This window comes from Somniosus microcephalus, chromosome 4 (assembly GCF_052327205.1).
Source record: "Somniosus microcephalus isolate GS21.2 chromosome 4, FLI_Smic_1.0, whole genome shotgun sequence".
NCBI classification, from domain to species: domain Eukaryota; kingdom Metazoa; phylum Chordata; class Chondrichthyes; order Squaliformes; family Somniosidae; genus Somniosus; species Somniosus microcephalus.
This window is the reverse complement of record NC_140990.1, coordinates 67,122,971-67,194,785: the sequence shown is the minus strand read 5'-3', so window position 1 is coordinate 67,194,785 and position 71,815 is coordinate 67,122,971. Positions and strand designations below refer to the sequence as shown.

The 71,815-nt window shown below is 48.6% G+C and overlaps 2 protein-coding genes across 2 annotated transcripts; one reads left to right on the top strand and one right to left on the bottom strand.

Moving 5' to 3' along the window:
• Nucleotides 1–16,917: 16,917 nt before the first annotated feature.
• On the bottom strand, nt 16,918–26,702 carry LOC147119117 (uncharacterized). The gene is made up of 2 exons (XM_085984035.1): nt 24,317–26,702; nt 16,918–17,184 (listed from the first exon to the last, which is right to left on the bottom strand). Exons 1-2 carry the CDS (start codon nt 26,600–26,602, stop codon nt 16,918–16,920), a joined length of 2,553 nt encoding a protein of 850 aa, XP_085840161.1. The 5' UTR covers nt 26,603–26,702.
• A 1,281-nt stretch (nt 26,703–27,983) lies between these two features.
• Nucleotides 27,984–32,356, top strand: LOC147119116 (uncharacterized). The gene is made up of 2 exons (XM_085984034.1): nt 27,984–28,075; nt 31,114–32,356. The coding sequence occupies exons 1-2, from the start codon at nt 27,984–27,986 to the stop codon at nt 31,709–31,711; spliced, it is 690 nt and encodes a 229-aa protein (XP_085840160.1). The 3' UTR covers nt 31,712–32,356.
• Nucleotides 32,357–71,815: the final 39,459 nt, after the last annotated feature.

Below are 71,815 nucleotides of genomic sequence, written 5' to 3'. Positions count from 1 at the left end.
AACCCGCTCCCTCCACCAACTTTATAAAACCTGCGGTGCTGCCTACCCGCAGTTTATTAATCTCCCGACCCCCCTCCCGCCGACCTGCAGCTCCACCCGGCGAGGGACACGTGACCCGGGCCTGATTGACCGATGCTTCCGACCAATAGGGAGCGAGCGGAGTGGGGCTGGAGGAGCGAGCCGGCGGCGGGTCCTCCAACCAATCGGGGAGCCCAAAGGGCGGGGTTTGACCTTTAAACCTGAACAACAGAAGGTGAGCTGAGCATGCGCGAGAGAGGCTGATTGTTGGGCAGTGTGAGCTGAGCATGCGCGGGTGGCGAGGCTGCAGCAGGTCAGAGGGAGGCGCTTTAATGAACCCCGGGGGGACGCGGGCTTCACATACCCCGAGTGCGGCCCCAGGCCCGATTATAAGAGCAGTGAACATTATCCGCCCCCACCCGCGGGTTCCCGTTTCACTCCGGCCCGAATCTCAACAAAGCGTCAAACTCCGGGACAGACAGGAAGTGAGTCAGGGAGCGTCTGTAAATGGAGGAGAAATGGAGACTGGTCAGGGAGCATCTGTAAATGGAGGAGAAATGGGGACTGGTCAGGGAGTGTCTGTAAATGGAGGAAAAATGGTGACTGGTCAGGGAGCGTCTGTAATTGTAGGAGAAATGGAGACTGCTCAGGGAGGGTCTGTAAGTGAAGAGAAATGGAGACTGGTCAGGGAGCATCTGTAAGTGAAGAGAAATGGAGACTGGTCAGGGAGCATCATTAAATGGAGGAGAAATGGAGACTGCTCAGGGAGCGTCTGTAATTGTAGGAGAAATGGAGACTGCTCAGGGAGGGTCTGTAAGTGAAGAGAAATGGAGACTGGTCAGGGAGCATCTGTAAGTGAAGAGAAATGGAGACTGGTCAGGGAGCATCATTAAATGGCGGAGAAATAGTGACTGGTCAGGGAGCGTCTGGGAGAAAGCATTCTGCAGTTTTTGGGGGTTGATTTGTGTGAACAAGTATATGAGTGATTTTAATGAGACACTTTCTGTGTCCCAGCTCCTGTAAATACTGGCCGGACTCTGGGGAGGCTCCACACTGCTGGCTGCTCATGTGTAAGTGATCTACAATCAGATTTTTTTTAAATGTTTTATTCATTGATGGGATGTGGGCGTCGCTGGCTGGCTAGGCCTGCATTTAGTGCCCATCCCTAATTGCCCTTGAGAAGATGGTGGTGAGCTGCCTTCTTGAACCGCTGCAGTCCATATGGTGTAGGTACACCCACAATGCTGTTAGGAAGGGAGTTCCAGGATTTTGGCCCAGTGACAGTGAAGGAACGGCGATACAGGTCCAAGTCAGGGTGGTGTGTGGCTTGGAGGGGAACTTGTAGGTGGTGATGTTCCCATGCGTCTGCTGCCCTTGTCCTTCTAAGTGGTAGAGGTCGCGAGTTTGGAAGGTGCTGTTGAAGGAGCCTTGGTGAGTTGCTGCAGTGCATCTTGTAGATGGTACACACTGCAGCCACAGTGTGCCGGTGGTGGAGGGAGTGAATGTTGAAGGTGGTGGATGGAGTGCCAATCAAGCGGGCTGCTTTATCCTGAATAGTGTCGAGCTTCTTAAGTGTTGTTGGAGCTGCACTCATCCAGGCAAGTGGAGAGTATTCCATCACACTCCTGACTTGTGCCTTGTAGATGGTGGAAAGGCTTTGGGGAGTCAGGAGGTGAGACACTCGCTGCAGAATTCCCAGCCTCTGGCCTGCTCTTGTAGCCACAGTATTTATATGGCTGGTCCAGTTCAGTTTCTGATCAATGGTAACCCCCAGGATGTTGATAGTGGGGGATTCAGCAATGGTAATGGCATTGAATGTCAAGGGGAGATGGTTAGAGTCTCGCTTGTTGGAGATGGTCATTGCCTGGCACTTGTGTGGTGTGAATGTTACTTGCCACTTGTCAGCCCAAGTCTGAATGTTGTCCAGGTCTTGCTGCATATGGACACGGACTGCGTCAGTATCTGACGAGTCTTGAATGGTGCTGAACAGTGTGCAATCATCAGCGAACATCCCCACTTCTGACCTTATGATGGAGGGAAGGTCATTGATGAAACAGCTGAAGATGGTTGGGCCTAGGACACTGCCCTGAGGAACTCCTGCAGTGATGTCATGTGATTGAGATGAATGACCTCCAACAACCACAGCCAACGTCCTTTGTGCTAGGTATGATTCCAACCAATGGAGAGTTTTCCCCTTGATTCCCATTGACTTCAGTTTTGCTAGGGCTCCTTGATGCCACACTCGATCAAATGCTGCCTTGATGTCAAGGGCAGTCACTCTCACCTCACCTCTTGAGTTCAGCTCTTTTGTCCATGTTTGGACCAAGGCTGTAATGAGGTCAGGAGCTGAGTGGCCCTGATGTAACCCAAACTGGGCGTCAGTTAGCAGGTTATTGCTGAGTAAGTGCTGCTTGATAGCACTGTCGACGACACCTTCCATCACTTTGCTGATGATTGAGAGTAGACTGATGGGACGGTAATTGGCCGGGTTGGATTTGTCCTGCTTTTTGTAGACAGGACATACTTGGGCAATTTTCCACATTGCCGGGTAGATGCCAGTGTTGTAGCTGTACTGGAACAGCTTGGCTAGAGGCGCAGCTAGTCTGGAGACAAGTCTTCAGTACTATTGCCGGAATGTTGTCAGGGCCCATAGCCTTTGCAGTATCCAGTGTCTTCCACCGTTTCTTGACATCACGTGGAGTGAATTGAATGGGCTGAAGACTGGCATCTGTGATGCTGGGGACCTCAGGAGGAGGCCGAGATGGATCATCCACTCGGCACTTCTGGCTGAAGATAGTTGCAAATGCTTCAGCCTTGTCTTTTGCACTCACGTGCTGGGCTCCACCATCATTGAGATTAATGTGCTTCTGCTGTGTGTGTGTTTAATAAAGTGCCCAAAGCCCTCACTATAACACTCTCACATATCCCACCTGCAGTGTAATGTCCGTGCTGTGTGTGTTAAGTCTGTGTGTCCAAGTTATGCTTATTATAAATCACTGGACACAGACCACAAGAATAACTTTAACAGGTCTTTACTATTCGGAGGTCAGGGCTGAACTGCCCAGCAAACCCTACACAACACTTATATACCGGTGTGGTCACCACCAGTATTACAGTATGCAGCAGCCAAGGGAAAGTAGTACATCTCTTAAGGTAGTTCTCATAAGGTGGAACAGGTTACATACACCACAATCCTCCCTTTTTAGCTTAACAGTTATATCCCCATTTAACATAACATAATAACATATATATATATACAACTTCATGCAAAACAGTTCAAAGATTCAGTCTCTGAGGAGGCCTCCTGATTCGAGTTGGATAACGCCTTTCAGGGGTCTCTGATTCTCGTTGCTGGGGTGACTCATCTAGTTGGTCTCTTATGGATTGGACACCATCATCAGGTACATTCACTTCTGAGGTAGATGCTTCAGGTTCACTAACTTCTTCCACAGTTGTCTCTGCCGTAACCCTGGGTTCGACCCTTGTTCTCGATTCTACCAGTTGGTCAGCATGACGCCGTATTACATTTTCACCAATATCTACCATGTACATCAGGGGTCCTTGTCTGGCCCGAATTGTTCCAGATTGCCATTTCTCATTTTTATAGTCCCGGGCTAACACTGGTTGTCCTATTTCGAAACTCCGAGTGGTCTTGTTATTTATATGCTGGAACTGTTTGTTTTCAACTTCCCTCCGCACATTTGGTTTTAACAAGTCCAACCTGGACCGCAACCTCCTGTTATAGAACATCATGGCAGGACTTTAGTTTGTCACTGCATGAGTGGCGTTTCGATATGCCAGTAGGAATTTGTCCACCTTGTGTTGTAGTGGAATCTGATCTTCGCTCATGGCCTTTATTGCTTTTTTGAACGTTTGTACAAATCTCTCGGCCAACCCGTTTGTAGCCGGATGATATGGGGCAGAGGTATAATGTTTCACCCCATTCTTCTTCATGAATTTCTGGAATTCTTCTGACACAAACTGCGGTCCGTTGTCTGAACATATTTGTTCTGGCAATCCATTTCTTGCAAATATCATTCTTAGCACCGCGATCGTCTTTTCCGAGGTAGTGGTAGTCATCTTAATCACTTCTGGCCATTTAGAATGTGCGTCCACCGCAATTAAAAACATGGAGTTCATGAATGGACCAGCAAAGTCAATATGTACACGTTGCCATGGGGTTGAAGGCCATTCCCATGGATGCAGCGGTGCAATCGGAGGTGCATTTTGCACTTTTTGGCACCCTGAGCAGCTTTTCGTCAGATCCTCTATCTGTTGGTCGATACCCAGCCACCACACATAAGCCCTAGCAAGGCTTTTCATCTTGACTCCCCCCAGATGACCTTCATGCAGTTCCTTTAGAACTCTCTCTCTTAACTTAGGAGGAATAATCACCCTTGTTCCATACATCAATGTTCCTTGACAGATGGACAGCTGGTCTCGTCTTGCTGAGAATGCTGGTAACAGTGGATCACCATGTGCTGGCCATCCCTTCACTGTCACTTCGTAGACCCGGGACAGTGTCGGGTCGTTCCTGGTTTCTCTTTCAATACTTGCATTGGTGACTGGTAAACATTTGATGAGGTTGAGTGAAATAACTCAACAGGGTCAACCGTCGGTGCCTCCTCCTCTGTAGGCAGTGGCAGGCGCGACAGCCCATCAGCATTACCATGCTGCTTTGTACCTTTGAATTCGATCTGATATTGATGTGCCCCTTGGAAAAGGGACCATCTTTGGAGTCTCTGTGCTGTCATCACCGAAACACCCTTCTTAGGGTTAAAAATGGATACCAACGGCTGGTGGTCTGTCAGAAGCGTAAACTTTTGGCCCTGCAGGTAATGATTAAACTTCTTTACTCCCCACACAAGGCTGAGAGCCTCCCTATCTATCTGAGCATAGTTGCGCTCAGCGGAGGTCAATGATCTGGATGCGAATGCAACTGGCCTCTCCAGGCCATTTGGCAACTTGTGTGAGAGTACTGCCCCAATACCATATGGAGAAGCATCACAAGCCAAACAAATAGGCAGCGTTGGGTTGAAGTGAGCCAACACTTCCTCTGAGGTGATCAATGCCTTGCTTTTGCGAAAGGCCCTCTTACAGTCCTCGCTCCACTTCCATGGTACTCCCTTCTGCAAAAGAGCGTTCAGCGGGTGCAGCACCGTGGATAAATTTGGCAGAAACTTATGGTAATAGTTAATCAACCCTAGGAACGACCTCAACTGGGATACATTATCCGGAGCGGGAACCTTCACAACAGCTTCGATCTTGTCAGGAGACTTATGAAGCCCCTCCTGGTCAATGACATGACCACAGTACGAGATCCGCTTCTGAAAGAACTCACATTTCTGGCGATTAACTCGAAGTCCATATTCTTTCAATCTGGTGAGCACCAGTTCCAAATTTGCAAGGTGTTCCTCATCATCATCTCCTGTAATCAGAATATCATCCAGGTAACATTGTGTGCCTGGAATTCCCTGTAATACCTGCTCCATGGCCCTCTGCCAAATTGCTGGAGCCGATGCCACTCCAAAAACCAGTCTATTATACCGGTATAAACCTCGATGCGTGTTGATCGTGAGATACTGGCATGACTCTTCCTCAACTTCCATCTGTAAGTATGCCTGCGCCAGGTCTATCTTGGTGAAGTGTTTCCCGCCAGACAATGAAGCGAAGATATCCTCAATCGGCGGAAGCGGATACTGCACCGTGTGAAGCACCGGATTAACAGTGATCTTGAAATCTCCACAGATGCGAACCTTCCCCGGTTCCCCCGGCTTGTTGCTCGATGAACGCTTCATGACGGGAACAATGGGCGTGGCCCACTCACTCCAGTCTACCTTAGACAGTACTCCTGAACGTTCTAGCCCTTCCAGCTCAGCTTCCACAGCAGGTCGTATCGCATAAGGTACTGGTCTGGCTTTGAAAAATTTCGGGTTTGCATGTTCTTCAACCTTGATGTTTGCCGTAATTCCTCTCAGTGTTCCCAGTCCCTGTTGGAACACTGCTTTAGCATCATCCAATATTCTGGACAATCGTTTAGGTTTGACACCTTTTTTACCGGAATCTACCGTTAGTGCTTTTAAGGAATGCCAGTCCATATTTATTTTCCTAATCCACTCCCGTCCCAGTAGTGGTGGACGGTGGACCTCCCTCAGGTAGCACATATAAGTCCATTCCTCAGCTTTCTTTGCCCTTGTGGACCACCTTTACCTCTATCTTCCCGATGGGGTATACTCTTTGACCCGTGTATGTTTTCAATACAATCTCCGTATCCCGTAGGGGAATATGTGGGAATAACCTTTTGTAATCTTGCTTATTCATGACCATCAATGCCGATCCAGTGTCCAATTCCATCTTCACTTGGACTCCTGCTATCTGAAGTGTGACCCAGATTGTTTGGAGGTCTGCTTCATTACTAACATTGTGTACTCTTAGACTACCCAGTTCATTACTGCTGGAGTCTGAATTTGACTTCTGTTCGTTCGAACTGTTCTCTGTCACCTTGTGTACCTTTCTGTGCTTTTCCTGCGGTGACTTTTTGTTGCTGGTCTTCTTTCCTGACTGGCATACTTTAGCTATGTGACCAAGCCTGCCACATTTTCTGCATTCCTGATTTTTGAACCAGCACTGGTTCTGATCGTGCGTTGTCTTTCCACAACGATAACATTGTACTGTACCCAAAACCATTTGATTGGTGCTGAGTTCCGGTGACCGTAGCTGCATTTCCGCAGTGCCTCTCGCTGCGGCTTCGTGCGATGCTGCAATTGTGACAGCTTTATCAAGCGTAAGATCATTCTCCTCAAGCAGTCGCTTTTGTGTTCCTTCTTTTAACAATCCACACACAAATTTATCTCTCAGCGCATCTGCTAGTCCTGTTCCAAACTGACAGTACTTTGATAGCTTACGCAGTTCAATTAAAAATTCAGCATTGCTTTCGTCTTTCAGCTGCGTTCTTCTGTAAAATTTAAATAGTTCCGCTATCATCAGCGGCGTGGGGTTTAAATGATTTTTCAGGACAGTATCAATATTCGCGAAAGTCTGATCCGCCGGTTTATCTGGTGAAAGAAGGTGCTTCAATAGCCCGTATGTCTTCGCACCCATTGAGCTTAATAAGGTTAGTGCTTTCTCATCATCTGGTACCTTATTTGCTTTACAATAAACTTCCATGCGTTCTACATACGTGGTCCAATCTTCGATATCGCTATCAAAGGTATTAATGTTCCCATGTTTAGGCATCCTTGCAAGTTTTTTAATTTTTTCTTTTTCTCAAAATGGCGGCTTCCTGCGCTTGTCTTCTTCCCCCGCCTACTAAAATGGCGGCTTCCCGCGCTTGGTGGTCTTTCCCGCGCTTGTCTTCTTCCCCCGCCAACTACAATGGCGGATTCCCGCGTTTGCCTTCTTCCCCCCCGCTGGCTGCAATGGCGATTGCCGTGCTGCTGCCGTTCTCGCCTCCCCAGCGGTTCTCAATTCCCCGACGCTGCTGCGCCTCTCGGCCTCGATTGCAGCCCGGCCCTTTTCACTGGCCATGGTCGAGTTCTCCACCCTTTTTCCTCCGTTTCCCCTCCCCCACTCCACAGTCAACGCGACCGACTTTCTGCTCGTGTCGCTGATCGGCTTACCCACCACCGTGGTAGAAGGGATGATCACTGCCTGTCGCTGATGGAGGGCTTCGTGGTCAGAATTTTTCTTTTTTTTTTTAACCCGGGTTCTCGATGCCTCCCGTGCGATGGTGCTCAGCAGGATGATGAGGGCGGATGCCTCTTCTCGACGCCCGTTCTGAGGACGAAGCTGCCTTGGATGTAAAACTGCCGCAGGGTAAGATCGGACTCGTCACCACTGTTAAGTCTGTGTGTCCCAGTTATGCTTATTATAAATCACTGGACACAGACCACAAGAATAACTTTAACAGGTCTTTCCTATTCGGAGGTCAGGGCTGAACTGCCCAGCAAATCCCTACACAACACTTATATACCGGTGTGGTCACCACCGGTATTACAGTATACAGCAGCCAAGAGAAAGTAGTACATCTCTTAAGGTAGTTCTCTTAAGGTGGAACAGGTTACATACACCACAGTGTGCTTCCTGTCCAATATCCCCCTGATCCCAGGCTCTCCTGTTGCACCAACTTGGTATAATGGGACAAGAAGTGGCAGCTCAAGAGATGCCCAAATCAGGGATGGAATGAAAGGTTCAGACATGTGGAATGTTAATCTTACACAATGTGTGAGATGCTGAGCACCCGCCCAACATTTCACCACCACACCTTCTATCAAATAGTTTCTTCAATTTCTCTTCTGAAGCCATGGTTTTATGACAGAGTCCGGTCCCTGCAGGGTGCTGGCTTCCAGTCCCTCATGAGTGTAGAACTGAACCCATCAGAGTCAAAACCTTCAGGGGGAGGAAGAAAAGTCGATTGAAAGGAAAAATGTTGGAGATGGTGTGATGGGTTTGGATTTCAGCACAGGGAGGAGGGAGAGTGTATGGGACGGGGATTTACAGCTTTGGGGAAAAAGAGAGGAAAGTATGTTCCATAGAAACTAGAATTGTCTGTTCTGAATTTCTATCCTGTACTTACAGTGATGTCTTTTGTAAACTCCTTTTACAGGGTATTAGAAGGGGCGGGTTTACAGACAGGAAGCTCAAACCAAATATCACCTCAACATCAGTGTGACTGGAAAAGCACCGAGACACACACACCCGAGTGAGAATGTTTCAGTGCACTGACTGTGGAAAGAGCTTTAACCAGTTACACAGCCTGAAAAAACATCACACCATTCACAGCAGGGAGAAACCTTACACATGTTCTGTGTGTGGACAAGGCTTCAATCGACCGTCCAACCTGGAGAGACACAAGGATACCCGCACCACGGAGAAACCATGGAAATGTGGGGACTGTGGGAAGGGATTCAATTACTTGTTTGAGCTGGAAACTCATCAATGCAGTCACACCGGGGAAAGGCCGTTTACCTGCTGTGTGTGTGGGAAGGGATTAATTTCCCCATCCCAGCTGGAAACTCATCGCTACAGTCACACTGGAGAGAGACCGTTCACCTGCTCCATGTGTGGGAAGGGATTCACTCAGTCATCCAACCTGCTGACTCACCAGCGAGTTCACACCGGGGAGAGGCCGTTCACCTGCTCCGTGTGTGGGAAGGGATTCACTAATTCAGCCCACCTTCTGAGACACCAGCGAATTCACACCGACGAGAGAACTTTTCAATGTTCCGACTGTGCGAACTGCTTTAAAAGCTCTGAGGAACTGATTCAACATCAGCGAGTTCACACTGACGATAAACCATTCAGTTGCTCTCACTGTGGGAAGAGGTTCAGGTATTCATCCAATCTCATTGTACACCAGCGCACTCACACTGGGGAGAGACCGTTCACCTGCTCCAAGTGTGGAAAGGGATTAATTAAATCATCCTACCTGCTGACACACCAGCGACTTCACACTGGGGAGAGGCCGTTCACCTGCTCCATGTGTGGGGAGGGATTCACTTGTTCATCCAGCCTGCTGAAACAGCAACGAGTTCACAGTGGGGAGAGACCGTTCACCTGCTCCGTGTGTGGGAAGGGATTCACTTGTTCGTCCGGCCTTCGGACACAGCAGCGAGTTCACACCGGGGAGAGGCTGTTCACCTGCTCTGCGTGTGGGAAGGGATTCACTCAGTCATCCGGCCTGCTGATTCACCAGCGAGTTCAAACTGGGGAGAGGTCGTTCACCTGCTCCGTATGTGGGAAGGGATTCACTCAGTCATCCAACCTGCTGAGACACCAGCGAGTTCACAATTAACTGCAGGGGTTGGATTCTGTTGTTTCTGTTGATGTTAATAACCCTATAACTGACTGGAGTTTAATATTCTGGATATATAGCTGATTGACTTGTTGGGGCTGCAGTGTCCCTTTAAGAATCATTGTCTGTGATTGTTCCCCTTAATTCAGGACTTTCATAAGAAATTATTTGGCAATAAAATTATGAATTTTACTTTAACCCTAAATTGACCTTTGGTACAAAATCTACAATTTATTATCTGAAAGTTCCACGGATTAATATCTCCAATTAGAAAGTGCTGATTAATCCTCACTGACAATTCTTACTGACTTGCACATTACACACAGTGGCACCTCCAGTATCCACCAGAAAGAAGGGGAATGGGAATTGGTGGAGAATCGAGAATCCCCAAATGTTATCCCTCCCATCTGGTACAACAATCCCCTCAGCACGGGAATGGAGACAAGTCCAATTCAAGTAATGGGCTGAGTTTAATCTTTCTGGGCCTGTGGGATTGGTTTATATCAGACAGGAGGAGATTGGTGTCAGTGACTGTGGGGTTGGTTTATATCAGACAGGAGGAGATTGGTGTCAGTGACTATGGGGTTGGTTTATACCAGACAGGAGGAGATTGGTGACAGTGACTGGGGTTGGTTTTTATCAGACAGGAGGAGATTGGTGTCAGTGACTGTGGGGCTGGTTTTTATCAGACAGGAGGAGATTGGTGTCAGTGACTGTGGGATTGGTTTATATCAGATAGGAGGAGATTGGTGTCAGTGACTATGGGGTTGGTTTATATCAGACAGGAGGAGATTGGTGTCAGTGACTGTGGGGTTGGTTTTTATCAGACAGGAGGAGATTGGTGTCAGTGACTATGGGGTTGGTTTATATCAGACAGGAGGAGTTTGGTGTCAGTGACTGGGGTTGGTTTTTATCAGACAGGAGGAGATTGGTGTCAGTGACTGTGGGATTGGTTTATATCAGACAGGAGGAGATTGGTGTCAGTGACTGTGGGGTTGGTTTATATCAGACAGGAGGAGATTGGTGTCAGTGACTGGGGTTGGTTTTTATCAGACAGGATAAACTAGTCAAAGTTGGAGAAAATGTATTTTTTGTATGTATATTTATGTATATATATATTTATGTACTTATGGATTTATATATATATTAGTGTTATTCCTTTATTAACGACTGTGGTAGGAATTTATTTTAATTAATTCATGGGATGTGGGCGTCGCTGGCAAGCCCAGCATTTATTGCCCATCCCTAATTGCCCTTGAGGAAGTGGTGGTGAGCCACCTCCTTGAACCGCTGCAGTCCGTGTGGTGACGGTGCTCCCACAGTGCTGTTAGGGAGGGAGTTCCAGGATTTTGACCCAGTGACGATGAATGATCGGCGATATATTTCCATGTCGGGATGGTGTGTGACTTGGAGGGGAGCTTGGAGGTGGTGGTGTTCCCCTGCGCCTGCTGCCCTCGTCCCTCTGGGTGGTGGAGGTGGCGGGTTTAGGAGGTGCTGCCGAAGAAGCCTTGGCGAGTTGCTGCAGCGCCTCTTGTCGATCAGAGAGTCTCAACCGGGGTCCGTGAGAAGGTTTCAAGGGGTGGGCCCAGAAACTCTCTCCCTCTTTCATTCTTTCTCCCACAAGCAGCCCTCACACCGGGCGCCGGCTCAGTTCCCATTGAGCAGCCGCGGGGGAAGCGATGTGGGGCGCGATGGGGCCAAGGCTGCGGAAGCCGCCCCTCGCTCGCTGCCAATTGGGTTGATCCAGATTCCCATCATCTCCATCCAGCCTGTTGCCCCCATCTCCCCCCTTCCCCCCGACAAATCCAGGCTGGGGTTTATTGGAGGGTGGGGCCATTCCCAATCCCAGGAGCCCAGTCCGTTGAACACCTTCTCCCACTGGAACAGGAGCAGTGCGCAGGCGCAGTTTGTGGGACCCGCAGCTCCAGCCGCCGCTCACCCTCACACCAGGCGGCGCCACTGAGCAGGACAGCCCGCGGCCCCGGAGATTGGTCCCGTCAACCATCAATCAAAGGCCAGCAGCCAATCAGCTTGGCCTAGGTCCCGCCTCCAACCGCCGTCCATTGTTGGGGCGAAATACAAAGCGTTGCGAGCGGGAGTTGAAACTGTCAATCAAAGGTCAGCCCCGCCCACTGCACCCGCTCACTCTCCAATTGGTGGCTGCCGGGGTGGGCGGGGCAGTAAAGGGCCAATCAGTGCACTCCCTGCCTCCGCCTGGGAGCTGGGCTTTGCTCAGGTGAGCAGATCACATGGGCTGGAAGGAGGGCGGCCACAAGGCAGCTTGTGAGGTCACTGGGCCTCTTGTATTGGAGAATCAAGGAGGAGGGAGTTTAAAACATACTATTACCGCAATTAATCGCCAAATAACTATTTATTTCAAAAAATAAAGCACAGTGATTTGAAATGGAAAGACTTGCATTTATAGAGAGGCTTCTGTGATCTCAGGATGTCCCAAAGCGTTTACAGACAATGAATACTTGTATTGTGTTACAGGGGGTCCGGGGAATTTTTATAACACAGGAGGGGCCTCAGAGAACCCTTGATCTACACTGTCCCATCAAACACTCCCGGGGCAGGTACAGCACGGGTTAGATACAGAGTAAAGCTCCCTCTACACTGACCCATCAAACACTCCCAGGGCAGGTACAGCACGGGTTATATACAGAGTAAAGCTCCCTCTACACTGACCCATCAAACACTCCCAGGGCAGGTACAGTCTGGGTTAGATACAGAGTAAAGCTCCCTCTACACTGTCACATCAAACACTCCCAGGGCAGGTACAGGGGCGTGTTACCGATACCTTCCCTGGATACCAAGGCTAGGAGAGGCACCCTGGATGGTATGGAGAGCTGGGACATGTCCATGAGTGTAACTGAAGGTATGAGAACTGAAATAATCTAGAGTAATGATCAGGTGTTAGTTGTGGCTCAGTGGGAGCACTCTCTCTCTCTCTCTCTCTCAGTGGGAGCACTATCTCTCTCGTCTCTGTGTCAGGCGGTTGTGGGATCAAATCCACCTCCAGAGACATGAGAACAAAATCTAGGCCGACACGCCAATGCAGTACTGAGGGAGTGTGGCACTGAAAGAGGTGCCGTCTTTCAGACGAGATGTTCAAGCGAGGCCCCATCTGCCCTCTCAAGTGGACGTAAAAGATCCCATGATGTTATTTCGAAGAGCAGGGGAGTTCTCCCTGGAGTCCTGGCCAACATTTCTCCCTGAACCAACATCACTAAAACAGATCATCTGGTCATTATCACAGTGCTGTCTGTGGGACCTTGCTGTGAGCAAATTGGCTGCTGCATTTGCTACATTACAACAGTGACTGCTCTTCAAAAGTACTTCATTGGCTGTAAAGCGCTTTGGGATGTCCTGAAGTTGTGAAAGGTGCTGTATGAATACAAGTCTTTCTTTAACAAAGGAGAAAAGGCCCAAAATGGAACAGTCGGTAACAGGACATCAATTAGTCTCCTCTTGTCTTAGAGACATCAAGGACTCGATACAAAGTGTGTTTGAAACAAAGCAGATTTATTTGACTTATTTCTAGAATAATAAACTCCAGCCCAATTAGCGGGGTTATTAACATCAGCAGAAACAAATAGATTCAATCCAGCCCGCCAAGGCCTGGCTTCGAGGTCGAACATCCGCCGCAGCCGACCCCAGCCTGACCCCAGCCCACGTAATGTCAGGAGGCGGGTCATTGTCTCTGAGGCAGCAGGGGAGTCACAACCACAAACAAAGGCGGGCAAATGGAATCTGCCATTTGCTGCATCTGTTCCATGGAGGAGCCGCCGATTTCCAGTTTCACCCACCCCCCGCCCTCCGATCTGCAAGCTCCCTGTCAGCCCTGGTTTAGTGGTTGGAGCTGGAGAATGCACAGATGAGGCCCGGCCATCAAAATGGCTGGGTCTTCTCACCGAGGACATTGGACAGGCAGCACCATTGCACCGCTTGCCCGATGTCCACTGAGAATGAAAATCAGCCCCAAGAAGTCTAAGCTCAGCAATCTCAGCAACGTCAAACACATCCAAGATCCCCGATCAGCTGCAAGAGAAGGATCGACATTCCATTCTTGCCCATGTGCCAGTTGCAATTGAGCCTTTCTTTGAAAATGAGCCTGACTGAATGATCTGATCTGTGGTGTTTAATGGACTTGGGAAGCCAATCATATTTGGAAATATGAAACTGAACCCTGTATTTACTGAAAATATCAAATCTACCTTATTCAGCTGACTGGTGCATCTCAATGGCAAGAGCATTGCGATAATAAAGGTTTGCAAATCAGAGCTGAATTTGATATTTCCAATAAAATCAACCTCAATGTTTCACAAATCCGAGGTGTTCCAAGAGTTTTCAATGCGGAGGACCAGACTGGATGATGATAAATATTTGGACATCTCCAAGCACACTGCCTGACACTAGATTGTCCTTCACATTACAAGCTGTCTTATCCTCTTCAGCAATGCACATCTTCAAATGAGAGAAAAGGTCGTCGCGTGTCTGGGTTTCTTCCTGCACAATGGACCTCCAGTTTGTTCCCATTTGTCGTGCAGGAGTGCGGGAAAGGCGGAGCAAGGTGAGAGCGGACACTATTGTGATGGTGTCGATGAAGACGGCTGCCGTCCTTGCGGGCTCCGTGCGTACCAGCAGCTAAGTGTCCTTTGCTGCTTGGTGCGCTCGGCTCGTTAAGGAAAAAGCATTTCACTGACTGGATTTCACTTGTTGTATTTGGTTATGTGACAAATAAAATTGAAATTGAAATTTGCTCACTGCATGTGAAGAGATCACTGCTTTGCTGTCAGATCACAGGACAAATGTCAGAATTAAAGCAATTGTGGTGATAAGAGTAGCTGGAACATTATTAAGGATCAGAACCAAACTATTGTCAGGAGAAATTTGCTTGGGTTGTATTTGGAAACAGCAGGGGGTGATTTTAACCTCACGCACCTGGCGGGAAACTAATGCGATCAGATCGGCCGCTTGTTTTACACCCGCCCGATTTCACTTTCGACTGAAATCATTGGAGAGCAAAATTAGGGAAGGTGTAAAATGGGCAGAAAATTCAATCCCGTCAGGTGGGGGAGGTTCAAATTACCCCCAGCATATCTGAACTAGAAGGACAACTACTAAAAATGGCCAAAAGGACAATAAAATAACGATGGAAACAGCCTGGGCAGTTCCACAGCAACATGAATCCCCAAATGGGAAGCTTTCTGCTTTCTAACCTCGTACACTATTTATCTACAAAGTAAATCTCTAATTATCATCAACAGCAAGCTGCAATATCACTTATTGGAATATGATTGTTTGACTAAGTAAGAGTTTAGCCAAAGAACTACCTGCATTTATTTTACAAATATAGTATTTTCTTACTTTAAGCAAATCCTTTGAAGTTTTCTTTTGCCTTTTACTTTTTGTTGTGTGTTTTTTTTTCTCTTTAGGTCCCTGCATACAACCAAAGCATTCTCAGCTGAGGGAACAGGTGGGCAGCTTGCTCTGACCCTGCCGTTCTACTGTGACCCGTGGAGTCTCACCCTCCAAATGGACTTCCTTGTGGGGACACGCTCACTTTCTGTTGACCCCCCTCTTCCTTCCCGACAGTCCAGTGGAGATTAAGGATTTGCAGTGTGAGGGAGAATGGGCATAAACCCACATCCCACCATTCTTTGGTGCCATTTGTTGAGCTAGCATGCTGTGCCTGTCTCCGTTAATGGCTTCTGACGTTCTTCAGTTTTTTGAAGCAGAAACATAGAAACATAGAAGATAGGAGCAGGAGTAGGCCATTCGGCCCTTCGAGCCTGCTCCGCCATTCAACGAGATCATGGCTGAACATCCAAACCCTAGCACCCGGTCCCTACACCGACAGCCATCCCACCCAAGCCCTATCCCCGTAACCCCACATTTTTAATCCCCCCTCAAACTAAGGGCCAATTTTTTTATCATGGCCAATCAACCTAACCCGCACATCTTTGGACTGTGGGAGGAAACCGGAGCACCCGGAGAAAACCCACGCAAACACGGGGAGAATGTGCAAACTCCACACAGTCACCCGAGGCCGGATTTGAACCCGGGTCCCTGGCGCTGTGAGGCAACAGTGCTAACCACTATGCCACCGTGCTGCCCATGGTGGTGTCCACAAAGAGCTACTTGTGCTTCAAAAGACTCAAGCCGCTCGGCCAAACAGCCACGTGGACTTTCAGTCCAACATATAATCCATCGATCAATCGATCACTCATTTCATTCATTTAGTAACGGCAGATTTTACTATCTTACACCACATTCTGTGTATTTAAGATAGTATCTGATGACTATCTGAATTTATGTTGATAAATTATTGGGAGGGTAGAAGTGGTGCGATGCTCAACACTAAGAGTCGGACTGTTTCCGATTCACCAATTGAACACTTTGCTCTCACCAACGTGCGTGGTCCCTTTAAATGTGCTGCGCGGTTTCTTTCCCAGCGGCAGGAGCTGGTGAGCGGCCTGCGCAGGGCCTCACCATTGCTGCGCCACCGTGCAGCTGTGCACCTTAGGGGCAACATTGATGTGCAGCCCTCAACAGCTCACCACAACTTCTTAAGTGGCCCTCCAGCCCAAATCATTGCCCAGCCCTGCCCGAAACCATCTTTAACAGGATTCTGCCTCCTGACGGAGCTGGGAAAGATTTTGCCATTATTACCACAATTGAGCACCATCTTCTTTTCCAAAGATCTCTGAGCTTCTCTAATGGCTGCTTTTGTCTCCCACAACTGCGGGTGATATTTCTCTCTATTCTCCTGTAAACTGAATTCCTCTTGATCTGAACTGGGTTCAATGTAAGACAGTTCAGGGAGTCAGGTATCATTCGCCCCTAGACCTACGCTGGTCAGTGAAACCCCAGATGGTTCTTTAGTAAGGATTCCTCTGGTTCCTCGCCATATATTTGTCAGGATACCAAAACTCAGCTTTCTTTCCGTCCACTCCTGAAGGCCCCACTCCCTGAGCCTACAACCTTCAGCAGGGTCAGTGGTGGAGTTCCACAGCAGGAGTGAACCCAACTGTCAGAATGAACATGGTTCAGTCCTGGATGTGATTAACAGTGGCAATAACAGCAGAATCCAACCCCTGCAGTCACTTGTGAACTCGCTGGTGTGTCAGCAGGTTGTATGACTGAGTGAATCCCTTCCCACACTCGGAACAGGTGAACGGCCTCTCCCCAGTGTGAGTGCGCTGGTGTGCCAGCAGGCTGCAGTTCTGAGTGAATCCCTTCCCACACACTGAGCAGGTGAACATCTTCTCTCCGGTGTGAACTTGCTGGTGTGTCAGTAGGTGGGATGAATTTGTGAATCCTTTCCCACACACGGAGCAGGTGAATGGACTCTCCCCAGTGTGAACTCGCTGGTGTATCAGAAGGGTGGTTGAATTCGTGAATCCTTTTCCACACTCAGAGCAGGTGAATGGCCTCTCCCCAGAATGAATTTGCTGGTGTGTCATCAGATCCCTTTTGCTTTTAAAGCTTTTCTCACAGTCAGAACATTTAAAAGGTCTCATGTTTGTGTGAACAAGTTGGTGTCGCAGTAGCTGGGATGGCTGAGTGAGTCCCTTCCCACACACGGAGCAGGCGAACGGCCTCTCCCCAGTGTGAACTCGCTGGTGTGTCAGTAGGTCACTTGTCTGAGTGAATCCATTCGAACCGTCTCTCCCCGGTATGAATGCGCCGATGAGCTTCCAGCTGATACGGGTAATCAAATCCTTTCCCACAGTCCCCACATTTCTACGGTTTCTCCCCGGTGTGACTGCGCTTGTGTTTCGCCAGGCCAGAGGATCGACTGAATCCTCGTCCACACACAGAACACGTGTACGGTTTCTCCCCACTGTGAACTGTGCTTTTTGCTTCCATGTTATGTTTGACGATATTGAGGTCCCGATGAATTGAACGACTCTGTCAGATCTTGATGTGATGTTTGAGTTAAAATTTCCTGTCTACAAATCCTCCCCTTCCAATACCCTGTAAAATGAATATAAAACAAGAAAAATGGAGTGTGAGAGAACCCAGAAAAACACAAAGACAGGTTGTGAAATTGAGCTCAATGAATCTGGGAATTTGTGGGGCCGGCACGAGAAAAAAAGTAATGATGAAAGCTGCCGGATTGTCATTAAAATCCCAACTGGTTCACTAATGTCCCTCAGGGATATGGGGATCGGGCAGGAAAGTCAAGCTGAGGCCGAAGATCAGCCATGATCTTATTGAATGGCGGAGCAGGCTCGAGAGGCCGTATGGCTCACTCCTGCTCCTAATTCTTGTGTTCTTGTGGAAGGGAACCTGCCACCCTACCTGTCCCACGACTTCTACCGCCTAGAAGGAAAAGGGCAGCAGGTGCATGGGAACACCATCATCTACAAGTCACACACCATCCTGACTTGGACATAGATTGCCGTTCCTTCACTGTCGCTGGGTCAAAATCCTGGAACTACCTCCCTAACAGCACTGTGGGAGCACCTTCACCACACGGACTGCAGCGGTTCAAGAAGGCAGCTCACCACCACCTTCTCAAAGGCAACTGGGGATGGGCAATAAATGCTGGCCGTACCAGCGACGTTCACATCCCAAGAATGAATAAAAAATCTGTATATGCAAAATGGATAAAAAGCCTTTACAGAAATACTTGTTCCTAAAACAATACTCTTTTACATTGTAGGGACAGTGTCTGTTTAACAACCTAATCTCCCCCAGAATCCACCTCCCTTGACAGTCCCACATTGGAAATTGTTGGGTCCTCCTGGGCTCAGAAGTACTGGGGGTTAAACCCAGCAGCTTCTCCTCCATCTCCACTCCAGCTCAAACTGAAGCAACAAAAAGACCTACACAGGCGGCCAGGGAGTGACTTCCGCATCCAGCGCCCGCCCTGATACAAGCCGGCTCTGGATTGGCGGCTCTGCTGTGTCGATCCAGTTGTGGTTTCTCCTGTCCGGGTTTCCTGGTGCCGTGCTCTTCAGTCACCTGACAACCCATTGTTAGCAGACGCGCGTCATCCTCGGTCCCAGGGACTGCCTCTGAAGAGGAGATGGCCGCGCATGCGCCGTGCTGCAGGGGGAACCGGTCCGTCTTTCCTCCACCAAGATGGCGGCGCGTAACCCGGGCCTGTCACCGAGAAAAAGCCTCACTGCTGCCGTCCAGTGGAACACATTTGGCCGCGGAATCTCATTCGGCCCTGAGGCCATTCTCCAACTTTATAAGCCCTGCGGCGCGGCCTAACCGCAGTTTATTAATCTCCCGACCCCGCTCCCGCAAACCTGCAGCTCCGCCCGGTGACGGCACGTGACCCGGGCCCATGGCCTGATTGACGGGAGCTTCCGACCAATAGGGAGTGAGCCGGCGGTGGGTCCTCCAACCAATCGGGGAGCCCGAGGGGCAGGACTAGCGGCTGCTGATTGTCTGAGCCGCAGGGCAGCGAGTTTCTCCAGTCCCTTGTTCAGGGCCCGGGGCCAGGGGAGGCTGTGGGCCTTTATTCCCCTTATTGGACACAAGGCTCTTTGTCTCACAACACACTGGCTCAGGTTTTAATACAGACTTTTTAAATTCATCAATAAAAGCAGATAAACCTCGTGCTTCTGTAGAACAAACTTTCTAATATTTGGGAGTAAAAGTACAAGTTTTTTTCCCTCTGGGGAATTTATTATTAGTTTCAGGAAACAACAACAACCACTTGTATTTATAAAGCACCTTTAATGTAGTAAAACGTCCCAAGGCTCTTCACAGGATCGTTAGAAAACAAAAATTGACACCGAGGCACATAAGGAGATATTCGGGCAGATGACCAAAAGCTTGGTCAAAGAGGTAGGTTTTAAGGAGCATCTTAAAGAAGGAGAGAGAGGTAGAGAGATGGAGAGGTTTAGGGAAGGAATTCCAGAGCTTAGGGCCCAGGCAACTGAAGGCACGGCTGCCAGTGGTGGAGCGATTAAAATCGGGGATGCTCAAGAGACCAGAATTAGAGGAGCACAGATATCTCGGGGGGTTGTGGGGCTGGAAGAGATTACAGAGTTAGGGAGGGGCGAGGTCACGGAGGGATTTGAAAACAAGGATGAGAATTTTAAGGATGAGACACTTGAGGAAAAGTAGGGAGAGGGTCAAGCCCTTATGGGACAGGGTTGCTAATTCTGTTCTGCGACAGTTACTGGGACAGACTGTATCTCCCCCTCTCCTCCACACAGGGATTTGTGGTAGTTAAAGGGACAGCGATTCTTCTTGTTCCATGAGATTGTAATTAAAGGGACACTACTCTGAGATGGCTGTGAACTTTTAGTGTCACCAGCCTTTCTAAAACATCTTCCTTTCTTTGACGATCTGTGTGAACTCGCTGGTGACTCAGCAGGTTGGATAACCTCTGAAACCTCTTTGCACAGTCAGATCATTTAAAGGGTCTCTCATCGGTTCTGGGGCAGGAGGGATCTGGTTAACAGTAATCACAATATCATTGGGTTTAAAGTAGTTATGGAAAGGGACAAAGAAAAATCAATGGTGAAAATACCCAGCTGGAAGAGAACCAATTTCAGTGATTTGAGAAGGGATCGAGCACAGGTGGACTCGAAACAAAGATTGTCCAGGAAAACAGTGAATGAAAAATGGCAGACCTTCAAGGCTGAGATAGTTCGGGTACAAACCAAGCATATTCCCATAAGGAGGAAACAGAGAAACAAAGAAGATAGGAGCAGGAGTAGGCCATTCGGCCCTTCGAGCCTGCTCCGCCATTCAATGAGATCATGGCTGATCATCCAAATTCAGTACCCTGTCCCTGCCTTTTCCCCATATCCCTTGATCCCTTTAGCCTCAAGAAATATATCCAACTCTTTCTTGAATATATTTAATGAACTAGTCTCCACCGCCCTCTGTGGCAGAGAATTCCACAGCTTCACCACTCTCTGGGTGAAGAAATTCCTCCTTTCAGTCCTAAATGGCTTACCCCTTATCCTTAGACTATGACCCCTGGTTCTGGACTCCCCGGCCATCAGAAACATCCTTCCTGCATCTAGTCTGTCCAGGCCTGACAGAATTTTATAGGTTTCGATGAGATCCCCTCTCAATCTTCTAGACTCCAGTGAGTATAAGCCCAATCGACACAATCTCTCCTCATACGTCATTCCTGCCATCCCAGGTATCTGCCTGGTGAATCTTCGCTGCACTCCCTCCATGGCAAGAACATCCTTCCTCAGGTAAGGTGACCAAAACTGCACACAATACTCAAGGTGCGGTCTCACCAAGGCCCTGTACAACTGTAGCAAGACATCCTTGTTCCTGTACTCGAACCCTCTTGCTACGAAGGCCAACATACCATTTGCCTTCTTAACCGCCTGCTGCACCTGCATGCTTACCTTCAGCGACTGGTGCACAAGGACACCCAGGTCTCTTTGCACTTCCCCTTCTCCCAATCTATTGCCATTCAAATAATAATCTGCCTTCCTGTTTTTGCCACCAAAGTGGATAACCTCACATTATCCACATTATAGTGCATTTGCCATGTTTCTGCCCAATCACCCAACCTGTCCAAATCGTACTGGAGTTTCCTGACATCCTCCTCGCAGCTTACCCTCCCGCCCAGCTTTGTGTCGTCTGCAAATTTGGAGATATTACATCCAATTCCCTCGTCTAGATCATTAATATATATTGTGAACAGCTGGGGTCCTAGGACCGATCCTTGCGGTACCCCACTAGTCACTGACTGCCACTCGGAAAACGACCCGTTTATTCCAACTCTTTGCCTTCTGTCCGCCAACCAGTTCTCTATCCAAGTCAATACCTTGCCCCCAATCCCATGTGCCTTAATTTTGCACGCTAATCTCTTGTGTGGGACCTTATCGAAAGCCTTCTGAAAGTCCAAATACACCACATCCACTGGTTCTCCCCTATCTATTTTAGATGGAGCGTCCAAAGCTCGAGCTCCCGATGACAAAGGATATCGAGGTTAGAATAAAACAGAAAAAGGAGGTTTACAACAAATGTCAGGTACAGAATGCAGTCAAAAACCAGGCAGAATACAGAGAGCGCGGGGGAAATTGAAACAGGATATAAAAAGGGCAAAGAGACAATATGAGAAAAGATTAGCGGGTAACATAAAAGGGAACCCAAAAATCTTCTATAAACAAATGAAAAGTAAAAGGATAGTTAAAGGAATGGTGGGGCCGATTAGGGACCAAATAGGAGCTCATCATACGGAGGCAGAGGGCGTGGCTGAGGTACTGAATGAGTACTTAGCATCTGTCTTCACAAAAGAAGAGGATGAAGTTAATGTCGCAGTAGAGGAGGGGGGAGTAGAGAAATTGGATAAAAATTGATAGAAAGGAGGTGCTAAATAGGTTGTCATCACTCAAAGTTAACAAGTCACCCGGTCCAGATGCGATGCATCCTAGATTGCCGAGGGAAGCTAGGGTGGAGATAGCAGAAGCTCCGACCACAATCTTTCAATCTCCCTCAGATATATGGGAGTGGTGCCAGAAGACTGGAGGATTGCAAATGTTACACCCTGTTTAAAAAAGGGGAGAGGGATAAACCTGGTAACTACAGGCCAATCAGTCTAATGTCAGTGGTGGGTGAACGACTAGAGACCATTGTCGAGGACAAAATTAATTCTCACTTGGAGAAGCATGGGTTAATAAGGGGCAGCCAGTATGGATTTGTTAAAGGTAAATCGTGTCTGACTAACCTGATTGAGTTCTTTGATGAAGTAACAGAGGGTTGATGAAGGTAGTGCAGCAGATGTTGTATATATGGACTTTCAAAAGGCATTTGATAAAGTACCACACAAGAGACTTACTCGGAAAATAGAAGCACAGGGAATTAAAGGGCTGATGGTAATTTGGGTATAATTGGCTAAGGGAGAGGAGGCAGTGAGCAGTGCTGAGCGATGTTTTTCTGACTGGAGGGAAGTATGCAGTGGGTTCCCCCAGGGGTCGGGATTAGGACCATTGCTTTTCTTGTTATATATAACTGACCTGGACTTGGGTATAGGTGTACAATTTCAACGTTTACGGATGATACAAAACTTGGCAACGTAGTAAATAGTGAGCATAGTAGTAGCAGACTTCAGAAGGACAGAGACAGACTGTGAAATGAGCAGACACCAGGCAGATGAAATTAAATGAGGATAAGTGTGAAGTGATGCACTTTGGGAGAAACAACAGGGAGAGGCCGTATAATCTAAATGGGACTATTTTGAGGGGGTGCAAGAGCAGAGGGACCTGGGGGTCCATATTCACAAATCTTTGAAAGTGCTACGGCAAGTTGGTGAGGTGGTTCAGAAAGCGTATGGGATACTTGGCTTTGTAAACAGGGTCATTGAATACAAAAACAAGGAAGTTACACTAAACCTTTACAAAACACTAGTTAGGAACATAGGAACAGGAGGAGGCCATTCAGCCCCTCAAGCCTGTTCTGCCATTCAATGAGATCATGGCTGATCTGCAACCTAACTCCATACACCCGCCTTTGGCCCATATCCCTTAATACCTTTGGGTAACAAAAACCTATCAATCTCGGATTTAAAATTAACAATTGATCTCGCATCAATTGCTGTTTGCAGAAGAGAGTTCCAAACTTCTACCACCCTTTGTGTGTAGAAGTGTTTCCTAATTTCACTCCTGAAAGGTCGGGCTCTAATTTTTAGACTATGCCCCCAGTCCAAGAATCCCCAACCCGCGGAAATAGTTTCTCTCTATCTACCCTATCTGTTCCCCTTAATATCCTGAAAACTTCGATCAGATCACACCTTAACCTTCTAAATTCCAGGGAATACAACCCTAATTTGTGTAATCTCTCCCCGTAACATAACCCTTGGAGTCCGGGTATCATTCTGGTAAACCTACGCTGCACTCCCTCCAAGACCAATATATCCTTCCTAAGGTGTGGTGCCCAGAACTGCTCACAGTACTCCAGGTGTGGTCTAACCAGGGTTTTGTACAGCTGCAGGGTTTTGGCCTCAGCTGGAGTCTTGTGTACAGTTCTGGGCACCACACTTTAGGAAGGATGTCAAGGCCTTGGAGAGGGTGCAGAGGAGGTTGACCAGGATGGTACCAGGGATGAGGGACTTCAGTTATGTGGAGAGATTTGTGAAGCTGGGATTGTTCCTCTTAGAGCAGAGAAGGTTAAGAGGAGACCAAATAGAGGTGTTCAAAATGATGAGGGGGTTTTGATCAAGCAAGTAGGGAGAAACTGTTCACTCTGGCAAGTGGGTCGGTAACCAAAGGTCACAGATTTAAAATAGTTGCTAAAAGAACTAGAGGGAAATGAAGAGAATTGTTTTCACACAGAGGGTTGTTAAGATCTGGAACGCACCATCTGAAAGGATGCTGGAATCAGGTTCCACAGGAACTTTCAAACGGTAATTGGACATGTACTTGAAGAGGACTAGTTTGCAGAGTTCTGGGGATAAAGCTGGGGTTTGGGACTAAATTGGACAGCTCTTTCAAAGAGCCGGCACAGACACGATGGGCCGAATCACCTCCTTCTGTGCTGTTAGATTCTGTGATCAGTGTGAACTTGCTGGTGTCCCTTAAGGTTCTTAGAGCTTTTAAAGCTCTTCCCACAGTCAGAACATTTAAAGGGTCTCTCGTCAGTGTGAACAAGCTGGTGTGACAGGAGGGTGGATGAATGAGTGAATCCCTTCCCACACACAGAGCAGGTGAATGGTCTCTCTCCAGTGTGAACAAGCTGGTGTGACAGGAGGTGGGATGACTGAGTGAATCCCTTCCCACACACGGAGCAGGTGAACGATCTCTCCCCAGTGTGGAGGAGCCAATGTGTCTTCAGCTCCCCGGAGCTTTTAAAACTCTTCCCACAGTCAGAACATTTAAAGGGTCTCTCATCAGTGTGAACTCGCTGGTGGTGCTTCAATTCCCCGGAGCTTTTAAAGCTCTTCCCACAGTTAGGACACTGAAATGGTCTCTCATCAGTGTGAACAAGCTGGTGTCGCTTTAGATCCCTGGAGCTTTTAAAGATCTTTTCACAGTCAGAACAGTTAAACGGTCTCTCAACAGTGTGAACAAGCTGGTGTACCAGCAGGTTGGATGACTGAGTGAATTCCTTCCCACACACGGAGCAGGTGAATGGTCTCTCTCCAGTGTGAACTCGCTGATGTGCCAGTAGGTTGGATGAATCAGTGAATCCCTTCCCACACATGGAGCAGGCGAACAGCCCCTCCCCAGTGTGTAGGTGTTGGTGTCTCTTCAGCTCCCGGGAGCTTTTAAATCTCTTCCCACAGTCAGAACATTTAAAGGGTCTCTCGTCAGTGTGAACAAGCTGGTGTGACAGGAGGGTGGATGACACAGTGAATCCCTTCCCACACACGGAGCAGGTGAATGGTCTCTCTCCAGTGTGAACTCGCTGATGTGCCAGCAGGTTGGAGAGCTGAGCGAATCCCTTCCCACACACGGAGCAGGTGAACAGCCTCTCCCCAGTGTGTAGGTGTTGGTGTCTCTTCAGCTCCCAGGAGCTTTTAAATCTCTTCCCACAGTCAGAACATTTAAAAGGTCTCTCATCAGTGTGAACAAGCTGGTGTGACAGGAGGGTGGATGACACAGTGAATCCCTTCCCACATTCAGAGCAGATGAATGGCCTCTCACCAGTGTGAACTCGCTGGTGTTGCTTGAGCTCCCGGGGGCTTTTAAAACTCTTCCCACACTCAGAACATTTAAAGGGTCTCTCGTTGGTGTGAACTCGCTGGTGTCGCTTTAGTTCCCCAGGGCTTTTAAAGCTCTTCCCACAGTCAGAACAGTGAAACAGTCTCTCCCCAGTGTGAAGAAGCTGGTGTTCCTTCAGATCCTGGGGGCTTTTAAAGCTCTTCCCACAGTCAGAACAGTTAAACGGTCTCTCATCAGTGTGAACTCGCTGGTGATGCTTCAGTTCCCCGGGGCTTTTAAAGCTCTTCCCACAGTTAGGACACTGAAACGGTCTCTCCCCAGTGTGAACAAGCTGGTGTCCCTTCAGATCCTGGGGGCTTTTAAAGCTCTTCCCACAGTCAGAACACTGAAACGGTCTCTCATCAGTGTGAACAAGCTGGTGTCCCTTCAGTTCCCCGGGGCTTTTAAAGCTCTTCCCACAGTTAGGACACTGAAACGGTCTCTCATCAGTGTGAACAAGCTGGTGTCCCCTCAGATCCTGGGGGCTTTTAAAACTCTTCCCACAGTCAGAACACTGAAATGGTCTGTCATCAGTGTGAACAAGCTGGTGTCGCACCAGATCCCTGGTGCTTTTAAAGCTCTTCCCACAGTCAGAACACTGAAATGGTCTCTCCCCAGTGTGAACAAGCTGGTGTCGCTTCAGCTCCCCGGGGCTTTTAAAGCTCTTCCCACAGTCAGAACACTGAAATGGTCGCTCATCAGTGTGAACAAGCTGGTGTCCCTTCAGATCCCCGGAGCTTTTAAAGCTCTTCCCACAGTTAGAACATTTAAAGGGTCTCTCCTCAGTGTGAGCTCGCTGGTGTTTCTTCAGTTCCCCGGGGCTTTTAAAGCTCTTCCCACAGTCAGAACACTGAAATGGTCTCTCATCAGTGTGAACTCGCTGGTGTGTTTGCAGGTGGAATGAACGAACAAATCCCTTTCCACACATGGAGCAGGTGAACGGACTGTCCCTGGTGTGACTGCGTCGTTGAACTTCCAATGCAGGCGGGAAACTGAATCCCTTCCCGCCGTCCCCACCTTTACCCGGTTTCTCCCCGGTGTGACAGTGCACGTGTCTCACCAGGTCAGGCGATTGGCTGAATCCGCGTCCACACACCGAACACGTGTGCGGTTTGTCATCGCTGCGATCGCTGCTTTCTCCTTCCATGTGCAAAGGCCGATGATATTCAGGTCCGGATGAATCGAGCGACTCTGTCAGATCTTGACGTGATGTTTGGTCTGAGCTTCCCGCCTGTAACTGCTCCACTTCTGTAACCCTGTAAATTGAGATCAGAAAAGGATCAGAGGCAAACTGTTGTTTAATTTTCCTCTTTCTGAACCCAGGGGCAGTGAAGCTGATTTTCAGGCCCCAGTTGCTGCACAGGTTGGTTGAAAGGATCAGCAGTAATGGCGGCTGTAATACCCACAAGCCCCCACGCTGCAGAAAGCGCTCTGTTGACACAGAGTCCCGCGCATGTGCTCATGGCCCCCACGCTCTCCCTCCTGCTCCACAATCGCCCGTCCCAATCGGTCCACAACGCGCATGCTCAGCGCACAAAACCCCGCGGTTGGAACACCGGGCGCGCCTGCGGAGCCGCAACATCTGGTACGTGTGCGCGGCTCAGGTGGGGGCGAGTCGGAGTTTCACCTGAGCCGCCAGGGAGGTGCGCATGCGCAGGACGACCCAACATTCTTCCTGTCAGCAATCACTCCCTCGTTTCTGTAATAAAAACAGAAAATGCTGGAAATACTCAGCAGGTCAGGCAGCATCGGTGGAGAGAGAAACAGAGTTAACGTTTCAGGTCGATGACCGTTCGTCAGAACTGCTTGTTCTTTAGTGTCAGCTGTGACTCAGTTAGTAGCACTCTCGCCTCTGAGTCAGAAAGTTGTGGGTTCAAATTCCACTCCAGAGACTTGAGCACAAAAATCTAGGCTGACACTCCAGTGCAATGCTGAGGGAGTGCGGCACTGTCGGAGGTGCCGTCTTTCGGATGAGACGTTAAATTGAGGCCCCGTCTGCTCTCTCAGGTGGATGTAAAAGATCCCATGGCACTATTTCGAGAAAGATAGGCTTGCATTTATACAGTGCTTTCATGACCAGCAGACGTCTTGAAGTGCTTTACAACCAACGAGGTACTTTTGGAGTGCAGTCACTGTTGTAATGTGGGAAAGAGCAGGGGAGTTATCCCAGGTGTCCTAGCCAATGTGTATCCCTCAATTAACATAACAAAAAGATAGATTATCTGGTCATTATCACATTGCTGTTTGTGGGAGCTTGCTGTGCGATTCTTGACTTCCGCGTTTCCTACATTACAACAGTGACTACATTTCAAAAGTATTCATTGACTGTAAAGCGCTTTGGGACGTCTGGTGGTGGTGAAAGGCGCTATATAAATGCAAATCTTTCTTTCTTCACTGGCCTCACCAGCGACCTCTTCTGGCTGTTGGTTGATTGACAGCCGAGATTCCGCGCATGCGTACGCGCGACGGCGGTTTGGGCCGAGTCCGGCGCAGCGACCCCTCCCGGTCACCAAGGGTAATAGCCGCGCATGCCCAGAGGAGACCAACCCTGCTCCCCCACTCGGAGTTGCGCCTGCGCACTCGGATCCTGTCGGACGGAGTCGGCGCGGAGCATTCCGGGGCAAGGCCTTGGTGTCGGTTAGAGTCGCGATCGGTGCCGCAAAGTGAGTTTTCTCCGCTCCGATTGGGTGGAGAATCGCGCGGGGTCGGGGGGAGGGGTGGATCGGGAGAGAATAAAGAGAAATAGAAAAACCTGAGAGTCCGCGAGGCCCCGTCCAAACGGCGTCAGCTGGACGACTCACGTGTTCTCCTCGGGGACACGTGATCCGGGCCCGCGGCCTGATTGAAGGGAGCTTCTGACCAATAGGGAGCGAGCGGGGCGGGGCTGGAGGAGCGAGCCGGCGGCGGGTCCTCCAACCAATCGGGGAGCCCGAGGGGCGGGACTAGCGCCGGCTGATTGTCTGATCCGCAGGGCAGCGAGTTTCTCCAGTCCCTTGTTCAGGGCCCGGGGCCAGGGGAGGCTGTGGGCCTTTATTCCCCTTATTGGACACAAGGCTCTTTGTCTCACAACACACTGGCTCAGGTTTTAATACAGACTTTTTAATCAATAAAAGCAGATAAAATCCGTGCTTCTGTGGAACAAACTTTCTAATATTTTATAGAATCATAGAATGGTTACAGCACAGAAGGAGACCTTTCGGCCGGTCGAGCCCGTGCCAGCTCTCTGCAAGATCACTTCAGCTAGTCCCACTCCCCGCCCTTTCCCCGTAACCCTGCACATTTCTTTACTTCAGGAACTTATCCAATTCCCTTTTGAAAGCCGTGATTGAATCTGCCTCCACCACCCTTTCAGGCAGTGCATTCCAGATCCTAACCACTCGCTGCGTAAAAAAGTTTTTCCTCATGTCGCCTTTGGTTCTTCCACCAATCACCTTAAATCTGTGTCCTCTGGTTCTCGACCCTTCCGCCAATGGGAACAGTTTCTCTCTATCTGCTCTGTCTAGACCCCTCATGATTTTGAACACCTCCATCAAATCTCCCAACCTTCTCTGCTCTAAGGAGAACAACCCCAGCTTCTCCAGTCTATCCACGTAACTGAAGTCCCTCATCCCTTATCACTGGAACCATTCTTGTAAATCTTTTCTGCACCATCTCTAAGGCCTTCACATCCTTCATAAAGTGCGGTGCCCAGATTTGGACACAATACTCCAGTTTAGGCCGAACCAGTGTTTTATAAAGATTCATCATAACTTCTTTGCTTTAAGACTCAATGCCTCTATTTATCCCGTATGCTTTTTTAACCGCTTTCTCAACCTGCCCTGCTACCTTCAACGATTTGTGCACACATACCCCAGGTCTCTCTGTTCATGCACCAACTTTAGGATTGTACCCTTTAGTTTATATTACCTCTTCTCATTCTTCCTACCAAAATGTACCATTCGCACTTTTCTGCGTTAAATTTTATCTGCCATGTGTCCACCCATTCCACCAGCCTGTCTATGTCTTCTTGAAGTCTATCACTCTCCTCCTCACTGTTCACTATACTTCCAAGTTTTGTGTCATCTGCAAATTTTGAAATTGTGCCCTGTACACCAAGTCTAAGTCATTAATATATATCAAGTAAAGCAGTGGTCCTAGTACCGCCACCTGGGGAACACCACTGTGTACCTTCCTCAGTCCGAAAAACAACCGTTCACCACTACTCTCTGTTTTCTGTCACTTAGCCAATTTCGTATCCATACTGCCACTGTCCCTTTTATTCCATGGGCTTCAACTTTGCTGGCAAGCCTATTATGTGGTACTTTGTCAAACACCTTTTGGAAATCCATGTACACTACATTAAGCGCATTGCCCTCATCAACCCTCTTTGTTACCTCATCAAAAAACTCAATCAGAATCAGAGTGGTTTCTGGGGCGCGGGGAATTGTGGGTGCTGCGGCCGCCATTAGTCAGAGGCTGTCAGGAAGAGTTTTATTGCAGGCTGACGGAAGTCGGTTCCTGGCCGCCTGTGTAGGTCTTTTTGTTGCTTCAGTTTGAGCTGGAGTGGAGATGGAGGAGAAGCTGCTGGGTTTAACACCCAGTACTTCTGAGCCCCAGAGGACCCAACAATTTCCAATGTGAGACTGTCAAGGGAGGTGGATTCTGGGGGAGATTAGGTTGTTAAGCAGACACTGTTCGCACAGTGTAAAAGAGTATTGTTTTAGGAACAATTATTTCTGTAAAGGCTTTTAATCCGTTTTACATACAGATTTTTAAAATTAATTCTTGGGATATGGGCATCGCTAGCAAGGCCAGCATATATTGCCAATCCCCAGTGTCCTGTTGAGAAGGTGATGGTGGGCCTTCTTCTTGAACCGCTGCAGTCCGTGTGGTGAAGATACTCCCACAATGCCAGGTGTTACCAGATTTTGACTCAGCAACGAACGGTGATATTTGTCCAAGTCAGGATGGTGAGTGACTTGGAGGGGAACTTGGTGGTGATTGTGTTCCCATGTACCTGCTTCCTTTGTCCTTCTATGAGCTGGAGGTTGTGGGTTTGGGAGTTTTTGTCAAAGTTGTTGTCGAGCTGCAGATGTATAAAGTCTCTCCTTTGACCCCTCCCACTCCCACCTCTCTCTCTCTCTCCTCCCATAGAGGCCAGAGTCATGTGTAGGCCCAGACCAGGTGGCAGATTCCCTTCCCTGAAGGACATCAGTGAACCAGTTGGGATTTTACGACAATCCAGCAGCTTTCATGGTCACTTTTTTCTGGTGCCAACCCCACAAATGACCAGATTCATTGAGCTCAATTTCACAACCTGCCTTTGTGTTTTTGTGTGTTCTCTCTCACGCTCCCTTTTTCCTGTTTTAAATTCATTTTACAGGATATTAGAAGGGGAGGATTTGAAGACGGGAAACTCAAACAAAACATCACATCAAGATCTGACAGAGTCACTTGATTCATTGGGACCTGAATATCATCAGATTTGAGCATGGAAGCAAAAAGCACCGTTCACAGCGGGGAGAAACCGTATGCCTGTTCTCAATGTGGACGAGGATTCAGCCGATCATCTGGCCTGTCGAGACACAAACACAGTCACACTGGGGAGAAACCATGTAAATGTGGAGACTGTGGGAAAGGATTCAGTTACCCGTTTGAGCTGGAAATTCATTGACGCAGTCACACCGGTGAGACACTGTTCACCTGCCCCGAGTGTGGGAAGGGATGCACTCATTCCTCTGCCCTGCTGAAGCACCGGCGAGTTCACACTGACAAGAGACCTTTTAAATGCCCAGACTGTGCGAAGTGCTATAAAAGTTCCAGGGAACTGACGTGTCATCAACGTGTTCACACTGACGAGAGACCGTTCAGGTGCTCTCACTGTGGGACTGGGGTCAGGCGATCATCTGATCTCACTGTACACCAGCGCACCCACACTGGGGAGAGGCCGTTCACCTGCTCCGTGTGTGGTAAGGGATTCACTCAGTCATCCCAGCTTACTAAGCACCAGCTTGTTCACACTGATGAGAGACCTTTTAAATGTTCTGACTGCGAGAAGTGCTTTAAAAGCAAAAAGGACCTGCTGACACACCAGCGAGTTCACACTGGGGAGAGGCCGTTCACCTGCTCCATGTGTGGGAAAGGATTCGCCCATTCATCCCAACTACTGAAACGCCAGCATGTTCACACTGGGGAGAGGCCGTTCACTTGCTCTGTGTGTGGGAAGAGATTCACTGATTCATCCAACCTGCTGAGACACCAGCGAGTTCACATGTGACTGCAGAGGTTGGATTCTGCTGTTATTGCTGCTGTTAATCACATCCAGGACTGAACTGTGTTCATTCTGACAGTTGGGGTTTGTTTCTGCTGATGTTAATAACCCCGATAACTAGGCTGGAATTTAATATTATGGAGACGATAAACTGAGGCCCCGTCTGCGCTCTCAGGTGGATGTAAAATATCCCATGGCACTATTTCGAAGAAGAGCAGGGGAGTTATCCCCGGTGTCCTGGTCAATATTTATCCTTCAATCAACATAACAAAAAAAATAAGATTACCTGGTCATTATCATGTTGCTGTTTGTGGGAGCTTGTTGTATGCAAATTGGCTGCCACATTACAACAGTGACTCCACTTCAAAAGTACTTCATTGCCTGTAAGTGCTTTGGGATGTCCTGAGGTCGTGAAAGGCGCTATAGAAATGCAAGTCTTTCTTTTATAAATGTCAAATAAATCAGCTTTGTTTAAAACACATTGTTGTAGATTTTCTTCTTTCCCACCTGTGTGTTTAGCATCACCTGGCTGGAGCTCAGAAAGGACAATCTGGGGGAGGATCGTACGGCGGGAACAGAACTTCAGCCTGGACACAGTCCTTCAGGGCCACACTGAGAGGGGCAAACGGCACTTTGGCCTTTCTTGTCTCTCTTCACTGACAGCAAAGTCCCCATGTGAGTTAATCTTGAGGCGTGTGAGAAATGTGTCCCAGCCGCTCTCTTCCATGGTTCAGAGCTCCTAGGCATGGAACAGAAGTCTCCTTTACAAGAGTCAGGAAGAACAACGGTGAACGCTGGAAATGTGCTGTCAAATCAGAGATTGGTGTAAAACTGCGATCTGCTCCTGACTGAAAGTGACACGGCAGGTTTAAGTTTCTAGTCTAAAAATCACAGGTAATTATTCCATGAAGATTTAACATGATTGTGTGACAGTCCTGAGTCTACCATTTTAAGGCAGGCATTAACCCATTTAATATAAACCCGTTTAAAATAAATTGGTTAAAGTCTGCATTAAAATAGCAGACGGAGGAGTTCACAGGAGCCTGTTAACTGCTGGTACAATTATACAACAGACATTTGATCTCCAGATAAAGAAGGACATGCAGCATGTTATGTCCTTGTAGTGTATGTGCCTTTAAGAGCCCCCTGTGTACTGTAATGCTGGTCATGGCCACTCGGGCTATATAAGCCTGTATATTGTGTTGTATCAGTTAGTCGACCTCCAGACTTTGTTCAGTAAACACCTGTGAAACCAACTCCTGCCTTCAGTGTCTCTATTAACACACGGACACAACAGTCCTCATGAGACTTTTAGTATTGTGTTTTGTCTCCCCCTAGTGGTTTTACCACTTACCTCCTTATTGTTGATTTATGTCATGTGACATGATGAGAAAGTGAAAGTAAAACACAACCACGAGGGAGCTTAGAATTCATGGCTGGTGATGTATACTGTATCTAACGCCATCCTTCCCAGTTTCCCCCTTTGACTGGCATTGTCTGTAAGTAGCCTTTTATCAGATGTCTTTATGTTTGATCTGTGTCACCATTTCTTGATATTTGTGGCCAGATGATTTAAAATATTGCACTTTGTGGAGTTTCCATGTGGCTGGCTATTAGTCTTTCTCCTGGCATTTATGTGTTAGACCTTTGATTGTTGTATCAGATTTACCTCAAATTGTAATAGAACCGTCAAGTTATAGTGGTAACGTTTCGTTCTACTATCCTAGGTTTATTTTGTGTATTCAGATCGTGATTGTAATATCAATCGGCCTTATTTGATGTTGTAATTTCTTGCTCTCTTGTAGTTTCACCCTGTGTCATTAAACTGGATTAAAAGTAACAACGCCTCCTGTTTGGTGATGAGGGTTTAGCTGTCTGTCGAATCATAGTCGTGAGGAGGACAGAACACAGCGTGTTTCCAGGAATTCCCTGTTTTATTGATGTGTGTGTGTTAGTCACCAGGATAACTAAAAATACACAACCCAGAACATCCACGGGGGTGCGATCCCGACAGTTACTCTGGGATCACTTGCACTGTGCAACTCCACCACTGACCCTGCTGTAGGTTGTAGGCTCAGGGAGTGGGGCCTCCAGGAGTGGACTGGAAGAAAGCTGGGTTTTATTAGAAGATCAGATTTAATATGAAATAGAGTCATAAAAGTAAAGTCTTCCTAGTTTTATGTACATGTATGTTTAATATGAGTAAACTTTGTATTAAAGACCCGTGTCTAGTGAACTATCAGCTTGCAATCACCTCAGACAGAACAGGCTCTAATTATCCCTTTTAAGCTGAAACAGACCTCGTGTGAACAGAACCAGCAGAGCTGAGAACTCTGCCTGTGTGGACTGAGCTGAACCATGAAGGCCATTTGTTTCTTGAAATGCCCCAGTAAAAGCAAACTCTGACATTGTTCTGACTCGCAGATTCCTCATAGCTCCAATGAACAGGAAGCGGTTACTCGATGAACCCTAAACAGCCATCCAATGGAATGCTTTGTTTGATGAATGTCTTTCAGCTCAATGGTTTGATTGGCCGAGGTAACCAGGGTCACATGGGCTGTACCTGATTGGGCTTTAAATACAGGAACAGTTTGCAGCTTAGGTCAGAGAGCACCCCGGGAAGAAGAAAGCTGACGGCTACAGCCAAGGTGGAACATCCTTCGGGCTGTCCCTGGAGAGGGAGCAGGCGGTGTCCGCCGGGACGCTGGAGGCCTTCCGTGACCGGTGGGCACTGGAGGGACTGGAGTCAATTGTCAACACCAGCAACGGTATTCGGATCTGATTTAATTATAATTTGGAGTTGATTGTGCCCCTTTAAAAAGGGGGCCCTCTCGGTAACGTGACATCGATTGATGACAATGTCATTCCAATTGGCCTTTTAAAAGAGTCGAACATCCTTTCATGCCTCTCAGGCTTGGCAATGATCAAAGTCTGAGTTCATGGATACAGCTTGTTAGATTATGAGTCTTACTATATAACTATAATATTGTAAATATTACAATAAATATTCCTTTGTAGAACCTCCCATGTAAATATGTTGCACTCATTTAGTATAGGAGTTGTACTACTGTAGAACCTACATATTAAAAATAAAGCCTGTGCTCAGGGGGATTAAGGTGTGTGGAGTGTTTCATTGGAGATCTCAAACTCAACTAGGAATAGCGTAAAAGCTCATGAGGATTGTAAACAACTTCAGTCTGACATACACTGGAGATTGGTGTCAGTGACTGTGGGGTTGGTTTGTATCAGACAGGAGGAGATTGGTGTCAGTGACTGTGGGGTTGGTTTATAACAGACAGGAGGAGATTGGTGTCAGTGACTGTGGGGGTGGTTTATATCAGACAGGAGGAGATTGGTGTCAGTGACTGTGGGGTTGGTTTATATCAGACAGGAGGAGATTGGTGTCAGTGACTGTGGGGCTGGTTTTTCTCAGACAGGAGGAGATTGGTGTCAGTGACTGTGGGGTTGGTTCATATCAGACAGAAGGAGATTGGTGTCAGTGACTGTGGGGCTGGTTCATATCAGACAGGAGGAGATTGGTGTCAGTGACTGGGGCTGGTTTATATCAGACAGGAGGAGATTGGTGTCAGTGACTGGGGCTGGTTTATATCAGACAGGAGGAGATTGGTGTCAGTGACTGTGGGGCTGGTTTATATCAGACAGCAGGAGATTGGTGTCTGTGACTGTGGGGCTGGTTTATATCAGACAGAAGGAGATTGGTGTTAGTGACTGTGGGGTTGGTTTATATCAGACAGGAGGATATTGGTGTCAGTGACTGTGGGGTTAAGAACATAAGAAATAGGAGCAGGAGTGGGCCATTGGGCCCTCAAGCCTTCAATAAGATCATGGCTGATCATCGACCTCAACTCGCGCTTGACTAATCTGGAATTTTTTGAGGATGTAACTGGTAGAATAGATAAGGGAGAACCAGTGGATGTGGTGTATTTGGACTTTCAGAAAGCTTTCGATAAGGTCCCGCATAAGAGATTAGCGTGTAAAGTTAAGGCACATGGGATTGGGGGCAAGGTACTGACTTGGATAGAGAACTGGTTAGCAGACAGGAAGCAAAGATTTGGAATAAGCGGGTCTTTTTCTGAGTGGCAGGCAGTGACTAGTGGGGTACTGCAGGGATTGATCCTCGGACCCCAGCTAGCCACAATATATATTAATGATCTAGACGAGGGAACTAGATGTAATATCTCCAAGTTTGCAGATGACACAAAGCTGGGTGGGCGTGTGTGCTGTGAGGAGGATGCTGAGAAACACCAGTATGATTTGGACAGGTTGGGTGATTGGGCAGATGCATGGCAGATGCAGTATAATGTGGATAAATGCGAGGTTATGCACTTTGGTGGCAAAAACAGGAAGGCAGATTATTATCTGAACTGCAATAGATTGGGAGAAGGGAAAGTGCAATGAGACCTGGGTGTCCTTGTGCACCAGTCACTGTAGGTAAACATGCAGGTGCAGCAGGCGGTTAAGAAGGCAAATGGTATGTTGGACTTCGTAGCGAGCGGGTTTGAGTACAGGAACAAGGATGTCTTGCTGCAGTTGTACAGGGCCTTGGTGAGACCACATCTTGAGTATTGTGTGCAGTTTTGGTCGCCTTATCTGAGGAAGGATGTTCTTGCCATGGAGGGAGTGCAGCGAAGATTCACCAGACTGATACCTGGGATGGCAGGAATGAAGTATGAGGAGAGATTGGGTCGATTGGTTTTATACTCGCTGGAGTTTAGAAGAATGAGAGGGGATCTCATTGAAACTTATAAAATTCTAACAGGACTAGACAGACTAGATGTAGGATGGATGTTCCTGATGGCAGGGGAGCCCAGAACCAGGGGTCACAGTCTAAAGATAAGGGGGAAGCCATTTAGGACAGAGATGAGGAGGAATTTCTTCACCCAGAGAGTGGTGAACCTGTGGAATTCTCTACCACAGAAGACAATTCATTAAATATATCCAAGAAGGAGTTAGATATATTGCTTAAGGTTAAAGGGATCAAGGGATATGGGGAGAAGGCAAGGACAGGGTACTGAGTTTGGATGATCAGCCATGATCTCATTGAATGGTGGAGCAGGCTCGAGGGGCCGAATGGCGTACTCCTGCTCCTATCTTCTATGTTTCTATGTTTCTAACTCCACTTTCCCGCCCAATCTCCATATCCCTTGATTCCCCTAGAGTCCAAAAATCTATCGATGTCAGCCTTGTATATACTCAAAGACTCAGCATTCACAGCCCTCTGGGGCAGAGAATTCCAAAGATTCATAACCCTCTGAGTGAAGAAATTCCTCCACATCTCAGTCTTAAATGGCCTACCCTTTATACTGAGACTATGGGGGAGAAATTCGGTTGGTAGCGCCAGCGATTAGTGCCTAAAGAGCCCGAGATTTGGGGCATTACCCAATTTTCAGGTGGGCGCAGTGAACCCAGCATTTCCTGCCATATTGAGTAGCCTTTTAGCGCCGGTGCTAACTCTTTGCGCCCGCTCATGGGCGCAGGCAGATCATGACGTCATTTCAGTGTGCAACGCCTTTTTGGTGCCCCGGACCGGAAATTCAGTGGCGCCCCCCCCTCCGTTCCGCCTGGTGCTATTTGTGACAGTTGGCTGGAACATTACCAGGTCCTTCTCGGACTCGAGGGGCGCTCTTTATAGGGGACAGCACTAGTATAAAAGTGGCAGCCATTTGGGCTGGCCATCCTGCTCGCTGCTGGAGAGAGTTGCAGACCTTCAGTTGGAGAGCGTTCTTCTCATTGAGCCAACGGAGCCTTGGGACCTTCAGCCCTGTCCAGAACAGTTTGATCGTGAGAGATTACTGCGTCTTACTCGTCTGACATATTAATGGGAGCTGCTTTGCAGGGGAACGTCCTCCTGGCTGAACAACTGGCAAGGGCACAGAGACGGAGGGAGAGAGGGCCGGGATTGGCCAGAAGGAGGAGGGGCAATGGGCGTCGCCAAATCTGACCATACGCTGCCAGGATTTTCAGGCAGCAGGTCTCATACCTTACCATGTCGGAGGAGCAGTGTCTGTGAAGGCTCAGATTCGGTAAGGATGTTGTGACTGAGCTGTGACACCTGCTTGCTGAAGATCTGCAGCCACGGCTATGGTGCAGGACCTCTCTGTCAGTGGCTGTCAAAGTCACTGTTGCCCTCAACTTTTTCACCAGCGGCTCGTTTCAGGCAGCAACTGGGGACATAGCAAATATTTCACAATTTGCGGTGCATTGCTGCATCCGGCAAGTGACAGCTGCCCTCTATAGAAGGAGGCGCGAATTAATCACCTTCCCTGTGACCCTGGAGAAGCAGGGGGAGCATGCACAGGGCTTCGCAGCTATTGCGGACTTCCCCATGGTGCGGGGGGCCATTAATTGCACACACGTGGCTTTGCGGGCGCCATTACAGAATCCTGAGGAGTTCCGCAACCGCAAGAGGTTCCACTCCCTCAATGTGCAGCTGGTCTGTGATCACAGGCAGATGATCATGGCGGTCAACGCACAATTCCTGGGCAGCAGCCACGACGCGTTCATCCTGCAGCAGACCTCAGTGGCTGACCTTTTTGAGGCCCCGGCTCACCCACGAGGCTGGCTTCTTGGCGACAAGGGCTATCCTCTCTGCCCATGGTTCATGATCCCGCTCCGTTTGCCCAGCACCCCGGCAGAAGGGCATTACAACAACAGCCATCAGGTGACCAGGAACATTGTGGAGCACACAATTGGTGTGCTGAAACAGCGTTTCCGTTGTCTCGACCATTCGGGGGGCGCCCTACAGTACTCGCCGGAGCATGTGGCGTGCATCGTCGTTGTCTGCTGCATGCTCCACAACCTGGCCATTCGACGCACCCAGCCAATGCCAGCCGACCCTCAAGGTCCAGCAGAGCAGGCAGACGAGGAGGAGGAGGAGGAGGAGCATGCGGACGAGGAGGATCAGGAGGAGGAGGAGGAGGAGGAAGATGGGAGGGCTCCAGAAACTGGAAGGGCCGTTCATCAGAGGCTCATAAGGACTCGGTTCTAGGCCCCTCTGACAGAATGCTGGGTGTGATTGGAACATCGCCCTTCGGTTCGCAGTAAGCCTATGAAGGCCACCATGATTGTAAATAGCCTACAGCTCCATTGTAAATAAAACATTTTCTTTATTTTCAAAAAAGTGCTTCCTTCCAGCATGACAATGTAATGGCAACAGAAAGCATAACTAACAAACTAACAGATAACTGTCTGGCAAACCGGCGAGACTAACCAAAACATAACAAACAAACACAGCAGGTGTGGACGGCCCTGAATTTGAAAAAAGAGACATCTTAGCACTTCCCTCTACTGTTGACCCCTTGATGGAGACCGACTTCTCTTACGAGGTCGGCCCCTTCCCTCCTTGCAGCTCCTCCGTAATTGGACCCCAGTGGCTGCGTCAAGGCTGGGGGACGCCTGCTGAGTGTCTGGAAGCGCTGAAGCCCCTGAGGGACGGCCTGGACAACCTCTGGGCTTGGAGGGCATGGAAGCTGGCTGCTCCAACTGGGCATGGCTGGAAGCAGTCTGCCATGCAGGTGGTTGCAGCTGCACTGCTGACGTTCCAGCGGTGGCATCAGGAATACTCACATGCCGAGAGAGGACACCTGCACCGTGGTCGGCCGACACACTGGCACTCTGACGGGGCCGCACCGGATCACCCGCCGCAATCGACTGCTCCACAGATTCATGGCCTGCTGTGGTGCTGCAAGGGCCCGGGGTGATCCTGCCTGATGCAGCTAGGGTGGCAGCAGTGAGTGTTCGCGTGGCTTCAATTTGCGTGTGGACGAGACCAGCAAGTGACTGCGTGGCAGCAGGGAGGACCTGCGTGGCAGGTGCCAGTGCTTCGGAGAAGCCCTGGACAGTCCTTTCCACTGCTTCGGACAAGGCCGGAACAGTCCTTTCCACTGCTTCGGACAAGCCCTGGACAGATCTTTCCACTGCCTCGGACAAGCCCTGGACAGACCTTTCCATTGCTGCCCCGAAGCCCTGGACAGATCTTTCCATTGCTGCCCCGAAGCCCTGGACAGAAGTTTCCATTGCTGCCCCGAAGCCCTGGACAGTCCTTTCCATTGCTGCCCCAAAGTCCAGCACACTCTTTGCCAGTGTGTCAATCGACTCAGGCATCCTCCCACTGCAGCCATAAGCTCAGTGTGCCTGGGCCGGGCCTGGGCGCTCATATCGGCAAGGCTACGCACCTCCTCTGCACTCTGTGCAGCAGTCATTGTGGCCTGCCTCGCCCTCCGGGGAGACGGCCCCCGAGCTTCCCTAACCCCCTCGCGTTGCTGCAGGCCGCTGGTTCCTGCAACTGGCTCCTCATCAGAGCCCTCCCCCTCCCCTCTAGGGAACTACTATCCCCAGTCTCCAGATGCGTTGGCTCCCCTGAGGCTGGCACGGATGGTCCGGCTTCCTCCTGATCATCGCCTCTGGAGGCACTGGCACTGGCAGCATGAGGGGCCGGCTCCCGAGCTGGTGATGCAGCATCTGAAAGCAGGGAGGTTGAAGAGTGGCTTTTGCAAAAGGACAGCTTGGCAGCAAGGGATGCAAGAGTGCAGCAATGCTATGACATGGGTCCACAGTGAGAAAGCATGCTGGCGGGGGAAACAACTGGAAGGAGACAGCTGTAAAAGGTGAGAACCTTACCATCGCTGTGGACAATGGGGTCGGCAGCTGCAGTGGTGACAGGACCACTCAGACGTCCTCCCACAATCTGGTGGACTCTCTCCTCAAGATCCGTCAGAGTCTGCAGCTGAGGAGGACCTCCTCCGGTGCGAAGCTGGTCCTTGCGGATCTTCACCAGCTTGGCCTGCAGGGGAATGGATGGGAAGTGATGTTACATGATGCCCTGAGTTATCATCTCATGCCCCCCATGGTGGAAGAGCCCTTACATGATGCCCTGAGTTATCATCTCATGCCCCCCATGGTGGAAGAGCCCTTACATGATGCCCTGAGTTATCATCTCATGCCCCCCATGGTGGAAGAGCCCTTACATGATGCCCTGAGTTATCATCTCATGCCCCCCATGGTGGAAGAGCCCTTACATAATGCCCTGAGTCAAATGTGCATGTGTGTGCCCAGAAAGGGCCATGGGTGCTTGCTGACAGATGGCCATTGGGGCATAGCGCAGCCTGTAGCCATAAAGTCAGGTGCAAATGGAGGGATGCAGAAGGTTGCATAAACACCACTCACCCTCACGACCCCAGTGAGGTCGTTGAATTTCTTCCTGCACTGCACAGGGCTCCTGGTCGCTATGCTGCTGGAGTTGACCCTCTGACAAACATCCCTCCAAGCTCATCGGTAGTCCTTATGATTAGGCCTCCTGCCATTGTCTGGGTAGAGTACATCTCGCCGGTGCTCCACTGTGGCCACCAATACCTCCAGAGCCTCATTGGTGAAGTGCTCTGCTCTCTGCCTCACCCTCTCCATCTGCTCCAAGTTTTTTGCACCAGAGAAGGGCCTGCTCCGATTTTCAGGCCTACAAGGCGCAGCGTGTGGATGCTGGAGCTGACTGACCCACCCCTTTAAGAGCTGGCCGGCGCCTGAAAGTCTCGTGGCCATCGATTATTCACAGCACCTGCGCTGCGCCCGCCCGCGCCGATATTGAGTAGCGCCGCCGAGTGAGCGCCTTAGGAGCCCCGTGTAACACCTGAACTCGCGCCTCAATCACCTTTAGGGGCGCTGCAACCCAATATCGCGCGAGGTGGCGATAAGTTGCGTCGGGCTATAAAATTTGCGCAGCGCCACTTCTAACGCCCCAAGCGGGGCTATACCCAATTTCTAGGCCTATGACTCTTAGTTCTAGACAGTCCAGTCAGGGGAAACAACCTCTCAGCATCTACCCTGTCAATCCCCATCAGAATCTTGTATGTTTCAAAGAGATCACCTCTCATTCTTCTAAACTCCAGTGAGTATATCACACAGGAGATTAGTGTCAATGCAGTGAAATCTCTTGCAGGGTTTATCCCTGTGAAAATTCTGCTGGATAATCAGGAATGTGGGTACTGGGGATCTCCTGTGTAAACAATTGCAGAATCACAGAGGGATCTTTACTCGGGCTGTAACCCGTGCTGTACCTGCCCTGGGAGTGTTTGATGGGACAGTGTAGAGGGAGATTTACTCTGTATCTAACCCGTGCTGTACCTGCCCCGGGAGTGTTTGATGGGACAGTGTAGAGGGAGCTTTACTCTGTATCTAACCCATGCTGTACCTACCCCGGGAGTGATTGATGGGACAATGTAGAGGGAGCTTTACTCTGTATCTAACCCGTGCTGTACCTGCCCCGGGAGTGTTTGATTGGACTGTGTAGAGGGAGTTTTACTCTGTATCTAACCCGTGCTGTACCTGTTCTGGGAGTGTTTGATGGGACAGTGTAGAGGGAGCTTTACTCTGTATCTAACCCGTGCTGTACCTGCCCCGGGAGTGTTTGATTGGACTGTGTAGAGGGAGCTTTACTCTGTATCTAACCCGTGCTATACCTGCCCTGGAAGTGTTTGATGGGACAGTGTAGAGGGAGCTTTACTCTGTATCTAACCCGTGCTGTACCTGCCCCGGGAGTGTTTGATGGGACAGTGTAGAGGGAGCTTTACTCTGTATCTAACCCGTGCTGTACCTGCTCTGGGGATGTTTGATGGGACAGTGTAGAGAGAGCTTTACTCTGTATCTAACCCGTGCTGTACCTGCCCTGGGAGTGTTTCATGGGACAGTGTAGAGGGAGCTTTACCCTGGATCTAACCCGTGCTGTACCTGCTCTGGGGGTGTTTATGGGACAGTGAAGAGGGAGCTTTACTCTGTATCTAACCCGTGCTGTACCTGCCCTGGGAGTGTTTGAACCTGCAAGTTAATAAGATGAGGCATTAGCTAGAATCTTACACCCTAAGTCTCTCTGCTCCTCCACTCCTTTCAAAGTTTTACCATTTGATGTACATTTCCTATGTTTTTCTTCCTCCTAAGTCTATTACCTCACACATCTCCAGTCTGAAGAACATCCATTAACAGCTGCTCTCTGTTTTCGGCCCTTTACCCAACTTCCTATCCACGCTGCCCCACTCCCTTTAATACCGTGAGTCTTAATTTGATCAACAAGTGAACATTATCCACCTGCCTATTCCCTCAGCAAAGGGGCCCCGCGCCAAACTCCGGGACAGACAGGAAGTCAGGGAGCGTCTGTAAATGGAGGAAAAATGGAGACTGGTCAGGGAGCGTCTATAAATGGAGGAGAAATGGAGACTGGTCAGGGAGCGTCTGTAAATGGAGGAGAAATGGTGAGTGGTCAGGGAGCGTCTGTAAATGGAGGAGAAATGGTGAGTGGTCAGGGAGCGTCTGTAAATGGAGGAGAAATGGTGACTGGTCAGGGAGCGTCTGTAAATGAAGGAAAAATGGTGACTGGTCAGGGAGCGTCTGTAAATGGAGGAGAAATGGTGACTGGTCAGTGAGCATCTGTAAATGTAGGGGAAATGGTGACTGGTCAGGGAGTGTCTGTAAATGGAGGAGAAATGGTGGCTAGTCAGGGAGCGTCTGCAAATGAAGGAGAATTGGAGACTGGTCAGGGAGCATCTGTAAATGAAGGGGAAAGGGAGATTGGTCAGGGAGTGTCTGTAAATGGAAGAGAAATTGTGACAGGTCAAGGAGTGCCCCGCACCAAAATAGTGAGGTATTACAGAAGAAAAGCTTATAAGGAAGGACAGAGTATTGGAAAGAAGGTTAGAGCCAGAGTCAGCACATTCAGGGGAGGAGAGGGAGGGGAACCAGTGAGTGTAGAACTGAACCCAGCCAGAGTCAGCACCTTCAGGGGAGGGGAGGGGAACCAGGGACAGAGATGCACTTCCTCACAGCTTGTGGGAAATATCAGGGCATAAGGGAGAATTTCTACCCAAAGTTCACAAAAATATGCCCTGAATTCAGAAATTTGAATGATGACCAAAAACTCCCATACCTACTAGGGGAACAGAGAAATTGTGTTACCCTAGCGGCACACTATGTTACAGCTTGCCATAAACAGAGGGACAACCATTAAATCTAAGAAAAGAGTAGATACAAATTATATGAATGTATATTTATACACTCAGGGATATATCTGTTTATACACTGTATGGATATATCTGCGTTTATGTGTTCAACCATAAATGTTTTTTGATGCTTTGGCAACATAAGATGTACCTTGTCATGCCAATAAAGCGATTTGAATTTGAATTTGAAATTTGAGTGTAGAACTGAACCCAGCCAGAGTCAGCACCTTCAGGGGAGGAGAGGGAGGGGAACCAGTGAGTGTAGAACTGAACCCAGCCAGAGTCAGCACCTTCAGGGGAGGAGAGGGAGGAGAACCAGTGAGTGTAGAACTGAACCCAGCCAGAGTCAGCACCTTCAGGGGAGGAGAGGGAGGAGAACCAATGAGTGTAGAACTGAACCCAGCCAGAGTCAGCACCTTCAGGGGAGGAGAGGGAGGGGAACCAGTGAGTGTAGAACCAAACCCAGCCAGAGTCAGCACATTCAGGAGAGGGAGAAAAGTCGACCGAAAGGAAAAATGATGGAGATGGTGCGATGGGTTTGAATTTCAGCACAGGGAGAAGGGAGAATGTGTGGGATGGGGATTTACAGCTTTCGGGGAACAAGAGAGGAAAGAATGTTCCATAGAAACTGGAATTGTCTGTTCTGAATTTCTATCCTACTTACAGTGATGACTTTTGTAAACTCCTTTTACAGGGTATTGGAAGGGGAGGATTTGCAGATGGGAAACTCAAACCAAACATCACATCAAGATCTGACAGAGTCACTGGATTCACCAGGACCTGAATATCATCGGCCTTTGAGTGTTGAAGGAGGAACGTTTGTCTGTTCTGTCTGTGGGAAAAGATTTCAAACATCAGTGTGACTGGAAAAGCACCGAGACACCCACACCCGAGTGAGAGTGTTCCAGTGCACTGACTGTGGAAAGAGCTTTAACCAGTTACACAGCCTGAAAAAACATCGCACCAGTCACAGCGGGGAGAAACCGTACACGTGTTCTGTGTGTGGACGAGGCTTCAACTGATCGTCCAACCTGGAGAGACACAAGGACACCCGCACCATGGAGAAACCGTGGAAATGTGGGAACTGTGGGAAGGGATTCAATTACCCACCCCAGCTGGAAACTCATCGATGTACTCGCACTGGGGAGGGGCCGTTCACCTGCTCCGTGTGTGGGAAGGGATTCATTGATTCATCCAACCTGCTGACACACCAGTGAATTCACACTGGTGAGAGGCTGTTCACCTGCTCCGTGTGTGGGAAGGGATTCAGTGATTCATCCAACCTGCTGACACACCAGTGAATTCACACTGGGGAGAGGCTGTTCACCTGCTCCGTGTGTGGGAAGGGATTCACTCAGTCATCCAACCTGCTGACACACCAGTGAATTCACAAGTGAGTGCAGGGGTTGGATTCTGTTGTTCTTGCTGCTGTTAATCACATCCAGGACTGAACCATGTTCATTCTGACAGTTGGGGTTTGTGTCAGCTGATGTCAGTAACCCCTATAACTGGGCTGGAGTTTAAACTGTATCAGTGCCAAATAAATGAGCTTTGTTTCCCCCACACGCAGTGTGTCGAGTCCTTGATATCTCGACAATAAGACCAGCTGATTGAGGACTTGTTACAAACTGAGTGGAATCCATCTAAGAACTGAGTTCCCACAACTTGTTAAAAAATGGATCTACAAGATGTCCAAGTCTGACAGGACAGAAAATTCTATTATATCACAGGGTCTACTTCAACCCCCCAGGGCAGTGAGCCTCTGTAATACTGGATTTTAACCTATGGGAAATATTCTGATAATCTGTTACTGTCACGGGGCAAAGCAGCCTTGTTACTTTAACATCAGTTTAATCAAACTCAATGGGCAATCCGATCTCCAAAGGGAAACGTCTCCTTAAAGCTGACGGTGTCAGCAGTTCTGCAGCTCATTTCTCAGTGTGAGTGTGTCAGAATGAAAAACTTTAACAACAGCCGATGTTTCACAAAGGGAGACCTCACTAGACCAAAGGCCATTGGTGGAGTTTAATGGGGAGAGGTACAGGATCAATTTATACCTTATTGAGTGAGCAATGTCATTGTCCCGGACACTCCCTGTCCCTCGGTATCAGTGTCGGGGAGCAGCTGATGGGTTTACTCTGTATCTAACCCGTGCTGTACCCGACTGGAGAGTGTTTGATGCTGACACTAGGGGCTCAGCTCCACGAGCACAACAATTAGCCCAAAGATGATCTGATAAACCCATCAGCTTCTCCCCTTCACACAGGTCCTGAAGGACAGGGAGTGTCTCTGATATTTTGGTCGGTGTCGTTGATCAAGTTTAAACACCTCGCTCACATCTCCTCTCACCCTGCTTTGTTCTAATGAGAAGTGCCCCAGTTTCTCTCGTCTCTCCTCCTGGGAAAGAGAAGTTCACCTCAGTTAGAAACTCAAACAGGTGCTTCACTGCAGACAGGCCATCATGAGGAAACATTTCTTTACCCAGCGAGTTATTATGACCTGAAATGCACTGCCTGAAAGGGTGGAGGAAGCAGATTCAAGAGTAACTTTCAAAAGGGAATTGGATAAATATTTGAAGGGAAAACATTTACCGGGATATGGGGAAAGAGCAAGGGAGTGGGACTAATTGGATAGCTCTCCCAAAGAGCTGGCACAAGCACGATGGGCCGAATGGCCGCCTTTTGTGCTGTATCATTCTCTGATTCTCTGATAACTAAAGCCTGTCATCCGTGGTATAACCTCAGTGAATTTATTCTGCAGCCTCTCTGTGGCCCCGACATCCTTCCTAGTGTAAGATTCCCAAAACTTATTCTAACTGCAGCCGAACCGATGGTTTTGTTTTCTACGCCCCATTTATAAAAAACCTCGGGTAACATTTTTAAACCACTTTATAAACTTATCCTCCAACTTTTAAAGATTTGTGTATCTGATCTCCCTGTAGATTTTAGAGATATTAACATAACATGGTTAAAATACATTGACATCAAATGTCTGATATAATGTGTATTATGGGAAAGAAGTTAAGTCTGAGTTAGAAACTCAAACAGGTGTTTCACTGCAGGCAGGTCGCCATGGCAACACTGATAAGACATTCCATTCACTGAACCGACTGGTTGGAAACTGTAATCAGATCAGGGGAAAGAACAGGTTTTGTCTGTTATTAACCACAATATAAGCTTAAAGTCAGAGAATGGTTACAGCACAGAAGGAGGCCATTCGGCCTGTCGAGCCCGTGCCGGCTCTCTGCAAGACCACTTCAGCTAGTCCCACTCCCCCGCCCTTCCCCCGTAGCCCTGCACATTTCTTTACTTCAGATACTTATCCAATTCCCTTTTGAAAGCCGTGATTGAATCTGCCTTTTTGAACACCTCCATCAAATCTCATCTCAACCTTCTCTGCTGTAAGGGATGTAACCTGTCATCCCTGATCCTCTCTAACTTTTACTGCTGCACAATAGAGAGCATCCCGACGAACTGTATCACAGTATGGTATGGCAGCTGTAGCTACTATGACCGGAAAGCCCTGCAGCGGGTAGTCAAAACTGCCCAACGCATTACTGGCACCTGGCTACCGACCATAGAGCACATATACCAGAAACGCTGTTTACGGAGGTCACGGACCATCATCAAAGACCCTACCCACCCCAGCCACAGTCTGTTCGCCCTGCTGCCATCTGGGAGATGCTACAGATGCATTCGCACCCGTACGACCAGATTTAGGAACAGCTTCTTTCCCAGGGCTGTCATCCTACTGAACTCCACAAATAAACTCTAAAGCCTGCACATCTGCCAATGCACTTTATTATGGTTATGCTTATGTTAATGTATTACAAGCCAAATGTATGTTGAATGTTTAAATGTCTTAATCTAAATGCACACTCTCGGGAGCCGCAAGCCTACATTTCGTTGTACTGCACTTGTGCACTAACGATGACAATAAAAGTTGATTTGATTTGCGAACAACCCCAGCTTCTCCAGTCTATCCACGTAACTGAAGTCCCTCATCCCTGGAACCATTCTTGTAAATCTTTTCTGCACCATCTCTAAGGCCTTCACATCCTTCCTAATGTGCGGGGCCCAGAATTGGACACAATACTCCAGTTGAGGCCGAACCAGTGTTTTATGAAGGTTCATCATAACTTCCTTGCTTTTGGACTCTGTGCCTTCCTTGCTTTTGTTGCCTCTTGTTGCTGGCTCCAGGCACTGGAGCGGTTCCTGTGTGTTCAGCTCTCAGCTGCAGTCAGTACCTGGGCCGGGCTCAGCGCTTTACCCAGCACATCTATGTCCACATTGTCATACTTGACACGGAGGGGCTGCGCAGGCTTCTCGTCCACCTCGGTCAGGGCGAGAGGTCCCAACCACTCGTACAAGTCTACGGGCATGTTGCAGCCGCACTGCGGACAGCCCGGGCTTAGGCTGCGCGAGCTGGAGCTGCGTGAGCTACACTGGAGAAGGTTGAGATTCCAGAAATAGTGGGGAACCAAGGGGCTAATGAGAGTGAGGAACTTAAAGTAATTCATATCAGTTGAGAAAAAGTACTTGAGAAACTAACGGGACTAAAAGCCGACAAATCCCCTGGACCTGACGGCCCACATCCTAGGGTTCTAAAAGAGGTGGCTGCAGAGATAGTGGATGCTTTGGTCGTGACCTTCCAAAATTCCCCAGATTCTGGAAAGGTCCTCGTGGAATGGAAGGTAGCAAATGTAACCCCGCTATTCCAGAAAGGAGGGAGAGAGAAAACAGGGATCTACAGGCCAGTTAGCCTGACATCAGTCCTCGGGAAAATGCTGGAATCCATTATTAAGGAGGTGGAACAGGACACTTAGAAAATGATTATATGATTAGGCAGAGTCAACATGGTTTTATAAAAGAGAAATCGTGTTTGACAAATTTATTAGAGTTTTTTGAGGATGTAACTAGCAGGGTAGATAAAGGGGAACCAGTGGATATAGTTGGATTTCCAAAAGGCATTCGGTAAGGTACCACATAAAAGGTTGTTACGCATGGGGTTGGGGTAATGTATTATCATGGAGAGAGGATTGGTTAACGGACAGAAAACTGAGAGTAGGGAGAAATGGGTCATTGTCCTGTTGGCAGGCTGTAACTAGTGGGGTGCCGCAAGGATCAGTGTTGGGGCCTCAGCTATTTACAATCTATATTAATGACTTAGATGTAGGGACCGAGTGTAATGTATCCAAGTTTGCTGATGATACAAAGCTAGGTGGGACAGTAAGCTGTGAGGAGAACACAGAGTCTGCAAAGGGAGATAGATAGACTAGTGAGTGGGCAGTAAGGTGGTCGATGGAGTATAATGTAAGGAAATGTGAGGTTATTCACTTTGGTAGGAAGAATAGAAAAACAGAATATTGTTAAGGTGAGAAACTATTAAATATTGGACCTGAAACGTTAACTCTGTTTCTCTCTCCACTGATGCTGCCTGGCCTGCTGAGTTTTTCCAGCGTTTTCTGTTGTTATTTCAGATTCCCAGCATCCGCAGTATTTTGCTATTGTATTAAATGTTGGTGTTTAGAGAGATTTAGGTGTCCTCGTACAAGAAACTCAGAGTGTAGCCAGTTCCTGCAGCAAGAACGCATTCAACTCAAATGATACCAACATTAAAGGGTCAAACGGCTGGTCTGCAAAGGCATTTTGTGAAATTGACCAATCATAAGAAACTGACCAAACATTGTATCCCAGCATCACCTGAGGAACCAACGAGACTTTTAAAGGGAATGTGTAATACACGCTCTGGATTAAACAGCATAAGAACCACAGACACGACTCCTTTTACTTCATGAATATGCTAATCAAGGAAGTGGCTGGAACAATCGAACCACACAATGGCCTGTGTTTGTGTAAATTCAACTGACCTCGGGATCCTACTGTCAACAAGGGCAGACGTCGACAACGAAGTCCAACACCGCCTTCAGTGTGCCAGTGCAGCCTTCGGTCGCCTGAGGAAGAGAGTATTTGAAGACCAGGACCTCAAACCCGGCACTGAGCTCATGGTCTACAGAGCAGCAGTGATACCTGCCCTGCTGTGTGCCTCACAGACATGGACCATGCACAGCAGGCACCTCAAAGCACTGGAGAGGTACCGCCAACGCTGCCTCCACAAGATCCTGCAAATCCATTGGCAGGATAGGCGCACCAACGTCAGTGTTCTTGCTCAGGCCAACATCCCCAGCATCGAAGCTCTGACCACGCTCAATCAGCTCCGATGGACGGGTCACATTGACCGCATGCCCGATACGAGACTCCCAAAACAAACAATCCACTCGGAGCTCTGACATGGCAAGAGAGCCCCAGGTGGGCAGAGGAAACGCTTCAAGGACATCCTCAAAGCCTCCTTGAAAAAGTGTGACATCCCCACCAACACCTGGGAATCCCTGGCCCAAAACCGCACAAAGTGGAGGAGAAGCATCCGGGAAGGCGCCGAACACCTTGAGTCTCTTCGCCGGGAGCAAGCGGAAGCCAAGCGCAGGCAGCACAAGGAGCGCACGTCAACCCAAGCACCCCACCCACCCGCCCCTTCAACCACCGTCTGCCCCACCTGTGACAGAGACTGTAGGTCCCACATTGGACTCATCAGTCACCTGAGAACTCATTTTTAATGTGGAAGCAAATCATCCTCGGTTCCAAGGGACTGCCTAAGAAGAAGAAGATCCAGCTGTTAACCAGACTTACAATTGGCTCCACCGAGTCTGGAACATCTTTTGGAAATATTAATTCCAGGATTGTCGCTGGATTGAAACCCATTCACTAACCTTTAGTGTGGAAGCAAGTCATCCTCGGTTCCAAGTGACAGCCTAAGAAGAAGAAGAACCTTTCAAACTGATGATAAGCAAGGACGTGTCGAATCAAGACTTTTCTTTGTGTGATAATGGTCGAACATCCAACAGGATGAAGACATTTCCTATTGTATTGTATGGTTTGAAATCGAACAGAATGGCAGAAAAACGAGATTAAGATGGTACAATCAAAAGGGGAAGGGTTTGTGTCAATCTATTGTCACGGGCTTTGATCTTTTGTATTATAAAAGGGTGTGTTTAGAAAGGGAACAGGGCAACTTGCGAGGAAAACTGCGGAGGGTTTGATCACCCATACAGATGGAAACAGACTCCTCCACTTGATCGCCGGGGTGAGTGGTGTTTGAAATTAAATAGTTAAAGGGAACGGTGTATGTTGGTATTGTTTGGAGTTATAAGGGAAAAGTGCAGTGATGTTTGTATGTTATTGGTCGTACAATAAATACATAGAAAACATAGAAGATAGGAGCAGGAGTAGGCCATTCGGCCCCTCAAGACTGCTCCGCCATTCAATGCGATCATGGCTGATCATCCAAATTCAGAACCCGGTCCCTGCCTTCTCCCCATATCCCTTGATCCCTTTAGCCTTGAGAAATATATCCAACTCCTTCTTGAATATATTTAATGGATTGGCCTCAACTGCCTTCTGTGGTAGAGAATTCCACAGGTTCACCACTCTCTGGGTGAAGAAATTCCTCCTCATCTCTGTCCTAAAAGGCTTACCCCTTATCCTTAGACTGTGACCCCTGGATCTGGACTCCCCGACCATCAGGAACATCCTTCCAGCATCTAGTCTGTCTAGTCCTGTTAGAATTTTATAAGTTTCGATGAGATCCCCTCTCATTCTTCTAAACTCCAGCGAGTACAAGCCCAATTGATCCAACCTCTCGTCATACGTCATTCCTGCCATCCCAGGTATCAGCCTTGTTAAATCTGTGAGTTGTTCAAGTAATTAATACTCAGACTTAATCAGTAACAATAAAACAGGTCTTTACTGGTTGGAGGTAGGGACTATACGTAGGTCTTTACTTCATGCCCACAGGCGGGAACTGAGGGGAGATCAGTACCCACAGTACTATTTATACCCCTATGGCCAGGAGTGGTACTGCGTATCACTACGCCCTACAAGTAGTGCAGTCCTGTCCATAGGTTCAAAGTAGCACACATATTACATACACAACATTCCTCCCTTCCTAGCTTTACAGTCATCTCCCATTTAACATAACGTAATAACATATATACATATATAACTTCAGGTTTACATAACAGAATAACATAGATACATAGATAACTTCATGTCAAAACAGATCACAGATTCAGTCTCTGCGGAAAACAGTTCACAGATTCAATCTCTGTGGTGTAGTCGGTTCACGTTGCTGGAGTGACTCATTCAATAGTCCTTCCATGGATTTAACAGTTTGAACTTCCGAACTGAATTGGCTCCGTTCGGAGGGACCACGTGTGTGATCTGGTAGAGGTAATAATGGTTCAGATTGGTCATCTTCTGTTTTGACTTTTCCTTTTCTGCTTCTTGGAGACTCTCTGGGCTCCACTGTCAGCTGCCAGCTGCATGCGCAGTTCCTCCTTCTCTTCCTCCTTTTTCCGTAGTAGAGCCACCTTCTCCCGATGTTCCGTAGACTTTCGGTGCTCCTCCATGATTTCTGTATGGTGGGAGTCGAAGTTACAAGTTGGGCAGGACAGGACATAGTAATATTCGGTGTCGTCCTGATCTAGGCCAGCGAGAGGGTCTTCTATTTCCTCCATACCCAGCTGGGCGTTAGCCAGCTTTTGTTCCAAGTCCAGACATCTTTCCTGAAGAGACTTCTTCATGCGTACCTCTTCATCCAGCTTTTTCTGGGCTTTCAGCAAGTCGTTTACTAATGACCTCATTTGAGATTTTACTACTTCAACTTCTTTTGGAGATTGATTGATCAGACTATTCGATCCCTCTACCGGAGCAGCTGTTTCAGCGGTCTGTTGTTCTACGTTGACGTGAGTCAGCGTACTTTTGGCATCCAAGGGCTGCTCTGTTGCAGTCATCTCAGTCTGTGTTGCCACCTCAGCTCTTCCAATAACCTTTGAGAGCTCCAAACCCCTTTCGTTTGAATATTGAAGTTCGTGTTCAAGTTTTTCCCATTTCAGAGTCCTGTCCTTCAGCATATGCAGGAGTTGGCTGACCGTTAACTCCTCTGACATCAGACGTTTTGTGTGCTCCTGCTCCATTTTCTCCATCAGCTGCTTCTGTTGTCTTTCCAGATTCTCCAACTCTATATCAAAGAACTCTTTCGTTGCATTCAACTCTTGCTCAAAACGGCGAAGCATTTGTTCTAATTGCTGTTGTAGTTTGAAATGGAGTTGAGTTCGAGCCCGGTGTCCCTCAGAAATGGGCACATCAGTAGACTTGCCAGACTCAGAATCCACAGTTAAACTATGTTGTTGTTGCTCAGTGGAATTCTGTGCTGAAACTTTGTCTTTTGCACCTGAGTTGGGCTTACCATCATCCGTTCCAGAGTCTGGGCCGACTATCTTCACCGAGTTCTCACTCATTATTGTTTGTAGGAAATGCCAGTCCATATTCATTTTCCTAATCCACTCCCGTCCTAGTAGTGGAGGACCTCCTTCAGATATCACATATAAGTCCATTATTTGACTGTCTTCGCCCTTGTGGACCACTGCAACCTCTATTTTCCCGATGGGGTACACTCTTTGCCCCGTGTATGTTTTCAATATAATCCCCGTATCCTGTAGGGGAATATGTTGGAATAACTTTCCGTAATCTTTCTTATTTATGACCGTCAATGCCGATCCAGTGTCCAATTCCAGTTTTACTTGGACTCCTTCTATCTGAAGAGTGACCCAAATTGTCTGGAGGTCTGCACCCTTACCAGCGTTGAGTACTCTTAAGCTAGCCAGTTCATTACAGCTTAAGCTAGCCAGTTCATTACTGCTAGCGTCTGAATCGGACTCCTGTTCGGTCACCTTGTGTACCTTTGCGTATTTTCCTTGCGGTGACTTCTTGTTGCTGGTCTTCTTCCCTGACCTGCATACTCTAGCTATATGTCCAAGCCTACCACAAGTTCTACATTCTTGGTTTTTAAACCAACACTGGTTCTGATCATGCGTTGTCTTTCCACAACGATAACATTTGCCAGAACTCTCACCCAATTTGTGTGCACTGAGCTCCGGTGACCGTAGCTGCATTACTGCCGTGCCTCTCGCTGCGGCTTCATGTGCTGCTGCCATAGTGACCGCCTTCTCAAGCGTCAGCTCATTCTCCTCGAGCAGTCGCTTTTGTGTATCCTGTTTAAATAAACCACACACAAATTTGTCTCATAGTGCATCTGTCAGTCCCGTTCCAAACTGGCAATATTTCGCTAATTTACGCAATTCCAGCAAATATTCAGCATTGCTTTCATGCTGTAGCTGCCTTCTGTCGTAAAATTTAAATCGTTCCGCTAGCATCAGCGGCGTGGGGTTTAGATGATCTTTCAGGACAGTAACAATCTCATCGAACGTCTTATCCGCCGGTTCATCTGGTGATAACAGGTGTTTCAATTGCCCGTATGTCTTCGCACCCATTAAATTTAATAATGTTAGAGCTTTATCTTGGTCACGAATTTTATTGGCCTTACAATAATTTTTTACTCTTTCAACATATATGGCCCAATCTTGGAGGTCACTATCAAAGGTGCTAATATTCCCGTGTTTAGGCATTGTAGATTTGCAATTTCTCAGATTTTTTTTTTTTTTTACTGCTATCCAAGATGGCGGCTTCCCGCTCTTGCCGTCGTCCTCCGCCCACAAAATGGCGGTTTTCCCGCGCTTGGCGGTCTTCACCCGTCCCCCAACGCCGTCTCCCTTCAGCCCCCGAGTGCGGCCCTTATCTTCGCCGCGATCGCCCGAGTGCGGCCCTTATCAGCGGATGCGATCGCTGGATCGCGAAGCGGCTCTCGGCTCTTATCAGGAGATGCGATCGCTCTGTTGAAACGCCTCCCGCTCGAAGCGGCTCTCGCGCCCTATTCCTCCAGCTCCCCCAGCCCCGTTCGTGCGGCCAACGCGGTCGACTGCCTGTCGCGTCGCTGCCCGGCTCAGACAACGGCTTACCCACCACCAAGCTGGAGAAGAAGCTGACGGTCGCCGATGGAGGCTCCGAGGTCAGGATGTCTTCCAGTGGGGTGGAGAGGGTGGAAACCTCTCTGCAACGTCCTGGCTGTGGACGAAGCTGCCGTGGAGTGACTGCCGCAGGGTCCGAATCAGACTCGTCGCCAGTGTTAAATCTGTGAGTTGTTCAAGTAATTAATACTCAGACTTAATCAGTAACAATAAAACAGGTCTTTACTGGTTGGAGGTAGGGACTATACGTAGGTCTTTGCTTCATGCCCACAGGCGGGAACTGAGGGGAGATCAGTACCCACAGTACTATTTATACCCCTATGGCCAGGAGTGGTACTGCGTATCACTACGCCCTACAAGTAGTGCAGTCCTGTCCATAGGTTCAAAGTAGCACACATATTACATACACAACAAGCCTGGTGAACCTTCACTGAACTCCTTCCATGGCAAGAATATCCTTCCTCAGATAAGGCGACCAAAACTGCACACAATACTCAAGATGTGGTCTCACCAAGGCCCTGTACAACTGCAGCAAGACATCCTTGTTCCTGTACTCAAACCCTCTCGCTACGAAGGCCAACATACCATTTGCCTTCTTAACCACCTGCTGCACCTGCATGCTTACCTTCAGCGACTGGTGCACAAGGACACCCAGGTCTCGTTGCACTTCCCCTTCTCCCAATCTATTGCCATTCAGATAATAATCTGCCTTCCTGTTTTTGCTACCAAAGTGGATAACCTCACATTTATCCACGTTATATTGCATCTGCCATGCTTCTGCCCAATCACCCAACCTGTCCAAATCATCCTGGATTTTCTCGGCATCCTCCTCACAGCACACACGCCCACCCAGCTTTGTGGCGTCTGCAAATTTGGAGATATTACATCTAGTTCCCTTGTCTAGATCATTAATATATATTGTGAATAGCTGGGGTCCAAGGACCGATCCCTGCGGTACTCCACTAGTCACTGACTGCCATTTGGAAAAAGACCCGTTTATTCCAACTCTTTGCTTTCTGTCTGCCAACCAGTTCTCTATCCAAGTCAGTACCTTGCCCCCAATCCCATGAGCCTTAACTTTACATGCTAATCTCTTATGCGGGACCTTATCGAAAGCCTTCTGAAAGTCCGAATACACCACATCCCTTATTTATTTTACCAGTTACATCCTCAAAAAATTCCAGTAGATTAGTCAAGCACGATTTACCCTTTGTAAATCCATGTTGACTTTGTCCGATCCTGTCACTGTTTTCCAAGTGCTCTGCTATTACATCTTTTATAATGGACTCTAGCATTTCCCCCACTACCGATGTCAAGCTTACCCGTTTTCTCTCTACCACCTTTTTTGAATAGTGGGGTAACATTAGCTACCCTCCAATCCATGGGTACTGTTCCAGATTCCATCGAATGTAGGAAGATGACCAGCAATGCATCTACTATTTCTAGGGCCAATTCCTTAAATACCCTAGGATGTAGATTATCAGGCCCTGGGGATTTATCGGCCTTCAATCCCGTCAATTTCCTTAACACCATTTCCCTACAAATACTGATTTCTTTCAGTTCCTCCCCTTCATCAGACCCTATGTTCCCCGACATCTCTGGGATGTTATTTGTGTCCTCCTTTGTGAAGACAGAACCAAAATATATATTTAATTGGTCTGCCATTTCTTTGTTCCCCATTTTAAATTCCCCTGATTCTGACTGCAAGGGACCTACGCTTGACTTCACCAATCTTTTTCTCTTCACATATCTATAAAAGCTTTTACAGTCAGTTTTTATGTTCCCTGAAAGCTTACTCTCATATTCTATTCTCCCCTTCTTAATTAATCCCTTTGTCCTCCTTTGCTGAATCCTAAACTGCTCCCAATCCTCAGGTTTACTGCTTTTTCTGGCCAATTTTTATGTCTTCTCCTTGGATCTTATGCTAGCCCTAATTTCCCTTGTTAGCCACGGTTGAGTCACCTTTTTTGTTTTATTTTTGTGCCAAACTGGGATGAACAAATTCTGTAGTTCATCCATGTGGTCTTTGAATGTTTGCCATTGCCTATCCACCATCAACCCTTTGAGTGACATTCCCCAATCAATCCTACCCAACTCGCGCCTCAGACCATCGTAGTTTCCTTTATTTAAATTCAGGACCCTAGTCTCTGAGTCAACTACTTCATTCTCCATCTTAATGAAGAATTCTATCATATTATGATCGCTCCGACGCAAGGGGCCTCGTACAACAAGATTGCGAATTAATCCTTTCTCGTTACATAATACCCAGTCTAAGATGGCCTGATCTCTGGTTGGTTCCTCGACATATTGGTCCAGAAAACCATCCCGTAAACACTCCAGGAATTCCTCCTCCACAATATTGTTACTAATTTGGTTAGCCCAATTTATACGTAGATTAAAGTCACCCATGATGACTGCTGTGCCTTTATTACACGCTTCTCTAATTTCCCTTTTAATGCCATCCCCAACCTCCGCATTACTGTTTGGAGGTCTATATACCACTCCCACTAACGTTTTCTGCCCCTTGGTATTTATCAGTTCTACCCATACAGATTCCACATCATCAGAGCGAATATCCTTCCTTACAATTGTGTTAATCCCTTCTTTAACCAGCAATGCTACCCCACCTCCCTTTCCTTTTTGCCTATCTCTCCTGAATATTGAATACCCCTGGATGTTGAGTTCCCAGCCTTGGCCACCCTGGAGCCATGTTTCCGTAATCCCAATCAAATCATAATCATTTACCTCTGTTTGCGCAGCTAATTCATCCACCTTATTACGAATGCTCCTCGTATTAAAACACAAAGCCTTCAGGCTTGTTTTTTTAACGCTGTTACACGTATTAGAATTATTATTTATTGTGGCCATGTTTGATTTAAACTGTTGATTATTCTGACTGCCACTTTTGTTTTTCTCCTTCCTATCTTTTTCTTTTATCCTTGTTTCCCTATCCTTTGTCCCACTGCTCAGGTTCCCAACCCCCTGCCATGTTAGTTTAAACCCTCCCCCAGAGCACTAGCAAACACTCCCCCTAGGACATCGGTCCCGGCCCTGCCCAGGTGCAAACCGTCCGGTTTGAACTGGTCCCACCTACCCCAGAACCGGTTCCAATATCCCAGGAATTTGAATCCCTCCCCCTCACACCATTCCTCTAGCCACGTTTTCATCTGAAATATCCTTCTATTTCTACTCCGACTAACACGTGGCGCTGGTAGCAATCCTGAGATTACTACCTTTGAGTTCCTATTTTTTAATTTACCTCCTAACTCCATATATTCAGCTTTTAGGACCTCATCCTGTTTTTTACCTATATCGTTGGTACCTATATGCACCACGACAACTGGCTGTTCACCCTCCCCTTCCAAAATGTTCTGCAGCCGCTCTGAGACATCCTTGACCCTTGCACCAGGGAGGCAACACACCATCCTGGAGCCTCGTTTGCGGCCGCAGAAATGCCTATCTATTCCCCTTACAATAGAATCCCCTATTACTATAGTTCTACCCCTCTTTTTCCTCCCGTCCTGTGCAGCACAGCCACCCCTGGTGCCAGGAAGTTGGCTGCTGCTGCCTTCCTCTGGTAAGCCATCCCCCCCAACAGTACTCAGAGTGGTGTATCTGTTGGAGAGGGGGATGGCCACAGGGGACCCCTGCACTACCTGCCTGTGCCACTACTCTGTCTGTTGGTCACCCATTCCCTTTCTGCCTGTCCAACCTTTGCTTGCGGTGTGACCAACTGATCAAACGTGCTATTCACGACGTCCTCAGCATTATGAATGATCCAGTGTGCATCCAACCGCCGCTCCAGTGCTGCAATGTGGTCTGCCAGTAGCTGCAGCTGGATACACTTCCTGCACACGTAGTTGTCAGAGACACAGGAAGTGTCCCTGAGTTCCCACATAGCGCAGGAGAAGCATACCACAGCGCCAGGCTCTCCTGCCATGACTTACCTTTTAATTAACTGCAATTAAATTAAATCAAATCAAATCAATCCCACCAATTTCACTACAGTTACATGGGATATTTAAGGGCCCTGGTTTTACAAACAGTCCCCGCTACACCACAGAGAACTTAGAAACTAAACCACAGAGTTAAAGTTTAAAAAGAGAGAAATACTCACCAACCAATCACTTACCTGCTTTCTGGTGACGTCACACTTCGATTACATTTTACTTCTCTCCCTCTCTGCGAGATTAGTAAACCTACCTGGTCTCTTGGAGCCTTTTATAGCCCCGCTGCTGCTGCTGAAATTCCCGCTGATGCACTGAGGCCTACCTGGGTCTCTGGAGCTTTTTATAGCCCCGCTGCTGCCGCTGAAATTCCCGCCGACGCACTGAGGCCTACCTGGTCTCTTGGTGCCTTTTATAGCCCCGCTGCTGCTGCTGAAATTCCCGCTGACGCACGGGAATAGTTAAAGACAGACTGAGTTGTACTGAGTTTGTGAGCCTTGACCATTTTACTCCACCCGGAAGGGGTTCAAGTCGGATTCTGGAATTATAAGACGGGAGGTGCGGGTTCACCTACCTACAAGAGTTAGCATGCAGATACATCAAGCAATTAGGAAGGCAAATGGCATGTTGGTCTTTATTGCAAGGGAGTTTGAATACAAGAGTAAGGACACCTTACTCCAATTGTACAGGGCCTTGGTGAGACCACACCTGGAGTACTGTGCACAGTTTTGGTCTCCTTATCTAAGGAAGGATATACTTGCCTTGGAGGCGGTGCAACAAAGGTTCACTAGATTGATTCCTGGGGTGAGAGGGCTGTCCTATGATGAGAGGTTGTGTAGAATGGGCCGATACTCTCTGGAGTTTAGAAGAATGAGAGGTGATCTCATTGAAACATACAAGATTCTGAAGGGGATTGACAGGGCAGATGCTGACAGGTTGCTTCCCCTGGCTGGAGAGTCTGGAACTAGGGGGCATAGTCTCAGGATAAGGGGTCGGCCATTTAGGACTGAGATGAGGAGCAATTTCTTCACTCAGAGGGTTGTGAATTGTTGGAATTCTCTGCCCCAGAGAGTTGTGAATGCTGAGTTGTTGAGTATATTCAAGGCTGAAAAAGATAGATTTTTGGACGCTAGGGAAAGCAAGGGATGTGGGGATAGGGTGGGAAAATGGAGTTGAGGGCGAAGGTCAGCCATGATCTTATTGAATGGCAGAGCAGGCTCAAGGGGCCGAATGGCCGACTCCAGCTCCTAATTCTTATGTTAATGTTCTTATACTCCCTACATCTGATAGGCTCTGTGCTGCTTATCCTCAATCCTGATTGGTTACACTGAGCTGTTTTCCCACAGCTCCGCCCTCCCGCTATAAATAAGGGCATCACTGCCAGTCAGTAACAAGAGGTGGTGCTGGGCGGGGGGCTGTGTCAGACCCACCTCCCTTATCCTGTAACAGACCAGGGTTCCTGGGGACAGACCCCACAGACCCACCTCCCTTATCCTGTAACAGACCAGGGTTCCTGGGGACTGACCCCACAGACCCACCTCCCTTATCCTGTAACAGACCAGGGTTCCTGGGGACAGACCCCACAGACCCATCTCCCTTATCCTGTAACAGACCAGGGTTCCTGGGGACTGACCCCACAGATCCACCTCCCTTATCCTGTAACAGACCAGGGTTCCTGGGGACTGACCCCACAGACCCACCTCCCTTATCCTGTAACAGACCAGGGTTCCTGGGGACAGACCCCACAGACCCATCTCCCTTATCCTGTAACAGACCAGGGTTCCTGGGGACAGACCCCACAGACCCACCTCCCTTATCCTGTAACAGACCAGGGTTCCTGGGGACTGACCCCACAGACCCACCTCCCTTATCCTGTAACAGACCAGGGTTCCTGGGGACAGACCCCACAGACCCACCTCCCTTATCCTGTAACAGACCAGGGTTCCTGGGGACAGGCCCCACAGACCCATCTCCCTTATCCTGTAACAGACCAGGGTTCCTGGGGACTGACCCCACAGACCCATCTCCCTTATCCTGTAACAGACCAGGGTTCCTGGGGACTGACCCCACAGACCCACCTCCCTTATCCTGTAACAGACCAGGGTTCCTGGGGACAGACCCCACAGACCCACCTCCCTTATCCTGTAACAGACCAGGGTTCCTGGGGACTGACCCCACAGACCCATCTCCCTTATCCTGTAACAGACCAGGGTTTCTGGGGACAGACCCCACAGACCCACCTCCCTTATCCTGTAACAGACCAGGGTTCCTGGGGACAGGCCCCACAGACCCATCTCCCTTATCCTGCAACAGACCAGGGTTCCTGGGGACAGGCCCCACAGACCCATCTCCCTTATCCTGCAACAGACCAGGGTTCCTGGGGACAGACTCATCTCCCTTATCCTTTAGCAGACCAGGGTTCCTGGGAACAGATCCCACAGACCCATCTCCCTTATCCTGTAATGGACCAGGGTTCCTGGGGACAGACCCATCTCCCTTATCCTGTAATGGACCAGGGTTCCTGGGGACAGACCCATCTCCCTTATCCTGTAACAGACCAGGGTTCCTGGGGACAGACCCATCTCCCTTATCCTGTAACAGACCAGGGTTCCTGGGGACAGACCCCTGCAGACCCATCTCCCTTATCCTGTAACAGACCAGGGTTCCTGGAGACAGACCCCACAGACCCATCTCCCTTATCCTGTAACAGACCAGGGTTCCTGGGGACAGACCCCACAGACCCATCTCCCTTATCCTGTAACAGACCAGGGTTCCTGGGGACAGACCCCACAGACCCATCTCCCTTATCCTGTAACAGAGCAGGGTTCCTGGGGACAGACCCATCTCCCCTATCCTGTAACAGACCAGTGTTCCTGGGGACAGACCCTACAGACCCATCTCCCTTATCCTGTAATAGACCAGGGTTCCTGGGGGCAGGGCCCCACTGTCCCATCTCCCTTATCCTGTAACAGACCAGGGTTCCTGGGGACAGACCCCACAGACCTGTTGAATCCGTAAATCTTAAGGTATGGTGTTCTTCAATAACTAAACGGAGGCTGCAGATTAACAATCAACAGGTGTTTACTGGAGGAGGGTAGTCTAAAGGCCAACAGTACAGATGCCTGCTCAAGGCTTATATACAGGTGTGGTCACTGCCGGTACGACTGTATACAGGAGCTGTAAAAGTAGTTCTCTCTTAAAGGTACATACACTACAATTCCTCCCCTTTTAGATTAACAGTACCCATAACATTCAAATAACAGTTAACACTTTAACATGCACATTTAACTGAAATAGTCCATTTATAGATTCAGTCTTTGGGGCGGCTTCCTGATCCTTTCTGGATAGCGCCTTTCCTGAGTGTCTTGTTATTGGTGCGGAGGCAATTCTGGGCCCCTTTCGTCGGTTAGTTCATCAGTTTCCGCTGCTACTGTTTCTGGGGTAGATGCTACCGGTATGTCGGGTTCATCCCCAGGTACGCGAGACATGGGGTTGACTCATTCCTGTGATGCTAGGATCTGGTCGACGTGGCGTCTCACAATGTTCTCCCCGACATCCACTGTGTACATTAGTGGCCCCTGCCGTGTGCATATCGTTCCGGGTTGCCATTTCTCTGTTCGGTAGTCGCGGGCCAAGACTGGTTGTCATACATTGAAGCTCCTTGTTGGGTTCTCATTGATGTGCTGGAATTGCTTATCCTCAACATTTCTTCGCACATTTGGTCTGAGCAAATCCAGACAAGATCTCAACCTTCGGTTAAAGAACATCATGGCTGGGGTCTGGTTGGTAACTGCATGTGTCGCATTTCTGTAGGCTAACAGGAAATTGTCCACCTTATGCTGTAGTGGAATGTCATCATCGCACATGGCCCTTATTGCCTTTTTAAAGGTTTGTACGAACCTCTCAGCCAATCCATTTGTGGCTGGATGATACGGGGCAGATGTGTAATGCCTTACTCCATTCCTACTCATAAATTTCCGAAACTCTTCGGACACAAACTGTGGTCCGTTATCAGAGCAAATCTGCTCCGGCAAGCCGTTCCTGGCAAATATGGTCTGTAGGACTGCAATCGTTTTCTCTGTAGTGGTGGAGGACATTTTGATCACCTCAGGCCATTTCGAGTGAGCATCCACTGCTATTAAGAACATTGAGTCCATGAATGGACCAGCAAAATCAATATGCACCCATTGCCATGGAGAGGAGGGCCACTCCCATGGGTGTAGAGGGGCATGTGGTGGTGCATTTTGGACCTTCTGGCATCCTGAGCAGCTCTTTGTTAGGTCCTCAATTTGTTGATCGATCCCCGGCCACCACACATAAGCCCTAGCAAGGCTTTTCATTTTCACCCCTCCCAGATGGCCTTCGTGAAGCTCATTGAGCACTCTCTCCCTTAACTTGCGTGGAATTACCACTCGGGATCCACACATCACTGTCCCCTGGCATACTGACAGCTGTTCTCTTCTGGATGAGAATGCTGGCAACAGTGAGTCGCCATGTGTTGGCCATCCCTTCACCGTCAAATCATATACCCGAGACAGTGTCGGATCATTTCGGGTCTCCTTCTCTATATCCGCGTTAGTTACTGGCAAGCGTTCAATTATCGACGAATAAAATATTTCGATAGGGTCCACTGCTGGTGCTTCCTCCACAGTAGGCAGTGGCAGGCGTGATAGCCCATCAGCGTTTCCATGCTGTTTCGTGCCCTTATACTCTATTTCATATTGGTTCGCCCCTAGAAAAAGGGACCATCTTTGTAGCCATTGTGCAGTCATCACTGGAACGCCCTTCTTTGGATTAAAGATGGAGACAAGTGGTTGGTGGTCAGTCAGCAAGGTGAACTTCTGCCCATGCAGATAGTGGTTGAATTTTTTTACTCCCCATACTAGGCTGAGGGCCTCCCTGTCAATCTGGGCATAGTTGCGCTCGGCTGAGGCTAGTGACCGAGACGCAAAGGCTACTGGCCTCTCCAACCCGTCTGGGAATTTGTGCGACAGCACCGCTCCAATACCATAGGGTGATGCATCACACGCCAACCGAATTGGTAGTGTTGGGTTGAAATGGGCCAACACCTCTTTTGATGTGATCAATTCTTTGCACTTCTGGAAAGCTCGTTTACATTCGTTATTCCACTTCAATGGTACCCCCTGTTGCAGTAGGGTGTTCAGTGGGTGTAATACTGTAGACAAATTTGGCAAGAACTTATGGTAGTAGTTCACCAGCCCGAGGAACGACTTCAGTTGTGACACATTTTCCGGTGCTGGAGCCTTGACTACTGCCTCAATCTTTTCAGGGGACTTATGTAACCCCTCTTCATCAATAACGTGGCCACAATACGAGATCTGCTTCTGGAAAAACTTGCACTTGTGGTGATTAGCTCGTAGCCCATATTCCTTTAATCTAGTGAGCACCTTCTCCAGGTTGGCGAAGTGATCACTGTCATTTTCGCCCGTGACCAGGATGTTGTCCAAATAACACTGGGTCCCTGAAATCCCTTGCAGGGCTTGATCCATTGCCCTTTGCCAAATAGCCAGAGCCGATGCTACCCCGAACACCGGCCAGTTGTATTGGTCGAGTCCTTTATGAGTGTTGATCGTGAGGTATTGTATCGAGGCTTCATCTACCTCCATTTGCAGGTACGCCTGGGCCAGATCAATCTTAGTGAAGCGTTTACCTCCAGATAGCGAGGCGAAAATATCTTCAATCCGTGGAAGCGGATATTGTACCGTGTGAAGGACTGGGTTCACTGTCACCTTAAAATCCCCACAGATGCGGACCTTCTTTGGTTCCCCAGGCGTATTACTCAATGACCTCTTCATTACAGGAACGATGGGTGTAGCCCACTCACTCCAGTCCACTTTGGACAGTACTCCTGAACGTTCCAAACCTTCCAGCTCTGCTTCGACGGCTGGTCGGATCGCATAAGGCACCAGTCTGGCCTTAAAAAACTTTGGGCTTGCATTTTCCTCTATTTCAATCATTGCTGTTATGCCTTTTAGTGTTCCGAGTCCCTCCTGGAACACTTCTTGTGCGTCAGTTAGCATTTTTGACAGTCGTCCAGATGTGACGTCATCATCCTTTTTGGCCTCAACCTTCAGTGCCTGTATGGAATGCCAATCTAATTGTATCTTCCAGATCCATTCACGTCCTAGTAGTGGTGGCCCTCCATCTGGCAATACATATAGGTCCATTTTTGGTATTTCCTGGCCTTTGTATATCACGTTCACCCTTATTTTTCCTTTGGGGTAGACTTTTTGCCCTGTGTACGTCTTCAAGACTATCTCTGTAGCTTTCAAGGGTATATGTGAGAATAGCCGCTTGTAGTCCCTTTGGTTTATGACTGTTAGGGCTGATCCTGTGTCCAATTCCATTTTCACTTGGAGTCCGTCTATCTTGAGCATGACCCAGATAGTCTGGTGATCCTCCATTTTGATTACATTATGTAGTTTCAGACAACCCAGCTCCTTGCTTCCGGAGTCTGTATCACTTTTCTGTTCGTCTGAACTACTGTCCATCACCTTATGTACCTTTTTGTACTTCTCCTGTGGAGATTTCTTGCTGCTGGTTTTCTTCCCTGACCTGCAGACTCTTGCAGTGTGTCCTACTTTTCCACACTGTCTGCACACTTGGTCTTTGAACCAACAATCCTTCTGGTCGTGTGTTGTTCTGCCGCAGCGATAACACTTCCCTGCTCCATATGACATTTCATTGGTGGCATATTCTTGTGGTCTCCATTGTATCTCTGCAGCGCCCCGTGCGGCTGCTTCATGTGATACTGCCATGCTGAAAGCCTTGTCCAGCGTAAAATACTTTTCTGATAGAAGCCATTTCTGGGTTCCTTCACTTTGAAGCCCACACACAAACTTGTCCCTTAACGTATCTGCTAGTCCCATTCCAAACTGGCAGTGTTTCGATAGCTTGCATAGTTCCATTAAATACTCAGCATTACTTTCGTCTTTCTGCTGGTTCCTTTTGTGGAACTTAAATCTTTCTGCTATCAGCAGTGGTGTGGGGTTTAAGTGGTCCTGTAGGATTTCCACTATGCTTTTGAAATCCTTATCCACTGGCTTCTCTGGGGTTATTAGGTTTCGCAGTAAGCCATACGTTTTTGCACCCATGGAATTCAACAAAACCAGTGCTTTCCTGGCATCTGGCACTTCATTCGCCTTGCAGTACACCTCAATGCGTTCCACATATGTCGCCCAATCTTCGACTTCATTGTTGAACGCAGTGACACTGCCACTCTTCGGCATCCCTGGGTGTGGTTAGACTTTCTAAATTGGCGTCTCCCGCGCTCTCCCTTCTTCTCCGCTGGCTCAAAATGGCGTCTCCCATGCTTTCCTTTCTTCCCGCGCTCGCCCTTCTTCTCCGCTGCGGCTTCAAAAATGGTGTCTCCTGCGCTCTCCCTTCTTCTCCGCGGCTCAAATGGCGCGCTCTCCCTTCTTCTCCGCGGCTCAAATGGCGTCTCCCGCATGCCCTTTCTTTCCCCGCGGACGCTGCTCTGCCCTTGAGCCCTGGCTGCGCTCTGCGCGTTCTCCTGTGCGCCTCTCTCGTTGTCGCTGCTCGGTCCTGAACCCCTGCTGTGCTTTACCCTCTCTCTCTTTTTGTTTTCTGTCGACGCCGCTCGGTCTTCAACTCCCGGCTGTGCCCTGTGCGCTCTACCCTCTCTCTTACCCCATCGACGCTACTCGGCCTTGTCTGTGCCGTCGGTTGGCACCAGCCGCCGCTGTCCGGGAAGGGTCTGCGCTTTACCTGTTGCCAGTCTGTTGCTGGATCGTCATGGCTGGAGAACCAAGCCCAGCTCTCAACAGCCTCTCCTGCGATGTTCACTCTCTCTGCCGGATGACTGGGTGGTTGCTCGTGGTCAACGCCCGTGCTTCTGGCCTTGACTTTCTTCCACCGCCCTCCCGGAGCGAATCCTTGGAAGGAAATGCAGAGTTGCAGGTAGATTCGAATCGACCTCATCGTCACTGTTGAATCCATAAATCTTAAGGTATGGTGTTCTTCAATAACTAGACGGAGGCTGTAGATTAACAATCAACAGGTGTTTACTGAAGGACGGTAGTCTAAAGACTAACAGTACAGATGCCTGCTCAAGGCTTATATACAGGTGTGGTCACTGCTGGTACTACAGTATACAGGAGCTGTAAAAGTAGTTCTCTCTTAAAGGTACATACACTACAAGACCCATCTCCCTTACCCTGTAACAGACCAGGGTTCCTGGGGACAGACCCCACAGACGCATCTCCCTTGCCCTGTAACAGACCAGGGTTCCTGGGGACAGACCCCACAGACCCATCTCCCTGATCATGTAACAGACCAGGGTTCCTGGGGACAGACCCACAGACCCACCTCCCTTTTCCTGTAACAGACCAGGGTTCCTGGGGACAGACCCCACAGACGCATCTCCCTTATCCTGTAACAGACCAGGGTTCCTGGGGACAGACCCCACAGACCCATCTCCCTGATCATGTAACAGACCAGGGTTCCTGGGGACAGACCCACAGACCCACCTCCCTTTTCCTGTAACAGACCAGGGTTCCTGGGGAGAGACCCCACAGACCCATCTCCCTTATCCTGTAACAGACCAGGGTTCCTGGGGACAGACCCCACAGACCCACCTCCCTTATCCTGTAACAGACCAGGGTTCCTGGGGATAGACCCCACAGAATCATCTCCCTTATCCTGTAACAGACCAGGGTTCCTGGGGACAGACCCCACAGACCCATCTCCCTTATCCTGTAACAGACCAGGGTTCCTGGAGACAGACCCCACAGACCCATCTCCCTTATCCTGTAACAGACCAGGGTTCCTGGGAACAGACCCCACAGAATCATCTCCCTTATCCTGTAACAGACCAGGGTTCCTGGAGACAGACCCCACAGACCCATCTCCCTTATCCTGTAACAGACCAGGGTTCCTGGGAACAGACCCCACAGAATCATCTCCCTTATCCTGTAACAGATCAGGGTTCCTGGGGACAGACCCACCTCCCCTCTCAATGGTGACTCAAAGATATCATGTAAACCTTCTCCTGAATGTGTCTGATTCGCCGATCCCCACCCGATCAGACAGGCTCTGTCTGAAGGAATCTCTCAGATAAAGTCCGATCTTCTTCTTCTTTCGTATGATAGTAACAAAGCAAATCCAATGTCAATATCTAAGTCAGCTATCCAGGCCAAAGCTTCCTGTGTAACAGTGTGGATACCTTGTCGGCTGCCTGTGAATTTCCTCTGAGGGCAGTGCTCAATGATGGGCTCCAGGGTCTGATCAGGAGTTCCAGAGTCACATGATGGGGATGCTTTAATCTTCCATCTATGGAGAAGGTGGCAGCATCTACCATGACCGTTTCTGAGGCGGTTGATGGTTGTCCACGGTTTGCGAGGAAGGTTTGATCCGATGACTATTAAACGCTCCCCAGGCTGCAGGTTCTGTGGTTGATCCCAGCCCTTGCCTTCTCCGTTCGTTCTCAGAAGACTTTGTCCCGAGTTGGGAGTCTCTCTGGAGATGGTGTTGGAGTCGATGGGGTTTGAAACATTCACTCAGTGGGTCTCCTCACTGTGCTCTCACCCTCCACCTTTAATGATCACTAATGGGATTGTGTCGGTCCCTTTTGAACCGTTCAGGGTTCTGGGCAGGGGGTCCATTGCCCCCCTGGTGTTTCCATTGACTGTCGAACCCTTAGCTGTGAGTCTGTGCACTTCCCCAGACACCCGAGGGATTCGAGTGGTGGGAGAGAACACAAGGAGTCTCTTTATTCAGAGGGTGTCCTTCTTTCACCCGATTGGTCTTCAAGGGGTGGAGGAGGTGAACCCGGGGCGGGGGGCTGATGCTGATCTGGACTTGTGTGGGGTGAGTGAGATATCGGGGCTGAAACTCCACTCCTGGTCATTCAATGTGATCATGGCTGATCATCCCAATTCAGTACCCGTTCCGCCATGTTATGAAACAAAAATCTGTAAAAGTTGGAGGACAAGTTTATAAAGTGGTTTAAAAATGTCACCCGAGGTTTTTTATAAACGGGGCATAGAAAACAAAACCATCGGTTTGGCTGCAGTTAGAATAAGTTTTGGGTATCTTACACTGGGAAGGATGTCGGGGCCACAGAGAGGCTGTAGAATAAATTCACTGAGGTTATACCATGGATGGGAGGCTTTCGTTATCAGAGAATCATAGAATGATACAGCACAAAAGGCAGCCATTCGGCCTGTGGTGTCCGTGTGTTGATAGAGACACTGAAGAGAGGAGTTGGTTCATAGGTGTTTACTAAGCAAAGTCTGGGGGGGCGGGGGGGGGTGTTCTAACGGATATACACAATGCACAGGCTTATATAGCCCGAGTGGCCATTACCGGCATTACAGCACAGCTGGGGCTCTTAAAGGCACATACACTACAATTCCTCCCCTTTTAGCCAACCAGTACATCATATTTTAAGTAATTATTAATTACATGTTATAAGAAAAATAATATACACATTGCTGTAGTTAATTAATTATAAGTCAGTCTCTCAGGAGGCTTGCTGACTCGGTCCGGATAACGCCTCGGTGGTGTAGTAGTTTCTGGTGGTGTAGTAGGTTCTTTTGGCAAGGCTGATTCGGCTTGAATGCCAGTGTCGGGTTTATCGGGTTCCAGTATCACCGGATCGGAGGTAGATATGGGTATCTCTAGTTCATCGTTAGGCGTATAGAGTTGTGGTGTAGGTTGTCCCTTTTCGGATGACTCTATGATTTGGTCAGCATGGCGCCTTATTATGCTTTCTCCGATGTCCACGGTATACATCAATGGTCCTAGTCATGTGCAGATAGTTCCAGGCTGCCATTTCTCGGTACGGTAGTCCCGGGCCAAAACTTGTTGACCTATCTGGAAGGTCCTAGTTGGCCTTTCATTCATGCCTTGAAACTGCCGGTTCTCCCCGTCCCTTCTGATGTTGGGCTTGACCAAATCCAGCCAGCATCTTAGGTTTCTATTGAAGAACATGATGGCGGGAGTTTGGTTGGTAACCATATGTGTTGCATTCCTGTATGCGAATAAGAAGTTATTCAACTTGTGCTGAAGTTTTATGTCTTCATTACCCATGGCCTTTATGGCCTTCTTGAAGGTCTGGACAAACCTTTCAGCCAATCCATTGGTGGAGGGATGGTATGGGGCGGACGTGTAGTGCTTAACCCCATTGTTTTATAAGAACTTCCTGAATTCTTCGGAAAAGAATTGCGGTCCATTATCAGAACAGATCTGTTCCGGCAGCCCATTCCTGCCAATATGGTCCTTAATACTGTGATGGTTTTTTCCGTGGTGGTGGAGGACATCTTTATTACCTCCGGCCACTTGGAGTGTGCATCAACCGCGATTAAGAACATTGAGTCCATAAATGGACCAGCAAAATCGATATGTACCCTTTGCCAGGGAGATGAGGGCCACTCCCATGGATGTAGAGGGGCTTGTGGTGGAGCGTTTTGGACCTTCTGGCATCCTAGGCAGCTCTTGGTTATTTCTTCGATGTCTCCATCGCTACCTGGCCACCATACAAACGCCCTGGCTAGGTTCTTCATTTTCACTCCACCCAGATGCCCCTCGTGAAGCTCCTTTAGCACTTTATCCTGGAGTTTGGGTGGAATCACCACTCTGGATCCACACATCAAGGTTCCTCGGCACACTGACAGCTGTTCTCTTCTTTACGAGAATGCTGGCAACAGTGGTTCGCCATGTGCTGGCCATCCCTTCACTGTTAAATCGTAGACCCGTGAGAGAGTCGGGTCATTTCTCATCTCCCTTTCAATGGCAGAATTTGTTACTGGTAGACATTCCACTATGGTAGAGTGGAACATCTCCACTGGGTCTACTGTAGGTGCCTCTTCTACCGTTGGCAATGGTAGGCATGATAAACCGTCAGCATTCCCATGCTGTTTTGATCCTTTGTATTCTATGTTGTATTGGTGTGCCCCTAGAAAAAGGGACCACCTCTGTAGCCTTTGCGCTGTCATAATGGGAACACCCTTTTTAGGGTTGAATATGGAGATGAGGGGTTGATGGTCAGTCAACAAGGTAAATTTTTGTCCGTGTAGGTAATTGTTGAATTTCTTCACTCCCCATGCCAGGCTGAGTGCTTCCCTGTCGAGTTAGGCATAGTTACGCTCAGCTGAGTTTAATGAGCGTGATGCAAAAGCTATCGGCCGTTCCGAGCCATCAGGGAATTTATGCGATAATACTGCTCCTATGCCGTAAGGGGATGCATCGCACGCCAGTCTGATTGGCAGTGATGGGTTGTAATGAGCCAAAACTTCTTCGGATGTGATTAATTCTTTGCATTTATGGAAGGCACGTTTACAGTCTTCGTTCCATTTCCAAATTACTCCTGTTTGTAGCAGTTCATTAAGAGAGTGTAGAAGAGTTGATAAGTTCGGTAAAAATTGATGATAGTAATTTATTAATCCCAGGAACGACCTTAATTGTGAAACATTTTCAGGTGCTGGGGCTTTTATGACCGCTTCAATTTTTTCAGGTGACTTATGGAACCCTTCCTTATTAATTATGTGGCCACAATATGATATTTGATTTTGGAAAAATTCGCACTTGGGGCGATTTGCTCGTAGGCCCCGTTCTCTCAGCCTAGTGAGCACCTGCTCCAAATTGGCAAGGTGCTCGTTGTCGTTTTCTCCTGTTACAAGGATGTCGTCTAGGTAGCATTGAGTACCCGGAATCCCTTGGAGGACTTGCTCCATAGCTCTTTGCCAGATAGCTGGAGCGGATGCTACTCCGAAAACCAGTCGATTGTACTGGTATAGACCTTTGTGTGTATTTATCGAGAGATATTTTTTAGAGGCCTCTTCAACCTCCATCTGTAGATATGCCTGTGCCAGTCAATTTTGGTGAAACGTTTCCCTCCGGATAGTGAGGCGAAAATATCTTCTATCCTCGGAAGAGGATACTGTACCGTGTGAAGGACCGGGTTTACAGTCACCTTGAAGTCTCCACAGATGCGAATTTTTCTCTGTTCTTCAGATTTATCATTATTCAACGTTTTCTTCATGACCGGGACGATGGGTGTTGCCCACTCGCTCCAATCTATTTTGGATAATACGCCTGCCTTTTCCAAATTCTCCAGCTCTGCCTCGACTGCTGGCCGAATTGCGTATGGCACCGGTCTTGCCTTAAAAAACTTGGGAATTGCTGCATCTTCCACTTTTATTGAGGCGGTGATGCCTTTCAAGGTTCCTAGTTTCTCTTGAAACACTTCTTTGGCGTT

Coding starts and splice junctions, on each gene's coding strand:
- LOC147119117 (XM_085984035.1), bottom strand. CDS start 26,602: ATGGAAGGAGAAAGCAGCGATCGCAGCGATGACAAACCGCACACGTGT. Junction 17,185..24,316: donor ACCTTAAGGGACACCAGCAA/GTTCACACTGAT, acceptor CTGATACACCAG/CGAGTTCACACTGGGGAGAG.
- LOC147119116 (XM_085984034.1), top strand. CDS start 27,984: ATGCCCAGAGGAGACCAACCCTGCTCCCCCACTCGGAGTTGCGCCTGC. Junction 28,076..31,113: donor TCGGCGCGGAGCATTCCGGG/GCAAGGCCTTGG, acceptor TCATTGACGCAG/TCACACCGGTGAGACACTGT.